The sequence below is a fragment of the Muscardinus avellanarius genome, assembly GCF_963383645.1.
Source record: "Muscardinus avellanarius genome assembly, chromosome: 2".
NCBI lineage: Eukaryota > Metazoa > Chordata > Mammalia > Rodentia > Gliridae > Muscardinus > Muscardinus avellanarius.
The window spans coordinates 172,746,185-172,818,273 of record NC_137787.1 but is presented as its reverse complement, the minus strand read 5'-3'; the positions used below and the strand labels follow the sequence as shown (position 1 = coordinate 172,818,273).

Here is a 72,089-nt window from a genome sequence, read left to right as displayed (position 1 = left end):
CAATAGAAGTGATTCCTTCATTGATTCTCCTTCGCCACCCCTTCCCTAGACCACCTCCCTGGCTCCACTGAAGTTTTCCCTCCATTATCTGAAGTGCCCCTGGTATTCCGATTACTCCCTAGTTTTCACATATGATAGAAAATATGTGACCCTTCACTTTCTGTTACTAGCTAATTTCACTTAGCACAATGTTCTCCAGGTTTTTGTTTTCCTGCATAGACTTGCTTATTCTAGGCATTCCATATAAATAGAATCATACAATAATGTATATAAAATGGAAACTTGATTTTAGAAATCCAAATAGAAACAAAACTAATCTTCAGAAGTGCCCAGAGTGGGTATAAAGGTAGGAGAAAGAGACTAGAAAGAGGTATGGGAGACTTTATGGAATGTAAATAAACTATATTTTGGGGTTAGCAGTTATATGGGTTCATATAATTTCCAAAAGTCATTGAGAGGTGGAAAAAAAAAGAAAGTCATCAACTGGTTTCATATTAAATCAGTAATAGATTGTGATTTTTTTCTTCTAATTTCATTTTTACCCATGATGGAATAAGATAATCTACTTTTTATTTTTAAGTTAAAGTATTATCTAATATATACATTTTATTCTTAGAATAAATATCCATAGTATATATAGAATTTTCTTATATCACTTTCACAATGTATATAAAATATTATTAAAAAATAAATAATTAGTAACTTTTTAAAAATTAAAAATAAAAGTCATTGAATTGAACATTCAAAAGTTAGTCATATTGATAGCTTGTTCATTATAAAACCATTTTAAAAATGTGACTGTGAAGTTGAATTGAGATAAATCCCTATATGACCTTCTATGTAAGGTCTTAAAATGCTGTGTGACCCTATCCTTTTCAGGATTAGCTTTTGAGTCCAATTCTAAGAGGAGATTTGAGACTGTTACCTCCCTCTCCCTCCAACTGGATTCGGACCACTCCATATTCATCTCAAAACCTCCTGAGTTATTTATTCATTCAGCAAACATTTATTGCATCCCTATAATGTGCCAGGCATTATTGTAAGCATACTCCTCCCTCCCTCAATAGTTCAAGATTAATGGAAACTAGAGAAAAAATTTGTTAAAGCATAGTGTCCTGTCTGTCCTGACCACATCACTCTCCCAGACCCCGAAAGGAAGATCATAGATCTCAAAAGAGCAGAAATAGAGGCCAGCCAGGCGCCATGTGCCTCAATGACATATGTCATGAAGTACATTACCACCTTCTGTAGCATATTCAGCAGCTGAGCATGCCCATAGACCTATGGAATGCTTAAAAACACAGCAGAAATTCTGCATGTTTCACCTGCCTCGGAAAGAACCTGAAGATGCCAGGTCCTGCTATATGAAGACAAGATAAAGATTTCAAAAGCTTCTTCACCTTTTCTTCTCTCTTCTTCATGGTTTCATTTTGTTATTTTGATTGTTGATTATTTCTGAAGCAAATTTGCTCCTATTTCTAATTTCTTATATTTAAAATATTTTAAATATCATAAAAGTTATCTAGGTTGTAAAAGCGCCGTACAGTCCTCTAAAAGGAAACACTGACTCAGAAATCTCTTTGCACTTACTATAATAGCATAGGGAAGACCCGGACATGTGAAGAAACATAAACTACAAAAAAAAAAGATTAATAGGAGAAAATAAGGTAAGTAAGGTAAAGTATAGATAAGGAAACATGGTAACTTCCTCCCAAAGATCAAAATGATAAGTTAAAAGGAGTAGAACCATTATTGACCTTGCATCATTGCACAGGGACACTATGAAGGCCATTTTAAATGTCCCCTTTAAAAAAGAAAGAGTCCAGACAACCCCATTATATATCTCAAGGCTCTAAAAAGAAGGAACAAACTAACCCCAAAGCCAGTGGATGGGATTAATAATTTAAATCAAAACAGAAATGAATGAAATGGAGGATAAAAAAATACAGAGGATCAATCAAAGAAAAAGTTGTGTGTTTTTTTGAGAAAATAAACAAGATAGATTAACCCTTAGCCAACCTAACAAAAAAGAAATGACCAAAATTAATAAAATAAGAGTTGGGAAAAGAGGTATTATCACAGATAGTACAGGAATCCAGAGGATCATTAGGAATTATGAAAACTTATTTTTTCATATTATTTTAAAAACTTATATTCCATTAAATCAGAAAACTTTAGGAATCAACAGACTTTTAGACATATACAACCTATCTAAATTGAATCAAGAAGATAGAGAAAAAAACTAAACAGACCAATAACAAGCAAAGAGATTCAAGTGGCAGTAAAAAGCCTTCCAACAAATTAAAGCTCAGGACAGACTCCCAGCCGAATTCTACAAGACTCTTAGAGAAGAGCTAAGTGCAATGCTCTTCAAATTATTCAGTGAAGTGGAAGGAGATGGGATAATTCCCAAACTCATTCTATAAAGCCAGTATCACCTTTATACCAAAATGAATAAATAAAGAAAAAATTTCAGGCCAATACCCTTGATGAATAGAGATACAAAATTTTCTGATAAAATCATGGAGTAAAAATGATATATTCACAAGGCATGAGAAAGTCTAAGTTTTAAAAACAGAAGTATGATTTAAGAAGAACAAAGATTGCTGCCAAAGAAAAATATAATTCTAATATTATCAGTAATTTTGAAGGGTAAATGTGAAATCTATCCATCATATATAATTAAAGCTTTGGGAAGTGAAATATGCCAGGACATTATTATAAGCAGAAGCTTCTCAACTCTTGGCTTAGTCATGTACTTATGAGGTAAACATTTCCATAGAATATGGGAAAGGGTCTTAATGACTTACCTGGATGATTAGACAGTAACTGAATCAAAAATGGAATCTAGATTTTCCAGCTCGTGGTTTAGTGGTTTGACTTCAAACCAGAGAAATACACTTTATCCTTTTTAAGATATATCCTTTTGCACTTGAGAGTTCTCTATTTCATGGACCACCTTTCACTAACAGCATCTTAAATAGCACTTTCCATTGTACCACATCGAATTAGCATCCCTTCGAAGCAATAGATGCTTAATCTGTTTCTGCTTTTTTCCTTTCATTTGAGTCAAAGGAAATCATTTAATCTTGAATTTTAAAAATAATTTTGTGCTATTAGGATCCATGCCATGAAGGATAAATCGGCACATTATTTTCTGAAGAAAAAAATCAGAAGCTTATGTTTTAATATGTAAAATACAATAAAGCCATTCTCAGATCATAATATCAGTATTGATTTATGGATTAGTTGTTGTAGATAATCAACCAAAGAGCTTAGAGACCCCCAAATCATTCTATAGGAGGCAAACTGTCGGTTTCTTTAGAATCTACTCGCTCCTGCCCAGCGGGAGACTATGCCCTAAATAGGGACAGAAAGCTTGCCTTAATAAACTCAATATTTCATGTAAGCCAAAGATGAGATTATTTAATTTAACGCGAAACAAATATTACAAGAACACAAGAAAGTAGCACAGCTTCCATTCTGATGGTGTCTCATCTCATATTACTAAACAGAATTCTGGTTCATAGCAAATAGTGCCAGCCTGAAGCTGCCGCGGCCTCATTCTGAAACATATATCATAGAAGTAGCCACTGTCTAGGAAGTCTTACTCAGGGGAGTATCATCTGTCCCTGAAGGTTCTTATTGTTTTTCTTGTCCATAAACACAATCATGCTGAAGAATTGTCATCCAAAAGTTGGTTTCCTAGCATTTTTGAAAAGTCATATCAAGAAAGTCCATAAACCCATCCAAGTACATAAACCCATCAAAGTTTTCATGTGGGTGAATGAAGAAGAAAAGAATGAACTGTGGAAATGCCAGGGTATCATTAGCATAGATGAGTTAGTCCATTGTGAACCCATTTTCCTTTAAGAGTAAACAGTCTATTTCTTGATCCATGATTTTCTGCTTTAAAGGTCCACATTTTGCCAAGTTGTGATAGGAATAGGGAAAAGTGGATGCATAGAAACTCCTAGAAATAAAAGCTACTTTTTTACATCTATAATATCAGAAAAATGGCCATATTTGAGCTTCGTTAGTAAATTAGCATGAGAATTCTACCAATCAAAAGAGAGTAATAGTAAAATAATAACTTTGCCAGGCAGGGGAGGGAGCTGGTAATACATATAAAGTGCATTGTAGCTAGGCATGGTGGTTTGGGAAGCTGAAACAGGAGGATCACAGGTTCAAAGCCAGCCTCCGCTACTTAGTGAGGCCCTCCACAACTTAGTGAGACCCTGTTTCAGAAAAAATAAAAAATGGGCTGGGGGTGTAGCTCAGAGATAGAATGCCCCTGGGTTCAATCCCAGTACCACACACACACAAAAGTAGTGTTTGTAATGCCCTCCCCCAAAAGTCATCCTGTATCAATGCTAACTCAGGTTAATGTATTTCATCTATACTTATATTTTGGTCTGTAAAGCTGTAAACATGCAAAATCTCTAAATGGGTGCTTGTTTGTTGTTGTTGTTTTGTTTTTTGTTTTTGTTTTTTGCAGTACTAAGGATAGAATCTAGGAGCATTCTACCTCTAAGCTACACCCCAGCCCTTTTTTAATTCTTTATTTTGAAACAGGGTCTCGTTGAGTGCCAAAGGGGCCACACTAAGTAATTGAGGCTATTTCACAAACCACGATCCTCCTGTCTCAGCCTCCCAAATCCTGAGATTACAAGTGTACATCGCCACACCCAGCTTGCTTGCTTACTTTTTAATAGAAAAGGTAATGTTTAGATATAAGAAAGGGCTGAGTTTGAAGCCTGGTTTTATCTCTAATAAACTGTGTGATAATGAAGGGCATTTTTTAACTTTAGTTCCTTATTTTTAAATAGGAATAGCAATACCTGTTTCAGGGGCTATTGTACCAACATGTAAATAACCAAATGCTTAATGGAAAGAAGATACTCCAAAAATATTAGTGGGGATCAAGATTTATATAACATTTATGATTTCTCCACAATTCAATTTTATATACAATGGACACTCAATAATTCTGAATGATGACATCAAAATATCTCAGCAAGACTGAAAATGCAGATTTCACCCACTATCTCCAAGAAAACTGAACTTTTATGGTGTACATTTTATTACAACTAAGATCTGCAAAAATGATTAATTACAAAGTGAAGAAACAATAGATATTTATAGCTTATGTTGAAATAAATTTTTAACAGGTCTAGAAAAAATATTATTGAGTTGGTTTTATAAAACCAACAGTTGTCTCCTTCCCTTTATATGTAAGTAAAATAATGTCAAAACATACAAGCATGTAGTTAAACAGTAGAATTCAATATTGATTTCTTTTGTCTGAAACACATATAAAGCAAATCTTACAGAGAGCTTTATGACACTAATAGTTTGTCTAATCACATCATTTGGAATATAACACTTTTCTCTATTTTTAAATGAATGTAAAAAAATCAATATTCTTTCCCTGCATTACTAGTACTCTGCCACTACTTGATGTCCTCATAATATTCTAACCATTACTTCAAATCGAAAGACCACTAAAGTGCCACCTATATTAGCTTTATTCAGACCTGTCATGAGAGTATTATTATAGTATGAACTACATTTGCATACATTAAAATGCAGCGGGAAAACCAGTCACTGTGCATGCTAAATAGTTGTTTTTCCTAAACTTAAATATTTCAAGTGGTTCCCTTTGAGTCCCCAAGCCCCCAGGGGCGTTTTTCTACATTAAGAATTGCCTGCATCCATGCAATTATTTTCAAAGATTCAAATAAACAATAACTTTGCTTATTTATGATAGCAACTCTGCTTCTATGTCTGTTTTCAAGCTGCAAGGCTGCCACAAAAGCTGAATACTTCCAAGTTCATATTCTCCTGCTGTTTCTCTCTCACCTCAAGTCAGCTTCCCCTGTTGCAAAGGGCATGTGCTAATGATCCAAGTCACAAGTGAGTATATAAAAGAAAAAGAAATGAAAAGGCTATAATCACATTAATGAAATGAACAAGGGAGGTTTTTGGCAGAAAGTCTACAAGGCTTTGAGCAGCAGTCCTTGTTATCATTAACACTACTTCTTCTACTTCCCAGTCCATCCCAGCCTCCTACCTACAGTCTGCTTGACCCAGGTACACAAGTGTATAGATGCTGCTAGGATGAAATGCCACAAAACCCCACATGTAGGGATTGTTATTCATTAAATACAAATTTCTATTTTAAGCCACACCTCTGACTATAGGCTGGCGCTTGCCTGAAGGTGGGTCATTTAGAGTCAATGCAAATGAGTGAAGTTCTCCAGCAGTTAAAAAAAATTAACATAGGGAACTGGGAGAGCATAGGTCTTTCTCAAAACAGTAACACCGATGCTCTTTGGGATGTGACCCCATCACCCAGGTACTGAGCCAAGAGCTCTAAACTGATTACCAGACTGGAGGATCTCCCAATAGACAGTTCACATGGTGCCTTCCACTGGCTCTGGGCTGCCATCAGCACTTTAAAGAAAGGTTACAATAAAGGTCACAGGATGCGCTCTACAATATGATAACTATGTTGCTACTCACTGGTCTACCTTGAGTAATATTCACCATAAAGTGTCAAACACAAATCATATTAAATGAGATACCACTTTACTCATTCATTAAGATACTTACCTTATTTATGAGCACATTATATTAATGAACTTAAGTTCTACAGAGAACTTGTTCCAGTCTTGTTGAATTCCATTTGAGACAGATTGCTCACAAGCTCCTAACTTGAAATTGAAGGTTTAAAAGAAAGAAAGTCAGTCCTCTTTGCAGACTTCCTAGTTGGCTCTAGATCACTGGTTCTGAAGTTGGCTGCCTGTTTGGAATCATTTGGAGAGCTTTAAAACATGTTGAGGCCTTGGTTTCCACCCTGGGAGATTTGGGTTTCCTTGTTATGGGATATAGCCTGGGCAACGACTTATTGGATAATTCTATTGTACAGAAAAGTATAAGAGCCAGTATTCACTAAACTAGTTATTCTCAACAATGCAATGTGCATACGAATCACCTGAGTAAAATGCAGGTTCAATTCAGTAAGTCGTATGAGAGGTCTGAAATTCTGCACTTCTGACAAGCTGCCTAGTCATGCTCAAGCTGACGATCTACAGACTCAGCTCTAAGTACCAGGGCTTTAGACCAGATGGTAATGCTGGCCATGAGGTGGTAAATCCTCATCACCAATAACCTGAAACCCTACCTCTAATCATAGTAGAACCCTTCGATGTGAATGTATAATGATGTATGCAAATGCTAAGTATTTGCATGAACTTAAAGAAGATAATAGATTATAACTGGTAACCACTAAATCTAACACTGGGGTATCATCTGTCCCTAAATATTGACTCTATTCCACACACCGCATGTGAGAATACTTACTTTGATATCAAGTACATGTTTAATCTTACAGATGTAGGACATCAAAAATTTAGGCTGAGCCTAGTACCATCCTAGGAGTAGTCATAAATGCAAAGGTATTGATCAGGTGGTAACATATCTATCACACTGCTTTTTAAATTTTTATTGTGCTAATATATAAATGTATCATTTTGTCCCTACATTATAAAATTAGAAGTTTTTAAGTGACATCTGCCTATCAGATTACTGTAGCCATCCTTACCTTACTATTAAAATTATTCCAATGGTTTATATGTATTAAAATACAGACATCATTTTTAAAAACAAAATTCGCACCACTACTAAGGTCTAAAAGTGACAGTCCGTTTTGGTAACTGGGGAGGGTTTCCTGGTACAAGTTCAAAGAGGTTGGGTTAAGAACAATAAAGATAGCACTACCATGTTTCACCTCTATAATGCTGGCTTACTGTGTATTAGAAAGGTAGTGTTTAAAACAAGGGCATGTTCTCACAATAAGTACATATATTGAGTGGGTAACTAGAGATTGACCCCAGGGGTATTCTACCACTGAGCTATCCCGTAAGCCCCCATATTACACACACACACACACACACACACACACACACATAAGCAAGTATAATACAAAATATACTAATATGTTGTGTTCATTTACTCACTCAACTCTCCAAAGAACCTTATAATGCAGGTACCTTTTACTGTCTTCCTTTTGTTTTAAACACTATGATTCAGACAGGTTAAATAACTTACACAAGATGACAGAGTTAAAAATAATTCAAGCCTGTATTTTCGCAATTCATATCATTGCTTTTATGCACTTTGCCATAATGCCTTTCAAGAAAGAAAGCAAACTCTCTTACACAGAGAAAGATTTGTAAGGCGCTCTGATCATCCCTCCACTCAATTCCTTTCTCAATGAAGCAGTTCAGTAATTTCTAGAATCCCAAGAACTCATTCGTTTAGACACAGTAGTGCTTTTTGTGATAAGCAATAAAAAAAGGTATTGACAGGACACATACTTACTGAAAAAAAAATTCAGTATGTGGAAGCTAGAAAGAAATTAGGAAACAAAAGAGACCTCAGATAAAAGAGTAGAGACTCCAATGGTGCGATGGATGGGGTTTAGGGAAGGAGGAGGGGTATAGAGTTGAAATGAAGATAATAGTTTAAATAATGCTATGTATGTATGTGAAATTATGAATACAACCTCAGTGACACGTACAGGGAAGGGGAGAGACTATAGTGAGATCCGGAGGGAAATACATCAAGTGTTCTGTGTGTATGTATATTCTTATCACTCTATACCTCAGTATGATGTATAATAACAATGCACTGATATAAGTATAAAAAAGATTTCAGTAAATTAATATTTAGCTAAACAAAAATTTAAGATATATGTATTTTAGATATGTGTATTTTATTTACTATAAAATTAAGTGACAAATAGGGCAAAACATAATAAATAAGGACAGCAAAGCATTACAAGTGTTAATATATAAAAAGCTACTACCACTAAAAGACACAAAAGCATCTTGGTAGCATGCACAATGTAAATAAACATCTGCAGTCGCAGGGCGTGGTGGCGCATGCTTGTAATCCCAGAATTTGGGAAGCTGAGACAGAAGGATCACAATTCTCGGCCAGCCTCAGCTACTTAGGCCCTCTGCAACTTAGGGGGACCCTGTTTCAAAACAAAGAATAAAAAATAGGGCTGGGGGTATAACTCAGAGGTAGAATGACCCTGGGTTCCATCCTTAGTACCACCAAAAAGTAAATATATATACACATATGTACCACAATAGAATATTTAGGGATTTTTCCAAATTGAAATAGAAACAGAAATTTTAAAATAGACATCCATATTTAATAAAAATATTTTATAAAATTTAATAAAAATATTTAAAAGATAACATTTGTCTAAACCCATAGAATATACAACACCAGGAGTAAATAAATGCTAAATGCTGATGTGTGGACTTTGGGTGATGATGTGTCATTATAGTTCATGACCAGGTTCATGAATGTGCTGCCAATGGTGGAGGAGGCTGTGCATGTGTAAAGACAGGAGGTATGTGGGAAGCTTCTGTACTTTCTGCTCAATTTTGCTATGAATTAAAGCTGCTCTAAAAATCAATCTTGTTAATAAAAAAATTGACAAAAAATAGACACACTGCTATTCAAAAATAATTTGACAATAAGATTTTTAACTATATTGATATAAGAGCCTATGATTTTGCTTCTAGTAGTGAATCCTATGTAATTTGTAAAGAGTGCAGCAAATAATGTAGGTCTGAAAATGTTAAGTACCACTCTATGATGCTAAAATACATCAAAAAGCAAGCAAAACCTAATTGTCAATGAGCATTCTACACTAGAGGAAGTACAAAACTGCTGGAGTAAAAGCATGCCTGGAATGTTTAACAATTTAAAATGCTCAAGAAAAAATGGCACAAACAAAATAAGATGTACATTGTATATGCATATGGTTTTAATCCTAACTCTTAAAAATATAAGCACATAAATGCCTTTTAAAATCTGTATGGTAGTGGATTGTGGTGATGCACACCTGTTGTCCCAGCTACTCAAGAGGCTGAGGCAGGAAGATCACAAGTTTGAGCCCAGTCTAGGCAACTTTGTGACACTCTATCTCAAAATTGAAAATAATAGGCTTGGCGTGGTGGCGCACGCCTGTAATCCTAGCGCTTGGGAGGCTGAGACAGGAGGATCGAGGCCAGCGAAGACCTTCAGCAACTTAGTGAGACCCTTTAAATAAATAACACAAAAAAATTGAAAATAATAAAAATTTAAAGGGCTGGGTATATAGCTCAATGATAGAGTGTCCCTGAGTTCAATCTTTAGTATCACAAACAACAACAAAACCAGATGGAAATTTATCAATATATAAACAGTATCACTGTGTATAAAATGTTGAGTAATTTTTACTTATACTTTTATATTTTTATTTTCTGAATGTTCTACAAAAATCAAATTACTTATAGAACTTGGACACAAGATAAATCTTGTTTTAAAAACTTATTACTCAAAGTTATCTCAATATTTGAAAGACAATAAATTATAATATTGATAATTTAAAGAGTGCATGCTTATGTTAATTTATGAAGAAAAAAATTTAAGAAAATCCAACACCTCTTCGTGATAAACAAGTCTCAGCAGATAATAGAAGGAAACTCTATAACCTGACAAATAGCATTTATAAAACATACTTCATGGTGAAAGACTGGACACATTCCCCCTAAATTAAAAAAAAAAAAAGCAAAGTAAGAAACAGTGACCTTAGTACTCAAAGTGTTGGTCTACTCAAAGAGACCAACCATGGCATGGGGACATATCTGGGAGTTAGAAGTATAGACTATCAGACCATTTCCTAGACCTACTGAACCAGTGTCTATAGTTTAAACAAGATTCCCAAATGGTATAGAGGCACCTTACATTTGGAGAATCCCCTGTATAGAAGATGGGAACAAGATTTGGAACAAGGCAGCTTTGGGTTTCAACCTTATCTCCCTACTGTAGCTATCAGCAAGTCACCTAACTTCTCTTGGTCTCACATTCTTCATTTATAAATTGGAAAAAAATGATACCTCCCTTGCCAAGTTGCCATAAGTACCTGGTAAATTCATGCTTCCAAATGGGCTAGTGTTAGTAAAGTTTTTGTCCAAGAAGCCTAAGACACATATTTATAACATCCATAGTTTGCAAGTAAATAACAAGTTAAGTATAAATGTACAGAAAGCAAGCTAACATTCTTGAAACTATTAAGAGAGAAAAAAGCACAAACAAGAACTCGGGTCTCCTGAGTGCCAGATATTAGACTGTGTTTGACTTGGCTGGGCCCTTATCATAAAGCTCAAACTCATCTCCACCCCCAAGTTATTTCCTGGACTTTTGGGATACACACTCTTTGGCATAATAGTGTAGTCACAGGCACATTAGCATTAGTCTATGTGTCTATAGACATAGTATTGTCATTTCTAAAGGCCAAATTGAGAACTAGGTAGGACATCTCCCTCTCCAATATACCATATTTGTCTTCCCAAACTTTAAAAAAGAAACTTCTTTATTTCAATCTCACAGATAGCTCTGAAAAAGAAATTTGAAAACTAGTTTATCAGAGTGAAAAATGCGAGGTGGCAACCAGGGAGGGAAAAAAAAAAAAAGAACCTGTTCTAGAACTCAGCTTCAGCTCTAAATAGCAAGGAAAGGATCCGAAAAAAAATGAATCCCATCACTCATATTGGTCAACAGCAAAGAATTAATAAAGCTAAGGAGCCAGAATGAGGCTTCTTACTCTTAATTCCACTATTTCAGGAGCCTCACAGTCACCATGTGCTCTTTGTGTCTGATTTATTACCTTCCTGCTGCTATTTTAGCCGATGTCCCCTTTTTGTCCTTAATGAGGCTGTAGAACATTTGGTCACCAGTCATGTTCTCATGTCCTTATTCCATAATCCCTCACCTTTTACTTCATCAGCTTTGCTAAATTTTATCTTATGAAGGAACCATTTATCTTAATGCCTTTCACTCAAACAAGATGCCAAGTTCATTCCTTTCTCTTTATATTTTTCTTAAATTCCTTTCATCCCTTGTGGAGCTTTGCGGGGGTGGGGGGCATCTGAGCTTCTGAAAGTGACCTTTTTTATTTTTAAGAAATAGTTGTATAGCTCTTAACTACTACTCTAACCTCATGGCTGACTTCACAACACTGGGAGATGGGCTGCAAGGGCACTAGGGTCTGGTGCCGAATCACAGCCAGTGCCAGCAGGTGTCTGGGCCCACCAACACCACTTAGCACTACTGCACTGCCTGACACCAAGCTTAGAGTCATGGCCGTCAGAAACCATCTGCAGTGGAAGGAGAAAATAAGGGTACTAAAGGGAATTTTCATAAAACTGTATTTATTTCCAAAACAAAGATATGATGTCCTGTATTCTGGCATTGTACCTTTCTCTTTCTCTTTTTATTTTTTATTTTTATTTATTTATTTTTGTGGTACTGAAGATGGAACCCAGGGACATTCTACCTCCAAGCTACACCCCCAGCCCTATTTTTTTAATTCTTTTTTTTTTTTTTGGTGGTGGTACTGGGGTTCCTGGAAGCCCTTCTACCCCCAGGCTACACTCCCAGACCTATTTTATATTTTTTATTTGGAAACAGGGTCTCTTAAGCCAGCGCATGGGAATAAATGTGTGAAAGTGGTCTCTGTCTTTTGAAAGAGTCAAAACAAATACCAGTATTTTCAGACAGAGGTTGACAACTGGAACTGAAACCATAAAAAGCAAAACCTTGGATCCGGGGGTCTACTCCATTTAGAAGCACCAGGGAATGAGTTTACTCCCCAAGAAATTTTCCAGGACTGAATTTTCCATCCTCGTGGAACGTTAGGACAGATCTAGATCCCGCTCTGCACCCACCTGAATTGCAACAAATAAGTATTGACTTCAGAGAACATTTGAACCAGGATTCAATGATCTTACAAACATTCCTGCATTTTCTTGGAGTCTGTAGTGATATGGGACAAGCAATAAACAAGGAATTAAGAAGCAGCCTGGCTGGGCATGGTGGTACACACCTGTAGTCCAAGTATCTGGAAGGCTGAGACAGGATGGTTGCAGGTCCAAGATAAGTCTCAGCATCTTAGTGAGGCCCTCACACTCGGCAGTACTCAGTTTCAACATTAAAAAAAAAAAAATGTAAAAAGCTGGAGGTGCAGCTCAGAAGTAGAATGTCCCTGAATTCAGTCCCCAGTAACACACATACAGAAAGAGAGCAAGAGACAGAGACAGAGACAGAGCACAAGCCTGGCCAATGTTTTGCTCATTTCCTGGGAAGAAATACATTTTTTCTATTAATTCACTTTCTGTATTTAGATGGTGTTAAGATTCCTTTCAGTTTTTACAATATATGATTTTATGATTATTATCATCACTTTATTTTCTCTCTACATATGATAGAGTTTGCTGCGATACCATTAGGAGATGTGAATTGTTATTAGCAACAGATGAGGCTGAGCAAAATACATGTATTTGTTCCATACACAAAATAGTCCTCTGAAGTTCAAATACTAGGAGTGTTATTTCTTCCTATCCCCACTGACTCCCCTACAAAAAGTCTTCTCATCCAAAATAAAGGTTTTTTGCCATGAGTCCCCCCCCCCCACCTTCCGCGGCCATTGAGGATGGCAAAATGGAACACAGACTTTTAGTGGCTCTGAATTCTTCAGTTTCTTGATTCATTTTGGACATTGACCAGAATAACCTGCTGGGAGACCCCAATAAAAAGACTGCCTTTACAAACACTTTGCCTTTCCCTTCATTTATAATTGAGGTTGAGCTTGTCAATAAAGCTTTCCAAAGGCCATTCACCACAATACTCTTAGACAAGTATTTACATTCCTTCCTCCTCCCCTATCAAAAGCAAGACTATTTTTGTTACCTAAAAAAAAAAAAAAAAGAAATGAATAGTAGTAGCAGGAGCAGGCAAAGGGAAGCAGACCTAAGCTTCTCTATCCTGATATGACTCTAAATGGTAACCCCTGTAACAAAACACATCATGGACAATGAGAACTTGTTCTGCTTCTTCCTCCTGCTTTACTTCTCGTGATGTGGTCTAAAGGGGTTTTTTAAATGGGGTCCTGAAGTCTTTTTTGCTCCCTGCTTCTCCTGCTGTGGCATTTCTGTTGTGCATTATGGCTTTTTTTTTCTTTTTTCTGCAACAAATGATATAAGAAAATTACTGGACTTGGACTGGGGATTTTTGTTTGTCTATTCTCTAACATCCACTGTTCTTATTGGGTTCTTATGATTGTGTTCACTTTTATGAAAATAATACTTTATAGACTCCTATTAAGAAATATAAAGTAAAAAGGACAACACTAACAAACTTGCTCCTTTTCTTGGTCTGATAAGCCATGATGGCCCACCGCATACACAGTCACCAAATCGGAAAGTGTCTCTTTTCCTTATTTGTAATGTTTCCTTTACCTCAAAATATATGCAAATAAAGATTAATTGTACCCAAACTATGTAGATCATTTTTTAATTAACAGAGTTCACTGCGCTTAGAGAATATGGTGATTAAATAGGACAGCAAAATGGCTAATCCATCACAAAATTTATAAGTTCCTCACTTCAAAAAATTTCAACTTAAGATGCTTTTATTCATTTGAACAATTCAGCCTTCCAGTAAAAAGCAAGAAGGAACCTAATTTGAGCTAAAGCCCCATATCTGCATTAGCATAAATCAGACAGAAGAAAGCAACATAACCTATTTTAATTACGTTCAAGGTGTTCATCCCATTCATCTAAAAATTAGCCATACAAAAAATGATCCACTGGTGAAATACTACTTTCTGCACACTGGAAAAAGACATAAAGTCCCCCTGGATATAAGGCAATATATGGTGAAACCCTTCCTTACAAATTCTCGCCTGGTGATTTCCCAGGAAACCAAAACTCTGCAGATGTACAAACTAAAATGCAGATGTGGGCATTTCAAATAACCAAATTTGGGTTTTATTCCTAATGAGGACAATTCATCTTCAGATTTCCATGCAGAATACCATGTCCCTCTGAACAGAAATTGAAATCTGATCTCCTAAACATAAACATTGGTACTGCTTGAAGATTAGCATTTATTTAATCAAATTTGATTTCTAAGCCTACATACTACATGATCTCCATAGACTGGCAACTAGTGAACCATCAGGTAACCTGGTTCTTTGGTGTCTCCCCAGGGGCTCTGCGGAATCATCGCCTTACAAGTTGCGTGCCAACTCTGGAACAAACACAGACATATATTTCCCCTCCAAATGCACCACTCCTGCCAGGAAACTAACAGATGCAACAACAAATGTTGCAAGTCTGCCTATTAAACACGGAGCTCATTGAATTTCTATTGCATTTCTCGGGCACAAGTGCATTTGGAGAAAAGAAAGAAATTAAAATGAAGTCAGGTGTCATTCAAGAAAATTACAGTCCCACAGAGGACAGTTTTGAGTTGCAGCTTTGAGTTGCCACGCTGTGCCTTTCACAGCTGCCTACAGTTCCCGTCATTAATAATCAGTAAATAAGATCTGCAGGTGGGCCTGGAAGGCACCCGGCGCCAAGAAGACCGTAGTTAGGGCTTCTGTCTCTAAGATGGGTGGCCAGGCTCATTTGCGCAACCCTGCTTATGTTTCCACACAAAGTGCAACCCTACTTAGCATAGCTTCAGGGAAGCTGCCTCGATACAGGGAATGCTAATTACTGTAACCAACTGGCAAGGATGCATCCAAAATTAAATGGCCTGTGACTGAGCAGATGAACAATTTTTATGGCCCAAAGATCAGGGAACAGGGATAGTTTGTTAAATTAACTGACAGCCTCTTTGGTCTAAGTAGGTGAGTTGAAGTCATTCGAAAGCTGTGTGTGCGTGCAGTTACACACCAGAGTCTCTCCTGTGTAAGTACGGTTCCCCCTGCAGTTTTATGTGGGAGTATGGCTACATTTAGTACATAAAATTCACAAAGTTCCCCGGTTCAGTTCATAAATGACCAGGAGAAGCTATTCCAAATCCCTATGGAATTGATCTTTCACATACAAAGATCGGCTCCTTTTAAATTCACCTGCAACTAATTCACAGAGTTGTGGAGAAAGGTTTTTAGTAAACCTACAGAACCCTGCATGAACAAAAGCTTTTAACTTCTAATTTCCAACATTGATCACACTTAGGAACCAAGCTGTTTCGCCAGTATTGCAGAAGTTGCTGCTACTACCAGTGCATTCCTAACTCTAAGATATATCTCAAAGTCTTCCTGAGAAATAAATAATATAGAGATGAGCAAACAGCTCTAAAATTTCCAACATATCGCTTGCAGCAAACATACTTCTCCATGTCAAAATTTAATGCAGGATTTCTCAACTTTAGCATTAGTGATATTTTGAACCGTGTAATTATTTGTTCCAGGGGGATGGATTGGGGACTGTTCTGTGATTTTTAAGATGTGCAGCAATATCCCTGACCTCTACCCACCAGATGTCATACCAACCCCTGCCCCCTCTCAGTTATGGCAACTACAAACACCTCCAGGCTAAATGAACTCTGGGGAACAAATCGATGCCCACTTGAGAACCACATTTACTGAATGCAGATGATATTATACCAGACTCTGTGCAAAGTGGGAGATGGGTAAAGGTTAGATTGAGAAAGAACAGACCAGGACACAGTTCTGACCTGGAGAAGTGTTAGGATTTGGATCTGGAATGTCCCCAGAAAAGTTCAAATGCTGACAACACAGAGATATTCACAGGTGAAATAATTGAATGAGGGCTCTAAGCTCATACCTGGATAAATCCATTGACAGACTAATAATTTGAGTGGGCTTACTGGATGGTAGGTGTACGCAGGCAGAGCTTGGCTGGATAAGGCAGATTCCTGAGGCATGTCCTCGGGGACCACATATGTGGCTAGTCCCTTCCTTGCTCTCTCTCTCCTTCCTTTCATTTCGTCCTGCCTCCATGATGTTTCTGCTCCAGAGTGAGAGGACTACAGACTGAATCTCTGAAACCATGAGCCAAATAGACATTTTCTCCTCTAAGTTGTTCTTGTCAGATATTTTTGGCCACAGTGATGCAAAAGCTAACAATACAATTAGCATCAGGTTTAACAAGCAAGACAGATACGTGCTCAGAACATTTCAGCAGTGTGTGATAAAGGATAGAATGGAGAGGTGTATAGGACGCTCTAGACATAGAGAAGGGTTAACAACTCCTAAAGGATCTGACGAGATTTCCTAGAGATAACTGAGCTGGGACTCAAGGACAAGTTGAAGTTGACTAAGTAAAAAAATAGATGAAAAGATCATTCAAATCAGAATGAACTACATAAGCAAAAACTTAGAGGTATGAAACAACAGTGTATATACGAGGCACTGCATCCATTTAGAAATAGTTCACTTCAGTGATACTAGAGTATTTAAAGCACATAAAAGACTTGGGGAAATTTATTACAAGTTAGTAGAGTATATCTTTTATTAATGTTCTAAGTAAGTTTTTGTAATCGTTAATTCTATAAATATTATTATCAACTAGGAATACAAAGAGATATGTAAGAGTCCTTGCCATTTGATGCTCGCTGTTGTCAGCTTTTCATTACTATAACAAAATGCCTGAGAAAACTAACTTAAAGGAGGAAAGATTTATTTTGGCTCATGATTTCAGGGGTTTAATCCATGGTCACAGAGCTCCATTGGAAAATCCTGGAAACATCTTACTTGCCTGGGATTTTTTGTTTGTTTTTGGTGTTTCATGAGAAACACCATTTCTTTATCATTGTCCTTACATACTGATTACCATGAACAATTATCATAAGGTTTTTATTTAGTTAGAAAATCAAAAAGCTCTTTCTTAGCATATATTATAACTGTGTAACCAAATGTCAAACCTCTAAGAAATGATTCTGCCATTCTCCTCCACTCCTGACTTCAATAAATGACATTCACTTTTCTCAGTCCCACAGAGCACACAGTAAATAATGCCTCTGACCACAGATGCCTGGCCCCATACCCCTTGGGGACTCCATTGCCTGCAGCCAATAGACTGAGGTGCATTCCTGCCTAGAGCAGGTACTAATCCAACCCAGCTAGTTAGCATCCTGCAAGTTAACTCCTTCCCTCCCAGAGGCAGGTGTGGGAACCTCTTCCTGTTTTCCTTACACTTTCTTTAGAAGCACATAATTTTGATTATAAAAGGCATGATATTGAATATAAATTTTGCCTTCCTTTGACCCTCTGACTCCAGCAAAGATGCTTACATTTATAGTAAAGGAGTGAAAACACATACAAAGAAAGACATTTCCACCCATAATTCTCCAATATGGGTATAAATAATAATCACATGCAATTCTGCAGGTTAGAAACTCAGTAAGTATGGGGTTGGAAACATATCTATTTTTGCTTAGATAGTTCTGACATAAGAACACATTTTTCGAAACGGATTTTAGAGGCATACACAATATTATCCTAAAAGGATATTTCAGACATCTTGCTGAAAATTAGGCTTACCTTTATTTTCTCTCTAAATAAATGAATAAATGAGATGATTAATCAAAAAGCAAATCTGTTGCTTCTGAAGCTTTGAATAATGACAGGAATGGATCGGGAGTATTCAATACTGTAATGCCACTTTAGCAATTCTTTAAGAAAATCCCCTAACACAATCCCCAGCGCTCAGACTCAAATCTTCCCCAGATTTTTCCATAATTCACGTTTTTCAAGGGTTACAGAGACTCCAAAAATGTATTTGTCAAGGAACTCCCTTCCATTAAATAAAAGAGAAATTCTCTCAAAATGTACTGGTGTGGGTTGAATGTCATTCTTGGGTGAATGTAAGACCTGATGATAAAAGCCATAAAACCTCTGCTTTACCTGGAGCTCCTTCACCTATGCCTGGGTTCTTTGTCACAAACAAACCTATGGAGAGGGGGATGCCTTAAACTAGGGAGTAATTTGATGTGGTCCTGCTCTAAAAGTCAAGGGGGGAGGCAACAGAATATGTCTCGCGCCTAGGCTTGAAAAACCAAAGAGCTAAGGGAAGGAGAAAGTAACAATTTTAGCAAAATTAAATGCTTCTACTGCTCAAAGTATATGTGAAGAAAGTGAAAAGCCACAAACTGGAAAGCAATATTTGAAAAATACATCTCTAGCAAGGGCCTTGTATCTAGAATATATAAAGAATTGTTGCAACTAAAAAATAAGAGACAACCAATTTCTAAAATTGGCAAAAAAGATACATTAATGACAAATAGCATTGAAAAGATCTGTAATGTGAAATAAAATTAATATCATGATAGATTCCATTACATACCTCTAGGAATGGCTAAACTTCTGATGTCCTGACTGTAACAATTGTTGGTGAAGGTATGGAGCAATTGGAATTCCCATACACTGCAGGTGGAAATGCAAAATGATAAGCCTCTCTGGACAACTCATTTACAGCCTCTTAAAACACAAACAGATAAATAAATTCTGTGTAGATACCAATGGGATTAAGACTGAAGGTACTAAAAATGGAGTCTCCTAGTCTTTGGAACTAGAAATGATAATCTGCTGGTAGTTTTCCCTTGCTGGGAGAGTGAATTACAATCAATCAACTAGTAGGAAGAAGCCTGATTTTTTTTTTTTTTTTAATGTTTGTCTTAAGCCCTGCTTGCAAGGCCCAGTGCACCAGCACTTAGCCTTGAAGATTTTGCATCACCTCTCCAGGTATGGAGCATGCCTGTCACCAACAGCAGTGCACCAGCGGGGGCTGTCACTTGAAGCCGTTTCCCAGCTGTTCACAGCAGAGCTACATTGCTGCAGGCTGAGATGATGTGGTTTGTCCAGCCACCTGGTCTAGCTTCTTTCATCTAGCTTCTATGAATCTACTGAAGTGGGTCCAGGTTTCTGTGCTGTTGAGAGCACTACAGAGTCTGGTCTTCTCTTCAGACTTCAATCACACTTTTGTGAACCCAAGAAGGGTACTTGGTATTCCCCTTGGCCTGAACTTGCCCTCAGATTAGTCTACACTGCACAGGGGGTATATCTGGTCCCTCTCTCTGCATCCTGGGTTGATCCCAAAGCTTTTGGAACTTACAGAGGACACTCTTGTTTGCTCACTTAGATCTTTGCAGACATATCACTTTTTATTTCTACAATGACTAGAGCCCTGGAGGGAATGAGTGGTACCATCTCACTCAACTTCATCCTTGTTTTCACCACCAAGGCCTCCTCTCAGCAAATCTGGCTGTTCTAAGTCTAGAGCACATCATTTCTCCTTCAGTAAATTTTTCAATGTTCTAGCCTATGGAGATCAATTCTTCTTATGCCTAGATTATGATTGCATTTACTGCTTAGTACATTCACTTGACTTTATTACATATCTGTCATCTTATTCCACAGTCCAATCTATTTTATACACTATCAGTAAGCTAGTTTTTAGATACTTATAATCCCTTGTTCAAATATTTTTCATGGACTCCTAAAGTCTTACAAAGCAATGTCCAAAGTTCAAAATAGTGGACCTCACTCTGGCCTTAGCCTCTGCATCGCTGCCCTTTCTCGGCTTATGTTCCACCTAAAGTGAACTGTTTCTTAATGCTTAAGTATTTCCATAAATGAACTTATGCAATAACCTCTCCTTCCTAAAAATGTCTCGATATGACCCAGCTCAAATGATGCTTGTTCATAAAGTTTTCTGTGCATAATAAATACAACATTCCTACTTCCCACTTCTCAGTGCAATGTATTCTAATCTTTCTTAAAGACTCTTCACCATCTTATCCTTCTATAAGTACTGTAAACAAAGGTGGGAGCCATGTTCAATATATCTTTCGTCAGTGTCTTGAGTATAGCAAAAGCTTAATAAACTGTTCTTTTAGATTTCATATTGTTCCCCAAAGAGAGGCTCCTGGGCCAGAATTTGAGTGAAGGGAGGAATTTGAATCTTTGCCCTAAAATTGTTGGTTCTGCATCCCAGAAGAAGCTTCTTAGCCTCTGTTTCCTCGCATGCAAAACTGTAATAAGAACATCTTTTCAATCTTTCCAATCTACTCATGGGGTCATTGTGATGAGCTAATCAAACGATGTCTTCAAAGTGCTTTGAGACTCCAGAGTCTTATACTAAGCTAAGTTGGCATCTGCACACATTTTCATACCATGTATACTTTTATACCTTGCAAATGAAATGTTAGGTGCATAGAACCATCATACCGTTAGAGTAACTTAGTGACTCCACTATAGTAACCTTAAGGCCAGAGAAACTTGGGAACCTGTCCCTAAGTATTAGTGTCAGAGCCACAACATCTGACTTAAATCTTGTGCTATTTCCACTAAACCATTTATAATACTTGCTGAACCAAATGGATTTTGTAACATTTTAACAGGAATTTAAAAAAATTTTAGAACCTGCCTACCCAACTGAAAAAATAACATGGAGTATAATAGTTAGGAGGACACTGTGCCTCACAAACAATATATTATCCTAGCCAACGTCTCAAAACCTCTCTGGGTCTTCACCAGAAAGTAAAGTCTAGGGAGGTAGGGATTTTGTATCTATTTTATTCATTGCTATACACAGAAACAAGATAAGTGCTTGGCACGTAGGATGTGTTTGTAATATATTTGTCAAACGAATCTCAATTTTCTCAAGAGTGCCAACGAGAAGAATCACATAGGGTTGTCCTGTGAAGTAAATGAAAAATATCACTTAAAATTCATGACCATGACTAGAGTCCAGCAATTGGTTTTTCAGTAAACTGGCCATCACTACTTTACTGAAAACAAACCTGGAGTCATTTCTTCAAATTTGGCCTGGATGGAAACAAGGCTCCAAGAAGATGGGTTCTCTAACCTGAACACCCAGTTTCAGTTACTGTGCATTGCTATTTTAGAGAGAATTGATAAGCACATCCTGGTGAGCATTGATTGCCCAAAGGTTCTTCTACTGAAGCAAGAGTTGCCACTGAACTTCAGATCATGGAAAAACTAAGCAAAAGAACTCACTGATGCTATATGCCAACATCATCTATAGGTTTTCCCTTAAAATAAAGAAACATTTTCCTCCACAAAATGCCAAAAAATTTAATATAAAAGCAAACATACAAATAAGTAGTAGGACAGCTAGATAATAGTTCTTTTATATTTAAAATATGTCAATTTGTAAAATGTAAATTTTACACCCACAAAGACCACTTATAAACTCAAATGTGCCTGCTAAGTCACTTTTCCATAAATATTCATAATAAAAAATTAGGACCTCATTACTTAGCTAGGTGTGGTGGTACATGCCTCCAATTCCAGTATTTTGGAGGCTGAGACAGGAGAATAGCAGGTTTGAGGCCAGTCTCAGCAACTTAGTGAGAACCCATTTTAAAATAATAAAAAATCAAAAGGGCTAGCGGTGTAGCCCAGAGGCAGAATGCCCTTGGATTCAACCCCTGGTATTGACAACAGCAACAAAGATATAGTTATTTAAATATGCTCTGCTAAACAAAAACGACAATGTATAACACAGAGCAATAATACTCAATAAAAATATAATTAATAATAACAGTGACTTTGACATAATGTAGCATACCTACGAGGAGCCAAGAGGAAGCTCAGGATCCTTTTCAGTCACAGAATTATTAAAAATTCCAGTTAGAATTGTATAGTACTGATGCTGGTTCCCTAAGCTTTCTGGCTGTTTGAATTCTAGATAGTAGATATTTGTTACAAAGATGTATGAGGGCAGATAGAAGAGGGAATAGCGAGACTGTGTGTATACATATACAGTATAAATCGAGTGTACATATATAACGCCGACATTTCTTTCTTGTTTTGTTTCCTAAAACATTGCTTCTGTTCTTTTACAAACATCACAACATATTCAACACAATTTTTTTCACCAGTCTAAAACAGGGTGCTCTGCAGTTTAAATTTTTAAAAATTTTCATTCAGCATATGCTTTGAATCCTAGAGATTTATTCTTTTGTATTTTTAAAGGTTCGTTTTAAAAAATGATGTTTTAGCCCTTAAGTATCCATGACTAAATAATGATTAAAATGATAAAATTACAGAGCTATTTAAACTTCAATGAATTTTAGATTCAGTTAAGATTTATTTGGGGGGCTTGGGGTTTGTCTCAGTGGCAGAGCACTTGCCTGGCATGCATGAGGCCCTGGTTATTATCCCCAACATGGGAAAAAACATAACAACCCCTCCATAAAACCCACTATTTTTAACTGTAGCCTGTTATTCAACTAAACTGTATCATCTTGTGATGACCTGTCCATTATTTACCTACCACATCCATTATTTCTCATGACCATATAAAGTCTTACACTGAACTTTTCTATGTCATTAATTTTTAGATGTAGGTTTAAATCAAAATAAAGGAGAGAAATACACCCAGTGATGTGTACATATATGAATATGTCACCTTATCTCACTATGATATATAATTACAACACACCAATAATATATTTCTTTAAAAAAGTCTCCTTTACTTAAAGGTTTGCACATTTTATGCATCATGACATATTCTGTTTTCCCAAAATAAATTCCAGAAGAAAGGGGTGATTTTAATTATATCAGCTCTTTCCACAGCTTAGTTATTCATAACAAATATGAACCCAACAGTCTGAAAAGTGTAAATTTTTCAGGCAGTGAGTATTCACCTTAAGGCCAAAATACTGAATCTTTATTAGTTATTTTTTTAGTTTGACTAATAATAGTATACATCGGTGGGGAACAATGCTATGTTTTGATATACATTCTAGAATGATTAAATCAAGCTAGTATAATTACCATATCCATAGCCTCACGGACCTTTTTTTGCAGTGCAAACATGTTAAATCTATTCTCTTAGTAATTTTGAAATACACATTACAGTGTTATTAGCTATAATCACCCCACTGTGCAATAAATGTCAAAATCTCACTCCTAGCCAGATGTGTTGGCACACACTTATATAATCCCAGTACTTGGGAGGCTGAGACAGGAGGATTGCAGGTTACAGGCCAACCCCAGTAACTCAGTGATGCTCTCAGCAGCTTAGTGATACTCATTTAAATTTTTTTAAAAATGAGGTTATGGGTATAGCTCATAGGTAGAATGCCCCTGAGTCCAATCGCCAGTATCTTATGCACACACAAGCACACACAAACATACACATACACAAATTAAAACCCCTCTTCTCTCCTGTGTGTGTGAAACATTGTACCCTTTAACCAAGATCTCATTCCCCTGCACTTTTATCTCTGGTAAACACCATTCTACTCTCTACCTCTATGAGTTTGACATTTTTAGATTCCACATATAAGTGAGATGGTGTATCACAATACTGAATCTTGTGTGAACTTACAAGTTTATCAAATGCCTATGTTCCACCCCACCCCCCACTTGTCCAAGCTAAAAGTCCTGGTAGGGTCCCAACTCTCTGTCTGCATGTATCCTAATGACAGATGGTAACCTCTTGCCCAGCTAGTTTCTCTGAACATGCAACACCCTTGGTTCCTGATGGCCTTGTTATCTTTTTTGCAACTGGATACCCTGATATTCCTTTGCTAGAGACAGATAAACTTATCTGACTCCCACCCTGAAGGAGGCTTCTTCCTCAGGATCCCCCCAGTACTGTGTGGACCTCATGTCTGGTCCAAAGTAATAAAATAGAGTAAGATGGCTACAGCATCTTACTATATTTGATCAAGTTTTACATTGACTCAAGCCCCTGGAAAGCAGACATTGTGTCATCTCCAAGTTTCTGGAACGTTGTGCATCCTTGACAAATAATTGTGACTGACCAGCTACTGGAACACAAGTTAGAAAATGCACTAATGACATCTAATATCCATGAAGTCTTTGCTACCTCTCTGAACTCCGATTTTCTGAAATATAAAGCAAAGGGGTACTGTGGGCGGGCCATCTATGAGGATTGTTGTGAAGAATACACTGCAAACATGTCTATGGCGCTGAGCCACTCATTGGATTTCCTTTCATAGCTCAGCTACAGTGATGCGTCCAAGATGGAAATTGCAAAAGAGTCTGACTCTTTCTTTTGCTTCCAATCAGTTTTTGCAAAGCTAGGGCAAAGAGGAAGAGACCATTTCTTGAAAATGTATGTGTAACTTTATGCTTTGGAGGGAGGTAGGAGAGGAGGGACTGGGGCTCAAGGAAGGAAACCGCTGAATACAGAGATCAGAGGGAAACTTCCTCAGTTCTATTTCTCTCGGATTCTCTAAGAACCATGTACCCCAGACTACTTTCCTTTGCTCCAAAGTAATGGTTACCCAAGTAAAGAAGCAAATCTCTAGAAAGAGGTGTTCTTTGTGAATTCACGAATGTCCATTCTTGTATATGTAGCCACAGAGGTGAGTTTGATTAATGTGAATCTGGTGTATATTGATTGCACTAGTGTATTCCAGTTTCTGACCTTTTAAGGCCAAGAGCAAAACCTGAAGCCAGCCAAGTTCACCGAAATAACGCCACCTGCGAAGCTCTACTGCACCATTCACAGCTTTCCCCTGGTGCTTCTATTCCATAGATCTCCAGGGTGGCCCACTGGTCCCAGGGAATGACACAGCCAATGATGTTCTCCCTTGTACCATACAAGGGATTTCTTCATTTGTTAGTTATTTTATGCTATAATAGCAATTACATTCAACAACTGAGAATTTTTTTTTAAGCCTGAAAGATCCTTCTGAGGTTATTTCGCAGTCTCCTTGACATGCATTGCAGCTGAGAGATGTGATGCCTACAGAGGCATGGTGATTTAGCCTCCAGGATGCAGGCAGGTAAGGTACCGGGCCGGAGTGTCTTCTCCCTATTGAACTGGCAAAGAAATTGTCACTGATGTTACTGTGCATAGAATGTATATGCAATGTGGACAGAGAGAAAAAAGAAAGCCAAGTCATAGATCAACGAGGGTTCTGATCCAGGGAAATAAAGTCATACCTTAAATAACACTTGTAATATTGCAATACACAATTCAACAGCTAAAGCAATGTCTTAGAGCGTTTAGGGTGTAAAAGAGGTGTTGGGCCCTATTTCCAGGAAATGCAACTTGACAAGACTCAAGCACTGAATGCCTTTGTGGGAGGGGAACCTTCACATAGAATGCAATTATTTGTAGAGCTTCATAAATAGGAAGAAAAAATATTAGTTTTATTTAAAGATGCCTGGCTTTGGGTTTCTATGCGGGAGCATCACCTTAGAAATTTTGCTCACACCTAAAATGAGAGCAAAAAGGAAATAAATGTGCTTCAAAGGGCAACATAAAGTCAGAAGCAGTCGGACTCTCAGAGCTGGGCTCCCCTTCCTGCTACTTTGCCAAGTCCTATACAACCTCTCCACCTTGGTGGCTCTTATTACAATATTCCTGACGGTGATATTTCCTTCATTTATTCCCTAGCATTCCACAAACATTTGTGAAGCAACACTTAGCCTTAGGTGGAACTAAAATATTCTCTTTTAAATGACCTAATTTGAAACAATCTCCCAATTTGCAACATTTTAAAATATTTAAAACTATAACTTGCTGCATCACAATGGCCAGGGGCGAACCAACAAGAGCATCCAGAAAAGGAATTACTACAGAGATAGAATAGAATAGTTGGACTCAGTTATTCCATTTATAAAGTGGCTCATTAATAGGAGAGTGGCTGGCACATCATTGTTAGTCAATAAAATATTTGTTGAATGAATAAATGAAGGCAGAGATCTTGTTTGTTTGATTCACAGCTGTACACTCAGCCCTTAGACCAGTGTCTGGCACATAAAAAATATGTAAAGATTGGTGGCACGGAAAAAATAAATAACCAAATTACATGTATTTACTCGGCATTCACTCTTTTGTAATTACGTTTGAACTCAATGTGCAGGTTCAGTATTAAAACCTCTACTACTGCTTGCAAGGCCAGCTTTAGTTCCAAGCTTGTGCATAGAATGTAAGCTCCAGGAGACAGAACTCTGAGTGAATTGTTCTTTAATGTGTTTTTTTTTAAAGACATTAAATGAATGAATGCAGTTTGGCAATGAAAGTACACAGCATGTATCAGTCTAGTCTAGAAATAAGAAACAAAACCCACTGCGCAAGAGAAACCCAAGTTCCTCAGCTTACAGTAACAAAAATCTTTCCTGCCACCATCCTGAGACAGTTTATCTTGGAATTTCCAGCCTATGAGAAGATGGTACCATGCTTGACGTCCGTGCAACTGGGCCAGCACCTCTAGTTAATTTTTAATACAATCTTTATGAGTTTTCTCAGTTTTAACCACAATCCAGGTGGAGATGTATAAATTTAAAACAAACAAAAATTGTCTTTCAGGTATGAAAAATAAATGTAGTCTGAAATCAATATTTATGAAGTTGCGATTAATTGACTGATGACCAAATGATTACAAAACGTCTGTCTGAAACATCTACTCAAATTTATTAGCTTTGACCAAAAAAAAATTAAAAAACAATCTGAACTGGGTCAATGAACGAATAATGCATTCCTAATCAATTTTTAATAGCACTTAAGATTTTATATTTTTTTAACTTGCTTTTAAATAATTTATCATTAAAATGAATCTGATTTAAACAAGGGGTAAAAGGTGTTCCATAGCTATTTGATGGTTTTCTTAGCAAAGAAATTCAATTATGACTGACTTTTTATTACTGAACTATGTTATTAATAATAATACATCTTGCACTTACAGGAAGGCATTGGGCCAACAATCTCAGAGAATCCATCAAGTGTGATCTAGGATTTAGTTCCAATTATATGATTATCTGGTGGCTTCCCTTATCTAGCCCTCAATTTCCTCACCTGTGAAAGGAAAGGCCTTCATTACGTGCCCTAGAAGCCTTGCTAGTTCTAAGAGTTTGTAATTCTATGGGTTTAGGAGACCTTAGCCTTTTCCCAGTGTCATGTATAACTGAACTCCTTGTACTGCCGCTTCTGTTAAGGCTACTAAGAAGGTGAAATAGAAATTAAGCAGAAAGTCAATGAGCCATGTAATCCTTGTTTTCCTTTTAGAGTCATGACAGCCTCATTAAACGATTTGGGCCAAATGATATCTATTTAGAACATAATTTGTAAAAAAAAAAAAAAAAAAAAAAAACTAAGAGAAATGCCCCTCACAGAGTGGAGAGAAAAAGAGATGATAAGTCTTGACCTAAACCATTTGCATTATTAAAAGCAACGCTTAAAAAATGGCCTAAAATCAATCTGGACCTAAAGAGAGACTTAATCAACCTATATTGCTAACAGTAGTGTGTGTGTGTGTGTGTGTGTGTGTGTGTGTGTGTGTGTGTGCGCGCGTGTGCGCACGCACTTCTATATGAACAGCAATGAATGAATAAGGCAGTATGCTGTGGTATGATTCTATTTGTACTGGGATTACAAGCATAGGCCACCATACCTGGCCTCTTTCTTTTTCTTTCTTTCCTTCTTTCCTTCTTTTTCTTTATTGTGGCACTGGGGATTTAATTCATGGGCATTCTACCTCTCAGCTACACTCAGCCCTGTTTTATTTTTTATCTTAAAACAAGGTCTCACTAAGTTGCTGCACTGGCCACAAACCTGCAATCTTCCAGTTTTAGTCTCCCAAGTACTGGGATTAAGGGTAGCGCCACCACTCCCAGTTTGTATTATTTTCATAATTCTCAAAAAGCAATGTTTCCATTTTGAGGTAAAGAAACAAGTAAGAACACTGTTTAAAATAAAACAGCTGGACCAGGGAAGCAGCACATACCAGGCCTGCTGACATCGATCTCCACTGCCTCAAAAACAGCGTTCTATAAAGCCAGAAAATACTATCAACAGAGGAATAAAATGATAGGTACCAGAAGTAGGGAAAAGAACATTAGGAGATGGATCAGAGAGCAAAAAAGAAGCCTGCCCACCTTGTGGCGGCGGGTGCCGCAGCGATGCCATCTTTCCTCACTGCATCCAACTCCAGAGACGAACAGTAAAATATCCAAGGACCTGAAGTGAGCAGCAGCAGGTCATTGGGGTTGTAAGCCATCAGTTCTTCCTGCACAAACACCGGTTACAACTTCTACCAGTGACAGCCGAGCTCACCATGCTCTCCAGGGATCCAGAGCAGAGCTCAACACCAAAAAAGAAATTCACCTGCCTTACGGCTGCAGGCACCACAACACCATTTTGCCCCATGGCACCTGGATGATCAGGAAAACATCCAAGGACCTGAAGTAAGCAGCTGTAGACCATTGGAATTGTATATCATCAGTTCCTCCTGCGCAAACATCGGCTACAGATTGCAGCAGCAGGGGCCGAACTCACCACTCCCTCTAGAAAACTTAACCAAGGAGGTAAAAGACCTCTACAAAGAAAATTATAAAACATTGAAAAAAGAAATAAAAAAAACTTAGAAAATGAAAAGATCTTCCATGTTCATGGATAGGCAGAATAAATATTATCAAAATGGCCATACTTTCAAAAGTGATCTACAGGAGGATCGTGGTTCCTGGACAGCCTCAACTACTTAGTGAGGCCCTTTGCAACTCAGTGAGACCCTGTTTCAAAATAAAGAATAGCCGGGCGTGGTGGCGCAAGCTTGTAATCCCCACACTTGGGAGGTGGAGACAGGAAGATCGCGAAGGTTCGAAGCCAGCCGTGCTGGCTTAAGAGACCCTGTTTCCAAATAAAAATGTAAAAAATAGGTCTGGGAGTGTAGCCCGGAGGTAAAAGGGCTTCCAGGAACCCCAGTACCACACACAAAAATAAATAAATAAATAAATAAATAAATAAATAAATTTGAAAATTTTAAAAAAGAATAAAAAATAGGGCTGGGTAGTAGCTTGGAGGTAGAATGCCCCTGGGTTCTATCCTAAGTACTGCAAGAAGGAGAAGGAGAAGACCGCAACGACGGAGACGAAGATGAAGACAAAGATGAAGAGAAGGAAGGAAGGAACTTGCCTGGTAAGCAATGGAAACATCTTTCTTAAAGAAAAGAAAGTGCCTTCAAGCTGAGTGTGGTGGCACACACCTATAACCCCAGTACCTGGGAGGCTGAGATGGGAGCATAGCAGATTTGAAGCCAATTTCAGCCACTTAGCAAGATCCTCTACAACTTAGCCAGACCCCATTTCAAAATACAAAGCAAAAAGGGCTGAAGGTACAGCTCAGAGGTAGAATGCCCCTGGATTCAATTTGAAGGAAAGAGAGGAGAGAAAGAAAGGAAGGGAAGGAGGAAGGATGGATGGAAGGGAGAGAGGGTGGGTCAATATGTCTTTCTGATGCAAGCTTGCAGGCATTTGGATGTCTGAGGCAGAATATTTTCAGTTCTATACCTCATTGGGAGGATGCAGAAAGAGACCCTGAAATATCCAGTTAACTACAAGACTGGGCAAAGTAGAACTCTAAGATAGGAAAAAGATGAAGCAGGACAGTGAGTAGTAGTTACTTGGAGCTTTCTCATTCTAAAGCCTGGGCTTCACAGCCAGGAATACGAAAGATGCTTTAGCAAAACATGAGAATTCTGGACCTCATGTAACTATGACTTTTTCTTCAAATAACCAGGGCATCACCCAACTGGATGACTTATGCCAGGCACTCTGAAAAAGTAGCAATTAAACACAGAATCGGTATGACTATTTTGCCCAGATCTGCAGTTCCAAGCATGAGATAGATTTCACTTTCTGGTAAATAAAGGTACTGAGCTGTTTGGAAGAATTCTCACTACCACCTGTAAGCTAATTTTGAACTGAATTTGGATTTCTTCAAGGAAACTACTAGCTGTTCCCATAGCATTACTGCATGGTTCTTTCACAAAAATGATAGCCTATATTGCCCTCATTTAAAACACACACACACACACACACACACACACACACACACACACACACACACACATACACCACTTGCTAGGTAAGATGCTAAGAGGCAGAGATTAAATTAGTTGCCATAAGACCTAGATCCAAGAAGTTGTTTAAGGCAAGGATTTTTCTACTCTAACTGTCCAGATCCAGAAACCACAAGGCTTCTTCTTGCCATTACACTGCCTGCCCCCATCTTCCTCCCCCACACCGAAATATTCATAAAAGTTGTTCTCTTAGTATCGTTTATAAATTACCCAACTCAGATATTTGTTCACATAATCTATGAACATCAGCTGTTTCCCACTTAAGCAAATTACAGTTAAATTGCATTTATGTTTCATCTAAAGTTTATATTTTTCTTTATCACTGTTAGGAAATACTAATATATAACCTCACAAATTCTCCTCAGGAGTTCAACAATGCAACGATACCTTTCCATTCCAACCAGGCACTTAAAATGAAGGTGTTAAAATACATTGTGCAGGTGGATGGCTCATAGTATTTGCAGCTGTCCTGCTTTGGAGTGAGAATCCAAGTCCTGTCTAGAATCCTTGTCTTCCTTGGGTGGAAACCACAGCAGGCCAACAGCGAGTCTTATCTGAAGGGCAGCTGAGATTAAATGTATCCAGATTTCTTCTGGAGACTTAAGATAAGGAGAAAAATCACAGGTTTTTAAGCGAATTATCTTGCCCCCTGGAAGCACATTGCATCATTTAAGAATGGAAAGGGTGCTGAGACAGATGCAAAGTTGTTTCAAATTTTAAAAAGAAAATAAATTCTTTTTGAAAATTAAAATGCATAGCTAACTCCTTTCCCCTTCAGGTCTTGACTATGCTCTGCGTTTCCTGCGTGGAGTTACTTTAATCTTTAAGTGAAAAACTCCACCCATGCCCCTTCCAACACTCGGGGAGAAAACCCTGGGGCTTTAAAATCACGATCTTTATCTCTCTCCACTATCACAATGTCCCTCATGACTGTCGTAAGCCGCCTTCCTTCTCGTGCTCAAGAATCCTGCAGCTCCTGGACAGGGGAAAGTTTTCTTTTTTCCTTTCCTTTCTCCTCCCCATCCTGAAGCCGGGGCGAGCCGGGCGGCGCCTGCAGGGCTTCGCGTTTCCTCTGGGCGGCGTGCGCGGTCCCTGCCGGGCCTCCGTAGCCGGCCTGGCGCGTCCGCTCTCGGAGCGCGGAGCCGCAGTCGGCGGGACTTCCGTGTTGGCGGGATTCTGAACGCTGCCATGGCTCAGACCGTGCAGAACGTTACATTGTCTCTCACTCTGCCCATCACGTGCCACATTTGCTTGGGGAAGGTAATGGGCGATGGCAGGCACGCTTCGAGGCCGGGCCGAGCTAGTTGAGCCCGCCGGGGCGGGGCGGGGGCCGGGATGCGGCGCCCATCCCTGCTGGGGAAGGCGCACCCGCGCTCCCCTGCGGCGGGGAGGCCGCGGCGCCCGGGGACGGAGGGCGCGGGCCGTGATTAATGGGTTCCTCCCGGCGCCTTCCGCAGGAGAGTGGCGGCGAGGCGGTCTGCCACCGCCCGCGGCCTCCCTGGCCGGCGCCGGCCTGCTCCAGGCCCGGCGATGTGCAGCCCCCGAAAGCACGTTTCCTCCGAGCCTCGCCCCAAGTTCCCGAGCCCCGGCGCCACCAGGGCTCCCTGCCCGGGCCTGCGGTGCTAACTGGGGGGCTTTGCATTTTCAGATCCTTTGCTTTCAACCTGGCCTTGAGGATGGCCTGTGCTGTGGGTTCAGCATTTGAAAAGTAAACATTTCATGCCTCTGGGTGGTGTTTAGAATAAAAGGAATGGTCTTTAACTTCCACGGAAGGATCAGCCGTGAGATAGAATTCTGTGTGTCTCTTTCTTGATTCTGGGTATTCTCTCCCACTCTCTCTCCAGGATGCAGGAGATACCTAATGTGTGTGTGAAAGCCCAGAGAGAAAGTAGTTCCGAATTAGAAGCGAGTTGTGAATGTGTTCTCAGGCATTTCGTTCTCCTTTTCTTCCCGTTTGTGCTTGGTTCGATTTTTTTTTTTTTAAAGAGCTTCTGTACAGCGTGGATTAAAAAGGGTGGAGATACTGGCACGGTCAAATTATTTTCTACCCTATGTTGCTTATGATGTTTGTTGTAGTGCTTCTTGGTGTGTCCCCTGCCCCATGGTGGGCTGAAACTACAGCAGCAGGTTTGGAATTGAGGTTGGGAACTTCACAGAGCAAAGATTGGTGCCAGCCAATAGGATCTTAAGTTGGGGAGGGGGGCAGTGTGAATTAACCGACAAGAAGTAGGAGGAAGTCAGTATTGGAGCAGCAGATAACTCATGATACTAGCCAGAATGAAATGCCAGCCAATAACAAATGTGCTGTGAGAGCACAGAGCACTGATGGATTCTGACTGGAGAGAGAGATCAAGTATGGCCTCTTCGGGGGTGGCATTTTAGCTGGTATTGCTACCACTGCCTACTTGCATGGCTGGTGGAGGAGGAAGTTATGTTTCTTCTTGCTTCAATATTATACATTGGCTTCTGACAAATTTCCCAGATGGTGTGTGTTAAATTCTGGGTCAGTTTCCTCCAACAGTAGCCTGTTAAAACTAATGAAAAAATATCCTAGGGTTTTTTTTTTTTATCATTGTTGTATATCTAGTTCCCATTAGTTAGATGTCTTTTACAGCTTAAGCTGGGCGTGGTGACACAAGCTTGTAATCCCGGGACTTGGGAGGCTGAGACAGGAGGATACTGCAAATCCGAAGCCAGCCTCAGCTACTTAGTGAGGCTCTCAGCAACTTAAGTGAGACCCTATTTCCAAATAAAATATAAGAATAGGCCTGGCAGTAGAGCCTGGAGGTAGAAAGCCCCTGGGTTCCATTCCCAGTACAGAAAAAGAGAGAGAGACAAAGTTTTGCCTCTTTAATTTACCCAGCCTAAAATGTATTTTGATTACTTCTCACACTATGCTATGAGATAAATAGGGTTGGTTTTTCTTGTTTTTTTTTTTTTTTAAATAAGAAAACTAAGGCTAGTTTGTGGTGATGGAAATCTGTCCTTAGTGTATGCAGACTACTCACAGAAACACTCTAGGTCATTCATGCCAACACTTGTGTTAGGTTCCCCACCTCTGTTACTTTTATTCTAAAGTAAAAATCCAGATAATAAAGACCTGAAGGTTAACATTTTGTAAACAGGCATTTTTTCTATTAGGAAGGCAGAAGGATGTGACTGAGGACCTGATTTCCTCCTTCAGATTATTTGGGTTCTAGGTTCTGCACTTACACTAGATGACTTTATAGAAGTTGTGTAACCTTTCTAGGCCTCAGTTTTCTTATCTGTAAAATGGAATTGTAATAGTGTCAACTTCCATCCTTGTGATTTGGAGAGGATTAAATGAATCCTATGCAATGTTTAACATAAAATCTGGCACGTAGTGATATTCATTTACTGTTAGCCTTTACTATAAGCAATGGCACATGCTCTCAAACTGAGGAAACCAACCTTTTTCAGTAACCATTTCTTCCAGTTGCTTTGTGAGGCCTGTGCTTCTGGAAATTGCCATAGACATACAGGGGTTTAAACTGTTTCCATATGACTGTTGCCCTTTCAAATCCAATCTGCTGTGCTATTCACCCTCCTACACATACTATATTGTGGGGTACCAGATACATGATTAAAAGTATTTTTCATTTGGAAAGGAATTAAGTTTATTTTGCGTGGTATTGGGAATGGAACCCAGGGGCTTTCTACCTCCAGGCTACACTCTCAGACCTATTTTTATATTTGGAAACAGGGTCTCACTAAGTTACTGAAAGTCTCACCAAGTAGCTGAGGCTGGCTTTGAACCTACATGATCCTCCTGTCTCAGCCTCCCAAGTACTGGAATTACAAGTGTGTGCCACTACACCTGGTTCAGGAATTCAGTTTTATGTACCTCCATAGTACTAAGATTTCTGCTAAATATTAGGGGAAGCCTTTTGGCTGAAACAACAAGAAATGAAACAAAAACTTTCTTATAGGGTAGGGTTGCCTTCCTCTCAAAATGTCCAATAATCACATGGACTTTTTTTTGTTAGAAATAATATCAGAATTATTCCTTTTTTCTGGAAGGACTGCCTGCTTTGCTTTTTACCCATATTGTTGACTTAAATCCTGAAAAGACAGGAGTAGGGAAAAAGCTTAAGTCCTCACTTTGGACTGAAAAAATTCATCAGTCAGTGTTCATGGTGGGGGGTGGGGTTGAGTTGACTGGTAGCAACTCATCTACCTCAGTACTTGAGCCCGAGTTTGAGTCCTGATTAACTCACAGGTCCCAAGAGCGGGTTGATGAGCCTGATATGTTATTGTCACAAATAATTTGCCATATGGAGTACAAGTTCTGCATTTTTCTCTCTCTTCCAAATTAATTTTGAAGAATATAGTCACTTAACAATTTTTACATACTTAGAAAAAAAATAACATATAATAACTAACATATTTACTTTATAAATGGATTCCAGTTTATATATAAAGCATTTTTGTTTTTGATGAATGTAGAAGAGGAAAGAAGGTAGGCAGGAATAGGGTCCCAAACCAATAGGTGACTTATTAAGTGACTTAGTTCATATTTTTAAAGTTCTAGATTATAAATTCTGGCCCAGAGCCAGAAATTTCTTAAAATATAGCAAGAGCAATACATTAACTTATTTTGAAAAGTTTCCAAATTCTCAAGGTTGAAGTAGTGGGGCCCCTACTACAATTATTTTTGTTCCACAGCCTTATTCCTGGGGAAAAATTTTTTTTGACAGGGTACAAAAAAGAATAACATTCTTTCCGGAGGCAGAGTTGGCTCTTGTCTCTAGCAAGGTTGCCAGAGGGGCAGAGGAGTTCATGTTAAGTGTGATTTCCAGACTTGTTGGTAAAGCCGGTCCATAGTTTCTTCACCCCCATCACCTCCATCAGTGCCCAGGCTCTTGTCTTTTTAGATATATGTTCTCTATTTCTTATTCCCAGATTATTCCTGATAAACCCTGCCTCAGGGAAGAAAGTACTGTTTGAAGTTGAAAGGGCACTTGCTTTTACCAACCTATGTCATTATTTCTTTGAATCTCAGTTTATACCATTGAAATTTTATTTAATATTACCACTTCCATTAACGTGTTTGGAAGATTCATCTGAATATCCTAATCCATTGGCCCTCAGGGGTTGAACTAGGACCCACCCGCCTTTGGCCTGGACATCTGCCAATGTCTAGAGCCATTTCTGATTGTCCCCAGGGGGTGCTACTGGTGTCTTGTTGGTGAAGTTCAGGGATGCTACTAACTGTATTTTACAATGCACAGGACAGCCCTTTACAACAAAAAATTCTTAAGTACAAAGTGTTGGTAGTGCCCAAGATGAGAAGCTCTGTCCTAAACCAATGTATAACTCCTACTAGGTAAGTCTAGGATTCTATGAATATTAGTGAACAGCAACTTTAAGTTTGACTCTCCAAGTACATTTGTTGTTTTGGGTTTGGGTTATTATCTTAGGACTGAAAAATCTTCAGATAAAAGAAATAAAATCTGATGACCAAGTTTTTAATAGTTAATAGAGAGGCTTTACAGAGAAATTAGCATTTAATTTGCATTTTAAAAGGTAGGAGGGATTTTATTTTGTTGAGGATGGATAGGCCAGCAGGCTATACCAAACTAAGAACTCTATAAATAGGGAACCCCCACTGTCCATTGTGTGTGTGTGTGTGTGTGTGTGTGTGCGCGCGCGCGTGCGCACGTGCATTTTACAAGTAATTGCATCTTACAGTTATAATTGGCCACGTTTTTCGTTCTTGTCTCTTAGTGGTACATAAATATTGGTGAATCTGGCTTCTTATATTTGATATAATAATACGATATAGTGACGAGATAAATGTGAAGATAGGTAAGAGAAGTGAGACAACTTTGTTTTAGCCTAGGCAAAGAGGTGGTAGCCAGGTGTGGTGGCGCACACTTGTAATCCCAGGATTTGGAAGGCTGAGACCAGAGGATCGTGGTTCATGGCCAGCCTCAGCTACCTAGTGAGGCCCTTTGCAACTCAGACCCTGTTTCTAAAGAATAAAAAATATGGCTGGGGATTTAGCTTATTAAAAAAAAAAAAAGAAAGAAAAAGAGGGAGATGGTGATGCTGGGTGTGGTGTCAGTGGCAAAAGCCTGTAATCAGAATACTTGGGAAGACAGACAGAAGGATCACAGATTCAAGGCCAGCCTCAGCAAATTCCGAGGCTCTCTGCAGCTTAGTTTGACCCTATCTCAAAATTTAAAAAAAAAATAAAATAAGGAAATATCTCAGATAGAATGCCTCTGGATTAAATCCTCAGTACTACTGAGAGAGAGACAGAGACAGAGAGAGAGGGGGTCATTGACTTAGAAAGGAGTCAGGAAGAAGAATGAGTGTATGGAGGATGCTAGCTTGATTTGGGCCATGTAATAGTAGTAGGAAGCTATAGGATCCTCATGAATCTGGCTCTTGGGATATAGTAATACTATTGTTACTTTGTGTGTATGAGAGATTGCTTTGTAAAGTGTTTGTGCTAACATCCATTATTTAATTTTAAATAATACCTAACTGAAATGGGACAAGGTTAATCCCTAATTTTCAGAGGCAGGAATTTATGCTCCTGGTAACTTAAGGGCATACCAAAGATCATACAGCTCAGTAAATGGTAGAAGTAGAGTTGTGTCCAGTTTTTCTGTTGAAGCCTAAGCTCTGCCTCTTACTAACGTAAAGTTAACAAGACTCAAGAGTTGTCAGCATAGAACAGATACTAATGACACACATGAGATCAAGAGGATTCATAGAACATATTAGCTACAGTGGCCCAGGACAAAATGTTAGCAAAAGCAGTTGTGCCACTCCCAGTATTTTCATTGGATGCATCTTACTCTCTGATCCTGTTTGCACTGTACTTGCTTTTCAGCGCTATTCTGTCCCTTATTGAGAGACCTATCCTTTGTTGTGTGTGGGGGGGTACTGGGGTGTGGAGCCCAGGGGCTTTTCTACCTCCGGGCTACACCCCCAGCCCTATTTTATAATTTATTTGGAAACAGGGTCTGACTAAGTTGCTGAGAGCCTCACCAAGTAGCTGAGGCTGGCTTCGAACCTGCGTGATCCTCCTGTCTCAGCCTCCCAAGCGCGGGGATTACAAGCATCGCCTGGTGGAGAGGCCCATCCTTTCTCACTTTACACTATTATCTTTATCACTTGAGCACTTATCTCCTTAAGTCCTGGTGGGTCACATTATCATTAGTCCCTTTTCTCTCCCTTTTCCCTTCACAAAACAGCACCTTTAGGTAAACCAGACTACTTTCCTATTTCATGCCTGAACCTGGACAGCTGAATATTGGTAAGAAAAACATCTATGTTAAATTACATTCAGAACCAAATAACTCAAATAGGAACTCAGCAATATAGAGCAGTACTGCTCCATGTCCCTTATATACTGACTTTTTCACTTTCCAAAATAACTGCTTTGTTGTCTTTTTCTCAAATCTATATCCTACCTTCTCATTTTCACCTGATAACCTTACCTCACATTTAATAACAAAAATGTAAGTAACTGACAGTTGAAACATGAATTCCCTCATCTTTCCCATCAGCCGATCTTCAGCCCCTTACTGTTTTCACACCCCTGCTTTTCCTCAGTCTACTCTTGTATCAGACCAAATCTCCTTTTGTGCTTTGGATCCCATTTCCCTTTTGACTTCTTAGGAATTTTGCTATTAAACTGAGCTTCTTAATTAGGGGCATAAGGGCTTCTAGGAATTTTGCAGGGATATTAGAAGGGGGCCAGGGCAGCAGAAAAATATGAAAGTATTTATGTCATGACATAAAGATGAAATTAAAACATGCATGAACATATTATAATCTGGACTTTGGGGAATTTTTAAGAAAGAAACAGAACCTGCAGAAAGAAATAGTGCCTGCTGCTTGAGACTGATCAGGACGTATCTCACATTTGTTCCTGGCTGCTGGTGGAAGTACCTTAGAAAAAGAGTTTGAGACACTGTGCTTCCTGGTGTTTGCTTCCTGGTGTTTTATTTTTCTGTTGTTTTTAAAGGAATCTTGTCAGACCATTTGTTTTTGTTTTGTTTTGTGGTTTTGTTTTTTGGTGGTACTGGGGTTCCTGGAAGCCCTTTTACCTCCGGGCTACACTCCCAGACCTATTTTTTACATTTTTATTTGGAAACAGGGTCTCTTAAGCCAGCACGGCTGGCTTCGAACCTGCGCGATCCTCCTGTCTCTGCCTCCCAAGCGCAGGGATTACAAGTGTGCACCACCACGCCCGGCTCTTGTCAAACCATTTGAACTGAATAAATTAGAATTAGTATTTTCCAAAAGAAAGACTTTCCCTCAGTTATCTTCTCTGTTAAGTTTTCTTAGATTAGGCCGGGCGTGGTGGTGCACGCTTGTAATCCCCGTGCTTGGGAGGCAGAGACAAGAGGATCGCGCAGGTTCGAAGCTAGCCGCGCGCGCTGGCTTAGGAGACCCTGTTTCCAAATAAAAATGTAAAAATAGGTCTGGGAGTGTAGCCCGGAGGTAGAAGGGCTTCCAGGAACCCCAGTACCACAAAAAAAAAAAAGTTTTCTTAGATTAGTGTTAATAATCAAGGTAGTATCAATTGGAAAGTCAGATTAAAAGTAGAGACTTCTTTGCAGTGGGGACTGTGATTACTAGCTTGTTAGGAATACCCATGCATCTGTGATTTCTTGGAGGCTAGGAACCCCTTTCAAATTAATGAATACACATAGTATTCTAGGGCAGACATAGAATAGCACAAGCATTTTCTTGGAGGAAAGTAGTTTGTGGTAGCAGTCTTTTCATCTCCCTCTAATTCTGCTTTCCTTGATCTTTTAGTCAAGTCCCTAGTGCAAAAGTGCTCTACACTGGTATTATTATTAGAAAAGGAAAACATTAAAATTGGCTATTAAGTACTTTGAATGCTGTAGTGGAAATATCACGTACTTCAAGTGAAAGCCTAAGTGTTTCTGTGCTGGTTTTGTTTTTATTGTTATTTATGCCATTTGAAAAGTATTAAGTCATTCTCTTCTGTAAAGTTCCCCAACTAATATAATATTAAATATTATCTTGATAGTGATTAATTCATTCAGCAAACCTTTGTTGAGTACCTACTAATGACCAAGCTTAATGTCTAGTGTAGGCACAGAGATTTAGTAATGAATGAGAATAGGAAAGAATAATCTGAGATGGGTTAAAATTTACAAAGTTTATTTTATTTGAGCAAAAAAAAAGGTTCTAGAATGAAACAACATTCTGGGTTTAAGAAGGTTCAAAGTTCCCTGCTCCACTCCATGATTAGGGTGTATTCATGGCCAGAGAAATGGAAATGACATAAAAAACTAATTGGTAACAGTCAGCATTTGCCATATATGGGTATGGTGTAATGAGGAATTTGACATATGTGGATGACAGACTGTGTTAGACAAAAGTTTGACTACTGTGATTGGTTGAGACTCTGCTGTCTGTTATAAGAATAAAGTCTACTTTTCTCTCTTTTTCCTGATAAAATAACTGTAGTCAAAACAGTCCAGTATATCCGGGCAGGGTAACGCACACTTGTAATCCCAGTACTTGGGAGGCTGAGACAGAAAGATCTTGGGTTTTGAGCCAGCCTCAGCTATTTAATGAAGCCCTCCAGAACTTAGTGAGACCTTGTTTCAAAATAAAGAATAAAAAATAGGGCTGGGGTTGAAGCTCCAAGGTAGAATGTCTCTGGTTTCGATCTCTGGTACCTAAAAAAATTATAATCCAGCATGCAGTATGTCATTTCATACATTGGCTTCTTTATTTTGAATGTATAATTATCCTACGTGGAGACAAATATAAATATGAAAGCCCTTCATAAAATATGACTGTATAAATGTAGATGTTATTTGTCTTGTGTAAGTAGAGTCAGGATTTGTATATTTTGTATATATTAACTTTTTTGTCGCCATTGTTATTTAGAGTATAAACCACTTGATATTTGGGGGGCATATGTCTTTTGGATTGTTTTAGCTTTCATGACTCTTTGGTTTGAGGGAATTTCTAATAAGATATTCTCTTGGTTAATCTTGTGTTGCATAACCAAATACCTAATGCTGGATAATGTATAAAGAAAATAAGTTTATTTGGCACACAGTTCTGGTGATTGGAAAGTCTAAATAGCATGGCACCAGTGAGGGCCCCTGGTTTGTATAACAGCATAGAAGATGATACCATATGATGGCAGCATATACAGGAGAGGGAGAGAAAGAAGGAAAAGACGGAAAGAGAGACAAGAAGCGAAAGACCAGAGAGAGGCTTGCAATTTTATATCAACCAGCTCTCCTGAGGACTAATCACTTTTGCAAGCTCTAACTCCTAATCACCTCACTTAAAGCCCTCACCACTCCAATCCATGATATTGGAGAATTATGCCTCAAAATTAGTTTTGGCAAGGACAAATCACATTCAAACTATAGCAGCTATGAATATTTAAGGGATAGTTACTGTTATTCTATAATATTGTGTATTGAGAAAGGGATTCAAGTATTAGATGGATGATTGGGCAAATGATCTTTAAAGAATCTTCTAATCCATAGAATTCCAGAATTCTAAATAATATAAGTTGAGGGGAAAATGTCCCAGCCTTAAAGGAAAAAACATTTTCTTGCCGGGCGTGGTGGCGCATGCTTATAATCCCCATGCTTGGGAGGCTGAGACAGGAGGATCGCACAGGTTCGAAGCCAGCCTCAGCTACTTAGTGAGGCTCTCAGCAACTTAGTGAGACCCTGTTTCCAAATAAAGTATAAATAGGTCTGGGAGTATAGCCCGGGGGTAGAAAGCCTCTGGGTTCCACCCCCAGTACCACCAAAAAAAAAAATTTCTTTAGTAATGATGAATATGGTTAAGTATAGATAAAGCATTTCACAATATGTCAAAGTTTCAGTCCCCATGACCACCTCAGCTAGCATCTCTGCTGTACATACATGAGAACCAGTGTGGTTAAGAGAAGCAGCATTTTTAAGTCCTAGATATTCCCTCATCCATGGTAAACACCTACTCTCCTATACTACAGAAGCAATTTGCTTACTCTACACTAACCCATTGGGGATCTAGTTATGACTGTTGCCTTGGACTAAAAGTAATGTTTCTTTTTTCAAAGGTACGTCAGCCTGTCATATGCATCAACAACCATGTGTTTTGTTCTGTTTGTATTGATTTGTGGTTGAAGAATAATAGCCAGTGTCCAGCTTGCAGAGTCCCCATCACTCCTGAAAATCCTTGCAAGGAAATTATCGGTAAGGGCATACTTTATATACACAGAATAGATTTGGAGCAATTTCCAAGAATATAGTCTATATTATATTTTATATTTTGGGGAAAACTGATAATAGTATTCAGTGATGGTATTTGGGCAACATCATATTGGATGACTAGTAATTTGAATAATGTATGTATAGAGCAACGAGGTACAAAAGCACATGGAACTCACATTCCAGTAGAAACTACGCATGTGGACCAAAATATCAGTGGTTTAAAGCAGCAGATGGTAAGCAAAAAAAAAAGGGGGGGGGAGCAAAAGCCCACAGAGTTTAGGCAGGAAAGCTAGAACCATTGAGAAAGATTTCAGGAGAAGGTAGTCTTTAAGCTGGGTGTTTAAGAATGTGTGAAATTTCAACCAGTAAAGATTAAAGTGGACATTTTATACGATGAGATATGCAGTGAAAGATTTTTTGGAAATGATCAGTATTCTAGTTTGGATGACAGCCAAATCAGCAACTTGTTCAAATGGAAGGAAAAACAGAAGGGGCATGATGATATTGAACATGGGAGTAATGTGGTCTGAGCGGTCTTAGTACTGCTACTTGGGTTTTGATGTATGGGTTGGACTACAGGATAGAGACAGAATATGGGTAGGTCAGATATGAGGCTTTAACGTGAAGGAGAATAGGAGTCTGTATTAAGGATTTTTAAAAGATCAATGTAATACAAATGCAGGTGCAAAGATGTTAAAACAAATTTAAAGGTCATTGAAAAAGAAACATGTAAAGTATCTTTTAAGTGGGCTTTTTTTCTACTCAACAAATGTTATTGTTTTAGATTGTAAAAATTAAAACATTTTTATTTATTTTTGCTTTAGAAAACATTAAAGTGAATCTATAATTAGTCATGCATAGAGAACACCTTTTAGAAAACTTAAGTCTTTGTAATAATACCAAGGAAAATTGACTCGAATAAGATTTTTACAATAGAAGTGAGAAGGAAGATAAATACTAAAGAGCAAAAGAACTAGTAGGACCTTGGAAATAAAAGACCTGAAGGAAGAATCAAAGTTGGCTCCAAGATTTCTATCTTGGTGCGTGGTTGAAGTCTGGGAGAGGACTAATTTTCTACTATCTTGCATCCTACACGGTTAAACCTCTCCAAACTTCACCAAGGATCTGGGCTTTTCTTGTAGAATATGAGTTTTGATAATTAAAATAATGTGAAGTTTTTTTCCCCTCAGTTTTTTCTTACCTTCTTTCTATTGACTTCATTTGTTCATATCTCAATGATATTTTATGATTCCTTCAAGTAAAATAATTTCTTCATCCTTGCATTTGGATAGAATGTCCTAAAAAAGAACATTTGTAAAAGGGATTTGTTATCATGATTCAAAGAAGGTAACTAGCATTAGTGAAGAGCTTTCTGAAAGAATTTGTCTTGAGTGTTTGTCTATCAAGTTAGAGCATTCAGTTAATGCTGTGACTTATAGCTTGCTGTGACTAGATTGTTAGAATCAATCGGTAAAAATGCACGTTAATCTTTTCAGTTGTTTTTACCAGTAACCAGGAATGTTTGGATACTTTGGTTATATTTTTATATAGTCTTGGTTAAATATAAATATAATAATTGGTTTTTTAATAGTTGTCTAGCTCTGATATTTGCAATAGTCAAGATATGATCATGAATAACATATAATCCTTTCCCACATTTTCTTTAATAAGATACGTAGGTAAGTAAGCACAATATGATATTTTCCTGAAAGAATTTTTTATGTCATTATTTGATACTTATTTTTTCTAAGGATTAGGATAGAGAAAAAGCTTAGAGGGCAGCCCCAAGTATGTATGAGAGGGAAAGAATAGATATTAAGCTGGTAAACTATGTGAAACACTAAGAAAAGGGTTCATTTTTCTTATGCCCATATTAGAACAACAACAAAAAGGATTTTTATTTATTTTCCTATAGGAGGAACAAGTGAAAGTGAACCTATGCTAAGCCACACGGTCAGGAAGCACCTTCGGAAAACGAGACTTGAGTTACTTCATAAAGAGTATGAGGTAAATACTAAAGTTTAAAATTATGTCAGCAGTGTATTTGAGGTAAAGTTGAACTACCTCAGTGCCTAGATATCGTAGAACAAATATCCAATGAAATCTTCCTTTGAATGCCAGTTAAAAACTACATTATTTGACAGATTCTTTTTCTTTTCTATTTTAGAGGAAAGGTATTTGGTTTTGGTTTTGGTTTTGTTTAATTTAAGTACCAAGGAAAGGAAAAGTAAGATTCCATGGCAAAGGAATGGATGAAAGCATCTCCATTTTTATTCTTTACTTTAAAATTCATACCTCCATAGACATGGCATTTTGTATTTGCTCCCTTAAGAAATTAGAAGAAAAAGAAACCCTCTTGTGAAAGTCAGCTGTCTCCTCAGTTATTATTTGTTTCTGCCTATAAGTTCACTGATGATTATAAGCCTCACCAATTCTGGTAAAGTTAAAAATACCTTATGTCAACTATTAGTCCCAAGTTTTAGTATGAAACTTGCTATTTTCTAATTCCTGTCTAAAGGTGAATGAGCAGGTTGATTTGCCACAATAATGGTATTTTTCCAAATAAATGTATTACTAACTGAATACTTATAAATATAGATATTAATAGTAGGCGTTTGAATAGCAGGCGTTAAGTTACCATTTTAAAAAGTTGACTAAGGGGGTCATATTATTAACCTCTTATTTGGTACACTGATAGTACATCTGTCTCCATATATGTGTTTTTCACATATATTAATATAAAAATACCTATATTTGTATTTCTTTATTCATTAACATACTGATTTTAACAAAGTAGTTTATCTTATAATGTTATTTAACCTGAAATACATTATAATTTAAAATAGAGTACTGTGATAATTCTAAAGTGTATTCTTGCATATTTAATATTTGTCATACTTAGATACTAATCAGATAAACCATTTGAAAGATCACTGGTTAAGATCTTTACCAGCTACTCCTCTGATAGAGGACTAATATCTAGAATATACAAATAACTTAAAAGACTACACTAGCTGGGCGTGGTGGCACACGCTTGTAATCCCTGTGCTTGGGTGATAGAGACAGGAGGATCGCGCAGATTTGAAGCCAGCCACGCTGACTTAAGAGACCCTGTTTCCAAATAAAAATATAAAAAATAGGTCTGGGAGTGTAGTCTGGAGGTAGAAGGGCTTCCAGGAACCCCAGTACCACACACACAAAAAAAGACTACACTAGAAAAACAAATAACCCAATCAAGAAATGGGCAACTGAATTCAGTAGATACTTCCCAAAAGAAGAGATACAAATGGCCAGTAGATCATTAAAAAAAAGTTCAATATCATTAGCAATCAAGGAGATGCAAATCAAAACTATACTGAGATTCCATCTAATATCAATCAGAATAGCAATCATCAAGAAATCAAATGACAGTAAATGTTGGCGAGGATGTAGGAAAATAGGTACTCTTCTACACTGTTGTTGGGATTGCAAACTAGTTCGGCTGCTGTAGAAATCAGTGTGGAGATTTGTTAGAAAATTGAGAATGTATCTACCATATGATCTGGCTATATCACTCCTGGGTATCTTCCCAAAGAGGTTGAAATCAGAGAACTATAGTAATATATGCGTCCCCATGTTCATAGCAGACAATTCATAATAACCAAATGATGGAACCAACCTAGGTGTCCATCAACAGATGACTGGATTAAAAAGTTATGGGAAATACACATAATGGAATTCTACTTAGTAATAAAGAAGAACAGAATTTTTCCTTTGCAAGAAGATGGAAAGACTTGGAGAACATTATATTAAGTGAGATTAGCCAGTTAAAGAAAGTGAAGGGTCGTATGTTTTCTCTGATATGTACAGGATAGGGAGTAATTGGGATACAAGAAGGACTCCAGATAATGGAGGAGGGACCTCATTGGATCCAGGGAGGAGATCTAAAGATAGAGGAGGAGGAGAATGAAGTTCATTAATAGAAATACTATCATTCCTATGTGTATACATGTGAATATACCAATGTCAGTCTCAGTACTCTGTATTGGGAGGGATGGAAATGGAAAAGCCGGGGGTCAGGGACAAAGTGCTGTATGCATGTATGTCATTGTTAGTGTGATTTACATTATAATGTAAGACTATAATGCGCCAATTAAAGCACATACAGTTAAAAAAACAAAGAAAGATTACTGGATCACTGGTTGTCTTAGTCTGTTTCTCCTGCTATAACAGAATACCAAAGACTGAGTCACTTAACGGTGAGCACAGATGTATTTGGCTTGTGGCTCGGAGGCTGGGAAGTCCAGGAGATGGCACCAGCATCTGGTTAGGGCCTTGATACGGGATCATCTCATGGTGGGAAATAGAAGTGGCAAGAGGGAAAGGTGCTTGAATTTATCCTTTTTATCAGGGACCTTCTCCCTCGATAACTACTCACTCCTACAATAATAGTATTATTCTATTATTCTTTGTAGCCTAATCATCTTTTCACAGTCCCACCTTTTAATACTGTAACAATGGCAATTAAATTTGAACAAGAGTTGGGAGGGGACATTCAAACTATTGCAGTGGCTATATGGAGCTTACTGGAGTTTATTTCCTGAGAGAATTTTTAACATTAGTTTAAGGTGACATATCTTTTATAGGTGAATAAGTGACATCACGAATAAGAGTTCTAACTCCAGTGTTCAGCGATTGCAGTTAAGAAAACAAGTAGTTCTAGAGTGGGAAAACTAATACTTGGCAGTAATCATAGTAGTAATTGAAGAACCAGAATCCAGAAAGGTTAAAGTTAGTTACAGGTATTATTCTGAAATGAAAAGAGCGAGGATATATGACTTCACTCTTTCTGCAAATACAGAAGCCAAAGTGTAAATATCAAACAAAACTATTCAATCACCTTGATCAGCGCTGTATTTTTAATTAGCTTCAGTAAAGCAATTAAATATGAGCCAAAACTGCAACTTTCATTGAATTAAAAATGCAAGTAGCATAAATGTCAATATTTATTAAAATCAGGGTATATCTTTAGACTTTCAACTGCTTGGAACTTTTTCCTTACAATGCTATTATGATATGCTAAGAATCTATGTAGCTACAGAAATTTAAGTATAAAATTCTAAAATTGGATTTGGTTTAGTATATGTATGTGTCTTTATTAATGACTATGTGATACTTTTTCAGGATGAAATAGATTGTTTGCAGAAAGAGGTAGAGGAGCTTAAAAGTAAAAATCTCAGCTTGGAGTCACAGATCAAGACTATTCTGGATCCTTTACCCTTGATGCAGGGCAACCAAAATGAAGACAAACATACAGTTGCAGATATTCCAAGTAAAATTGACCCAGAAACTGTAGCAGAATGGAAGAAAAAACTCAGAACAGCTAATGAAATCTATGAAAAAGTAAAAGATGATGTGGATAAGTTAAAAGAGGTGAGTTGTGGTTTTTGAAAATTCTTTTATGGTTGTTTTTAAAATGCGATTATATTTTAAACACCTTGAGAAGTATAAATTGCTGTATTACCTTGACTCATTGGGTGATTTGTGAGAAAACAAAATCCCTGGATGAGCATTTATGTGCAGTAGGAAAACTTTTTCTCATTAAATATCATTAGCTGCCAAGAAATATCAGGTGGTTCCATTTGTGACCATAATTGGAGACTATAGCACTTCTATGTGAAACTGCATCTTCTAGAAGAGTAACATCAATTTTAAGGATGTATTTCTATTACCCCCTCTTTGTGGTTTGCTTTTTTTTTTTTTAATGCTATGTCAGTGACTGCCATATGCACATAAAAACAAACACATACCATTTCCCACCCTATAAAAGGAAAGGTTTTGACCATCTCTTTCTAGCATTACAGTTCTCTGATTTTTTAAGATTGTAAATAGACATAATGACTAATTCTAAGAGAGTAGCTGCTTTAGACTACCACATGCAGAAGAATATTGTAGTATATGATGCTGGTTTCCCCCAGCCCCCAGTCATTCTTCCATCTCTCCAGCAAGATAAGTATAGCATAGGTCTAAAGGGCAAACTTTAGGATTTTTCAGTCTAGGAAGGGAGGTAAGATCCATTTCGTTCATATTATTGGTAATAGGTGCTTTAGTGCTTTCTTGACCAAAGACCAGCCTTTAGCTTGACTTAAGGATTTTTGGCATGGAGTCTGGTTTTGGTGGGTGGAAATGGCCTACAGTCACCCATTCAACTCATCTGCATTCCCTTAAGACAGGATTCTTGTGCTGAATTACTAAATCCTGCCCCCTTAAGCCATTAATGGGCTCCATATAATATTTTAAAGAAGTAACCAGTGTAATATATTGGCCCTTATATTCTTGGTGAGGTTAAAGTAGCAGAGAAGCATCTACAACTTCGTGTATGCCATCTTTCATATACAATATAAATGTTGTTTGAGCTCAGAAAAGATAGAAATGGGAAGAAGAAGAAAACTTAGTCCTTTCAGAGAAAAACCCAACTACAGATGACACACCTAGTTTGTTGCAGTGTGTGGAAATGGATGTCTTCTTTGTGTGCAGGTGACTATTTAGTCTGCCTTTTTATTCCTGTGACCAGAATACCCACCATAAACAAGGTGGAGGAGGAAAGGTTTATTTGGCTTTGTTTCAGAGGTGCAGTCCAGGGTTGGCAGATTCCAAGGCAGATACTGTGGCAGCACAGCATGGCAGAGGAAAGCTGAGTTCAACTCATTGGTGGCCAGACCTCTTCTAGTCGCGCCCACCTTTGAGCTCTACTGCACTGGAACCAAGCTTTAAACTTCCATGCTCCTCTTGGGCCATTAGTGAACTCAGAATAGTTTTCTTCATAGTTATTAAACTTTTGCAATAAATGCCTCTTAGAACATGAAACTCTGTGTGAAAACTACTCTGGGCTCATAAGGATAGTATAGAGAATATATATTTTAAATATATATGAATCACAGTTTTTCTCTGCTCTTTTAATGGTCATGTGTTAAATTCAATAACCACAGCTGTCCTTAGATTCCACAATTACTTCGGATATTTAATAAACCCATTCTGGATGCCTAGTGATGGTGTTAAGCAATATGCCAAACAGCAGAACAAAATGAATAAGAATACATGGACTGTAGAGACAATACTCAGATGTGAAGTACAAAATAATTAATGTAAATCACATAGAGGAATATAAAATATTCAAAATAAAGTACTACTTGGCATGAGCAAAATGAACTTTTTTTCTCATATTTCCTGGACTAGGTAAGCCTTGAACCCACAGGCTGGTGTCACTCCCAGTGTGTGTTAACAATGCAAAAGAGTTAGGTGAAGTCTTCATTACTCTTTTAGATACAACAAGTAGGCAGAGTGCTACTCTTTCTAACCTTTACTCCTACTCTCCTGAATTTGATAGTACTTGTGATAGCTGAGGACCTAGTCATCCCATAATGAGAAATATTAAGGGCCACAGGTATGCTGAGAGACCTTGAAACACTGATGGTGATACAGTATGGGGAGAGGGTTATGGGGAAAGGAAATCAGATGCGTTTCTAATTTAAGCTCGAAGTCATCGTGAGAAAGCATTCACTAAGTGCCTCCCCTTATGCTGTGCTTGAAAGCTTAATTCATTTTCTGTCTGTATGAGGAAGTAAGTGCCTTGCCTTATATCTTTAGAGGGGCAGTAATGGTGTTTATCAGTCACTTAAAGAATTAACCCTCCATAGTCCTGGTTAGTGTGCACCCATAGAAATGAACAGGTGCTCAGAGCCCCCAAAGAAACCTGGATTAGTCTAAGTGAGGGTATTGGGCTCTATGCCCCCCAAAATATCTATCCTCTGTCCTTCTTGTCTTATGACATTCAAATGTGTATTTGAATGTAGGTGGGTAAATAATGTGGTCAGAAGTTACAGACCAAATTAGTGAAAAGCATTGCCAAATTTTTTAAGTACATTTTTAAGGCTTCTTGTTTTAAACTTTCTTAATTTTGTTTTTATTTTTGACAGTAGTTCTTGTGAACCATTAACTTTGAGTGTAAATGTTCTAGTCAAAGAATTTCCCTTGCCAGGTGAGTGAATTTGGCTGCTAGTCTAGAAAGTTATTTTTGTTTGGAATACATTAATGCAATGACTAGGGAATTTGAAGGAAGTACCTTTTAAGAAGATTCTAAAATTTAGTAGCATTGTTTTTCTAGCTTCCCATAATCAATATTGTACCTTTATATTTTTCCAATATTTAGTGTCCTGTTAGATAATTTTAGGTATTAAGCAACTCAAGAATAAAAAACATTCTTGGGAGATTTGTTTTGGTACTGGGGATTGAACCCAGTGGTGTTCCACCTTCAAGCTATATTCCCTAGCTTTTGTAGTTTTTATTTGAAAACAGGTTTTTGCTGTATTGCTAAGGGTCTTGCTAAATGGCTGAGTCTATTCTTGAACCTGCAGTCCTCCTGTCTCACCCCATTAGTACTGGGATTATAAGCCTACACTGCCATGCCCACATTTTCCCTTGGTTAAAAAAAGAAAAATTGCTTGTGAAGAAATTACAGGGACATACCTATAATCCCTGCACTTGGGAAGTTGAGACAGAAGGATCAAAGGTTCAAGGCCAGCCTCAGCAATTTAGCAAGACCCTCTGCAACCTGCTGAGATCTTGTTTTAATATAAAAAGAGCTAAGGGTGTAGCTCTGAGGTAGAATGCCCCTGGGTTCAGTCCCCAGTGACAAATCGATGAATGCATACATATAGGAAGAATGCATTGTATTTATTAGAAAATACTGGCCCAATTTTAAGGACTCTAGAGAATTGGGGAATCTTTTTTCTTTTTTTCTTTTTGTTGTACTGAGGGTTCAACCCAGGGGCTTTTCTACCTCCGGGCTATTTTTCCAGGCCTATTTTATAAACTTTATTTGAAAATAGGGTCTCGATAAGTTGCTAAGAGCCTCACTAAGTAGCTGAGGCTGGCTTCGAACCTATGTGATCCTCCTGTCTCAGCCTCCCAAGTGCAGGGATTATAAGTGTGCGCCACCACGCCTGGCTGGGCAAACTTTTTGAAAGAAAGAAAAGAAGTAGTTTAATCATATTCAATTGATCATTAGAAAACTATTCTTAAGTAACAATCAAGTAATCAGTCTCATGGCTCAAAAATTAACTCTTCATTTTTAATTTATAAATACTTGCATGTGGTATTGTTACCTTGCTTAGAGCATACAGCTATGTAACTTTTTTAAACTGCCATTAGTATAGTCCCTTAATGACTTTTAACTAGCTAACTAACATAACTGTGTTTATTTCCCTGGGTAGGAGATGTGCAAAGTGCTTGGGGAATATGGATTAAAAATGCTTGGTTATGTTCACAGTTCACATGTTATTCCCAGGGTGATTTTAAATTTCTGAAGGCCATGTTTTAGTAATCACTTTTCTGATATTGTTGCTCTAAAAATTACAGATGGTTCATGTCGTAATTTTTATAAGGCACTTTTGTTTTAGCTTGTGTTTAATTATTTTCATCTCTGTTTTAGGCAAATAAAAAATTGAAATTGGAAAATGGTGGCCTATTGAGGGAGAATTTGCGACTGAAGGCTGAAGTTGATAACAGGTCACCCCAGAAGTATGTATTTTATTCACAGAGCAATATTTCAAATAATGTTTCTTAGACTAGGCTGTGTGGCACTGCATAGTTTTCATTTGACTCTCTTAATTAAGCACATAGAATGTGTTGCCTTCAAAAATCAAGAGCATACTTTATTAGTAAAATCTTGATAAAGGCTAATTTTAAAGAAAGGATTTTATTCTGATCCTTTTTCTTTATCTGATTAATAAGAGGATTGCTGGGCTGGGGTTGTAGCTTAGTGGTAGAGTGCTTGACTAGCAATGCACAAGGCTTGTTTGATCCTCAGTACCACTACAAACTAACCACAACAAAAAAATAGAATTGCTTTATGAATAAGTTTTCCCTTGGATTTACATGTGACTTCAATACTACTGACAAATAGTGAGGTAAAAATAATGCACTTTAGCTGTTTTCTTTCAGATTGTTTCACAATCCTAGTAATAGTTATTTGCATAGTATATTATCTTTGCCAGGTACAACAGGATGTATGTTATGTAGAGCTCTTATTATTCTCTATTTACAGATGAGAGAATGGAAGCATAGAGAAATTAATTAATCTAAATCTGCACAGCTAGTAAGTAGTAGAAATACCATTTGAACTCAGGTGGCCCAACCCCAGAGTATGTATTCTTAACCATTACATGAAAAAAATCTATGTGAAATAGAATTGAGGGCATTTTTTTAAAAAATTGGACTGATTTGAAGCTAAGAAGTGAATTTATTCTTTGCGATGGAGTAGTTTTCATTCCATTCTAGAAAATACATGACTGCAAGTATTGACTGATTCAGCAGTCTGCTTAAAGTTGTAAGAGTTAGGAGTTAAGAATTGACGGTAGAGAAGAGATATCAGATAGCGCTTTAATGACAAGTGAGAAGACAATTTGGTCCCCAAGGTCTCTGAGGGACAGCATATTCGAACTTCACCCTATCTTCTCATTTAACTTTTAGACATTATTTCTACTGAAAAAAACAAGGCAGGAATAAGCAAACATTGGAAATTTATCCTACCAGCAATAACTCTTTGCTTGCTATTTGAAAATAAGAAAAAGTTGCCCTCAGTAGAGTCTAATGTGGTATCAGAAAATAGTAGAAGTAAACTATAAATACACAGAGATTACTGACAGAGAAAGAAGCATAGCTTTTACTTTTAAATGATTCCATTCTCTGTGCTCACCAACCTATTTTTCCTTTACTTCAGGTAATGTCCTACTTTGACAAATTAGTGAAATAAGCTTGGGAAGTGTTGCTGTTTGTGGTGGTTTGAATCTGTGCTGCTATCACTTATTGGCAGCTCGCCTTGCCAGTCATAGTAATGCTTGTCCATTAGCCATTCCCCACATGCTGAATGGAACTGAAGCTATTTTGTTTATAGCTCTTATTTCTTGAAAAGTTGCCCACCAGATTTCAAATTTAATGCCACCCACAAGGATGTGTGTTTTTAAATATCCATGCCTTCAACCAGATAAATAACTGAAGAATCTCACTGGAGGAAACCTGGCCTCTGTCTATGCTCATACAACGACACACATCTAGTCTAGATCCAATATAATTTTAGGATTTCCTATCTTTAGCTCCCATTTCTTCCCTTCGTGGGAAGGGAACAGTTTCACTTGAGAAATGATTTGAACTGACCCCTGTTCAAGATCATTTGCAATGCATTGAGGTATTAAATGCATTACATTTGATTTATAGTCTTGTTTACATCACCAAACCCTAGTGGGATTCAGAGAGAAGCTGACCACATCTGAAAATATAAGATGTGGCTCATATGAGAATTACTGTTTGTATAGAAAATAATATGAAATTTCAAAAATTTAAGAGTAAAAGCAAAATTTAAATCACTCATTCCATTTTATTCCCTCAATTTAGGAAGTCCCTTGAACAATCATTTTTCTCTTTCCTACTTGTTCAGTGTAAAGGAATACTTTTTTATACATGTGGCCTTAGTCTCTAGTGTATCCTACGAGTTAAACAGATATCTTCCACAAATCATATTGAAGAGCTTTAAAACTTAGACGCTATAGAACCAGGCATGGTGATGCATGCTTGTAATTACAGTACTTGGAAGGCTGAGACAGGAGGATCATGCTGGTTCAAAGCCAGCTTCAGCTACTTAGTGAGGTTCTCAGCAATTTAGTGAGACCCTGTTTCCACCTAAAGTATAAAATAAGTCTGGGAGTATAGCCCAAAGGTAGAAAACCCATGGGGTTCCATCCCCAGTACCACAAAAATAAATAAATAAATAAATAAATAAATAAATAAATAAATAATAAAAACTTAAAGACACTATAAAGATGGAAGAAATTAGGAAAGTGTGTTAGTTGGCTTAGGCTGCTATAACAGAGTACCATATACAGGGTGACTTAAACATTTTATTCTCACAGTTCTGGAAGCTAAAAGTCCCAGATCAATGTTTGGCAAGGATGGATTTCTGATACGGCGCTGTCCTCCTGACTTATCAGTATTCACCTTCTCATTATGTCCTCAAGTGCTAAGGAGAAAGGAGGGAAGCACTCTTGGGTCTCATCCATCTTTCGTCTATCTCTGAGGATGCTAATCCCTTAGATTAGGGCCCTTCCCTTATGCCTCATTTAACCTTACTCACCTTCCTATCACCAAGTTAGGACTTCAGTATATGAATTTGGGTGTTCAATATCAGGGAATTACTCTTAATTTTGTTGAGGTATCATGCTTAGTTAAGAAAATACGCATTTGCCTTAGTCCCTTTGGGTTACTTTACCAAACTAGCCATGTACTGGGTGACTTATGAACAATAGAACTTCTGCATTTCTCATATTCCTAGTGGCCTTGACTTCAATTACTACTCCTAAATTGTGTAAAGAAATTGTCTTTGGTGGAATTAGGAGTTCCTTAATATTTTTTTTCTTGAAGAGATATAAGAAAGTTGTTTTTGCGACATTTGAAAATTTCCTACCATTTCTCCCAGATTTCCTGTTAATTATCTTACCTGCATACTTTTTTTCTTCTAAGTAGGAACTGTGCCATGTCACCAGAGATGAGGCTTTGCCAGAGCACCTGTTCTTGCCCTCAGCTACTTAATAATATGGGGTGTAAAGCTCCATGTAAAACACTCTGGAGGTCATTTATATCAGATTTGTGATCACTGGATTAATAGCTTTTCTTTCTGTAAATATGTATTTAGAAATATTATGTATCTGTCATTGTGTCTTTAGTGAGATCTGTTGGTTTGACACTGTCTCTCTGCAGATAGCTTATTTCACTATACACCAGCCCCGTGACTAGTTTGTCATTATAGATCAATTGTCACCCATGCCCTAACTCCATTTAGGGCACGAGAAAATAAGGAGAATAAAGAATTCAAGAGAATAATAACTCTACATACTCTCTGGACAACAAGCACTATTTCGTATTACTAGTATATAAAAAAAATACTAGATGAAGAGTGCAGGAAAGACTTGATAGATTATAAGCTTCTTCCTCGTTTGCTCTTCTGTGTTTTTTGAAGCAGTTCCTGTACTCCCAGCCTTAATAAGCATCTACCTGCCTATAAGAGATTCTAAAATAAAATCTAAATCTTTGGCTTTACCATCTCCCCTAAACTTCAGTTGCTGTTTCTGTCTATCAGTTTTGTGCTGTTACCAGACATCCTGTACCTCAGGTTCACCACAAAGCATAGGAGTTTAGTGCTCAGCTCTGGAGACAGGCTACCTGAATTCAGATTTTTTCTGCTATCACTCTTTCCCTCCTACTCTACCCAATTCTTTTTTCACCATACTCAGAATTATCTTTTAATAAATAAAGTTAAAATCAAATTATTTAAATCTCCTGCCTGAAACTATCCAGTATTTTTTTCTAAAATGGCATCCAGACTCTTCCCAAGCTAGCCTGGACCTGCATCTTCCCTTCTTCTCACTCTTACTCCCCAGCTCATCTCTCTCTAGCTCTGCTAGCCTTCAATTTCTAAAACATGCTGGGCTTGTTTCCTCTGCTTAGAATGTTCTATTTCCAGATCTTTATGTGGCTGTCTCCTTTAATTGTTAGGGTCAGAGGGGTCTTTTCTTACCATTTCGTCAAAAACAGCCTTCCCCTTCAACACCTTCTCTTTTCTTCCTGTCTTATCATAAGACCACAGTGATAATGACAGCATGATGTGGTGGATCAGCAGCACATGTTGGTCATGAACACAGGCTCTGGGCCCAGGATCCCTGGGACTGAACAGTGCTCCGTCTACTGCCTATCTCAGTGATTCACGGGAAGGATATTTCACTTTCCTGTATCTCGGTTTTTGTCTTCTGTGAAATGGGGCCTGTACCCACCTTACAAGTTATAGTGAGGGTTCAACAACTTAAAATTTTAAAATCCACTTACAAGAGTCCATAGTTAGCACTCAACTACTCTTATAGTCTAGTCATCTTTTTAGCCATTATCACTTTTTGAAATTATCGTGTTTAATTGCTTAACCTGTTAGTTTTTGATTTCCATTCTAAACCTAAGTTCCACAAGAATAAGGCTTTTGCAGGCCATCATTTTCTTTATGTAAAATGTGGATGATTTTCTTGAGAGAATTAAAGGAAATAATCAATGGCTAAAGAAGGCAGTAAAAGCAGGAGGAGAGAACATTACTGTGTATGGCTCTAAATAATTATTGCCCATTTATCATCCTCCTATCCCACATAAAAGATTATCTTCTTGCTTGTTTCTATCCTTAATAACTTTATTACTCATCTAGTGTTCTCAGATAAAAACTTCAATCTTATATCTCCTCACCACCTCCCTTGTCCCCACACCTAGTTGTTTATTGTGTTTTTTCCAACTTGCTTCATTTATTTATTTATTCTTTGGGCATTGGGGATTGAACCCAGGGGCATTCTACCTCCAAGACACACTCCCAGCCCAATTTTATTTTTTATTTCAAAACAGGGTGTTTCTAGGTTGCTGATGATCTCACGACTTGTGTTGAGGCTGTCCTCAAATTTGAGCTCCTCTTGTGTCACCCTCCCAAGTCCTGGGTTATAGGTGTATGCCACCGTGCCCAGCTAGCTTCCTTCTTTAAATGCCTTTGTAATATATTTTTTCCCGTTCCCACAAGATTAGATTCATATTATATCTTGCTTAGCCTATTGTAATAACCTAACTGCTTATGCTTATTTTTTATGGTGAACCCTTAAGCTTCTGGTTAATTGTTGCCTGAATTCTAGAATATAAATCTGATCACCTCCTTACTTAATAACTTTCAATGATTCCCTATTGCCTGCACATGAAAGCCCCAGATTCTTAGTATAGTGTTCAAGGCTACTCCCTGCGTGACTTTCAGTCCAGCTTTCTTGCCTCTTCTCTGGCCTCCTCTTTGTTTGTGCTTAGGCAGGTGGCATTTCCTTCTGGACCCACGTTTACCATGTTGTGCTCTTTTTATACCTTCACTCATGCCTTTTCCCTTGCCTTCTCTGCAGCTCCTCTCTAGCCTCTCTTTATTCTTCCTGGTTAATTCCTGCCCATTCTTTGAAATCTAGCCCAGTTGTCACTTTATCTGTGAGGCCTTTTATAATTTCTGCAGAGGGAGCGCTTTCCTTTTGTTTTTCTGATTATTCTGATACCTATTGTTTTAACAGTCATGTTGTATTCTAACCAGTTCCATGACTGTCATGCTCAGCAGCCCATTGCCATTGACATATTTTTCATGCACATGTATATATACACAAAATACATTGTGTGTGCAAGCACACACAAGCATGTCTCCCTTTGCTGTGACCTGGCAGAAGGAAAGAGTCCTTATACTGTATTACTGTGTACTACCATTTGAAGGAACTACCTTAAAGTTTTAAGAGGGCAGGGAATCAAATATTCCTAGCATTTTTCTCTGAAGGAAGAGAAAATGAGATTTCCTACAATTTTACTTTCTAAATTGTGCCAGAGATTTGAGAGTTAGAAAAAGGACCAGAGGAGGCAGGTTAAGGGCTTGGATAGGTGTGGTGTGTCTGAGTCTCTTGCCTGAGTCAGATTTTCCTTCCCCTGCCTGTCTCCATGCCTACTCTGAGCGGTGGCCCAGTTCTGGTCCACGGGTCTGTTCTTCCTAAGCTGTGTCTCCAGGATCAGAACCTCTCCACCTGCCTCTTCAGCAGCAGCGCTGCTCTGGCTGCTTTGGCTCTTGTTCCTCTTGACCTATTCTGGCCTTTTTTGCTTCTCATGATTCTGCCCTGACAAATGCAATGATCCCTGGTATTTGACCCCAGCCTGATCTGATGACTGATTCTGCTCTGCCCTTTGGTTTTCCCGGAAGGGGAACCTGTAGACTGTCGGAGAACTTGATGATACCCTGGGGCCAGACTGTGACAGCAGGTTGTGCTCAGGCCCCTTGGCTGCCTGAGGGGCCCTTCTCTGGATTCTCAGCTAATTGGGGATAGACAGTTACTACGGTTTTCTGTCGAGTTGTCTTTATTGTATTGATAAAATATTTTAGGAGCCTGCAGTGCATTCTAATAACTAAGAAAATGGTTGGCAGAGAGATCACGAACTGTTTGAGAAGAATGACTTGGACTTTTGTTTTCCTTCTTTATATACCTTCAGCACACATTAGTTCTCAGTAACTCATCTGAGTAATTAGAGGGTCGCTGGATCACAATTGGTTTTTTTTCAGTTATTGTTTTGTTTTGTTTTCAGATTGTTCTTAATCCTGAGAGTATTAGTTTAGCTAAAGTAGAAAATGCCTAGACAGACACTAGCCCAGAGGATTTTATAGTACAATTTTGTCATTTAACAGTAGTCACACTTTTTTTATTTATTACAATATTGTTATTATATTTTGGAAAAAGATGTCCTTTACTGTAGAAATGTAAACGATAAGAAGTAGCCTGTCTTAATATTCTGTCCCAAGAATGATTAGGGAACCCACTGATGACATGCAAACTCTAAAGCCAAACTTTTTTTGGGGGAGACATAGAAAATTAGAGTTATTTCTGCATGGAATTGAAATGAAATATATTTAGCAAATAGAATGAAATTTATTCCAAAGTAAGAAAGAGTGATCTATCTCAGAGGCAGTGCAGAGAAAGTATTGCTTAGAGTTAAGCATCGTGTTCTTAGCAGCTTTCTCCAATGCACTTTACAGAGAAAAGGAAATGAAGGCTGACTAGTTACAATTTCCAAACAAAAGTGTCAGAGACCAAGCCTCAGTCACCGCAGAAGTAGGGAAGGGAAGTAGCGCGCATGAAACACAGTTGAGATCTCTATTTCTCAATGTGACCACTGATGACCCTGTCTGCAGGTTGCCTTTTATTAGAGACTTGCCACAAAAAGAGACTTGTCTTCTAGATCATTCACATATAATGCCTAAAACCCAGGTCATTTTCATTAAGAATTTCTAGTTTCAACACCAAAATTCTTTACAAATGCATAGTTGGTTTAATAAAATAACACAAAAAAATTTTCTTTAAAATCATGTCACTAATACGAGCTATTTTTAAACCATTCTCTCCATTTGAAAGCTTATGAAGTAGAAGTTACTTTGCTTTTTGCATGCTATTTTTGGAGTATGGAGAGACAAGGAATTACTACAAGGGCCTGACTCTTTGTCTGATTCCCCTGTCCATGTCAGCGTGTTTTTAAGGAAGAAATCAGGACTTTTGGGGGTTTTTGTGTGTGTGTGGTACTGGGGATGGAACCCAGGGGCCTTCTACCTCTGGTCTACACTCTCAGACCTATTTTATATTTTGTTTGGAAACAGGGTCTCACTAATTTGCCGAGAGTCTCACTAAGTAGCTGAGGCTGGGTTTGAATCTGTGCAGTCCTCCTGTCTCAGCCTCCCAACTACTGGGATTACAAGCGTGTGCCACCATGCCCAGCTAAATCATGACATTTTTTATTCTTGCAAATATTGAAGTACTTTGTTTTGTGACAGAACTAAGATGGAACATAGCATATGCTGTACTTTTTTATTCTGCAAAATTACGCCCTACGGCAGATAACTTAGAGATATTTCCATCTTTTTGCCACCAAAATTATTTTTCCACCAACAACTCTTGCAATCTCAAGCACTGCCATTTAAGCTATTTTGTACTTTTGGACAGTTGAACTTTGGGGAGGGAGTATGAAGGTTGGAATAAGGCAGTCTACCTCTGAGCTACACCCCCAGCCCTTTTTATGTTTTCTTTTGAAATAGGATTTTGCTCTGTTGTGCAGGCTGGCTCAGCCTCCCAAGTACTGGTATTACAGTTGTTCACCACCGTTACCACCAAGAATTTTAGCCTTTTTAGGCTTCTCATTTTAAAAATAATACTGGATCTTGCTTGAAAGTTAAATGATGATTAAATAGGATGATATATATGCATAAAGCATATAGCAATGTACTCAGTAACAAGTAAATATTTATTAAAATGGTGGCCACAACTATTCTTAGTGTCATCCTCCTCAGTGGTACTTTATACTACTGGTGAAGATTTGTTGTAATCATTCTTGGTAAGTTTCAGCCAAAAGTCCCAACACACACACACACACACACACACACACACACACACACACACACACCCCTACCTGTTTTTCTTTCCCCTCCATAATGGGCCAAAGAACAGAAATTTATTGAGTTTTCAGGAAAAGAAAGGTTCTTCTCATTCTTTCTCAGTATGCTTCCCTCTAAGATTTTTGTGAAACCTATATATTTAATTAGGATTAGCCGGAGACTATTCTTTTATGATTAACAAGTTTTATAGGAATATAGCACTTTATTGAGGAAGCATTGTCAAATCATACAGCTCAGCAGAACATCAAAATGCATGGTCTACTTCCCAAAGCTTCCCTAGTTAGTTTAAAGAGAGCATGCGTCTCCCCCACTTGCCCAAGGCACACATGAAGATGAAATACATAGGAGTAATAGGAAGCAGGTGAGAAAAGAAAACCAGGGCATTTGAGCCCTCTTCCCCGCCACCAAATGCAGTTTTGATTTCCAGGATTTACAATCCTGGCTCTTCCCTCTTCTCTTCACTTAAAATGTGGCCACTTACCCTACCGTGTGCACATGTCAGGCATCAGTACCAGAACCTCTCCTTTGCCTTCCTGCTCCCAAAAGAATTCGGATTTTTGAACTCATATTACAGGCTACTCATTCAAGTTATATGTAATCAAAAAGAAAAGTTATCCACTCAAGGAATCTCCCCAACTGATAGCTTATATTTTGGAAGAATATGTTTATAAAAGGGGGAAAAACAATGGGAAGCACTTCTCTCTGAAATTTTACCTCTTTGTGTGTTTAAAATAAAAAAGATACTTTTCTAATAGCTCTGAAAGTCAAGCAATGAAGATATACAATTACAGCTCTATAGACAGACAACTCTAAAATAATATCCACTGCATGGATCATTTTTTCTTACAGTAGTTTTGGCTATTGTAAAGAAAAAAATTTGAGACATACATAAATATATTTTATTTTCTACTATATCAACCATTATTGTAATCTAGATAATCACTTTGCATGATGGTTCAAGACCATAAAAATGACTCATGCAAGCTAAAGCCATGCAAAGCAATGTTAATAATCAGTAGGGAAAATTAAAATTGTTCTGCGGCCTTTAACACTTTTTATCAAAATGTTAGCTCTTAGAGTCAGATATAAATGTATATGGACATGAGAAACAGTAAAATTAATATTTAGTGCACTAATATTTATGCAGTACCATTTGAAACAGAATTAGAATGCTATTTCTTTGTAAAACAAACAGAAAAAGAACCTTGAGAATAATTGATTAGGGCTTGCCTTTTCATCATATGTATGACTTAGGATTTGAAGCTAGCTAGCACTTTTTTCTGATACCTTTATGAATTATCACACTGCTACTTTTGCATCAACTTCTAACATTTTATCTTCTCTGCTGTGTATTGAAATATTTCCACATGTTTTAATGTGAAGTTTTTTGTCTGCCTGTCATTACCTCTAGACATGTTTATCTTTTTTACCACAAATATTTTTCTCATCTCTGCCAATAAGTTTGCCTGTAAGTTCCTCTGTCATATCTAGAGTCTCTTGAATGAACTAGCATAGTTGTAATATTCCAACAGTCCACTGTTTCTTCCTTAACTACATTTACATTTGATTCCAATTTTACTTCTAGCATTAACACTTTTTGTTTCTCTGCTATACATCTTTGTTGGCCAGTTCCATCTTTTATCTATCAAATATAATGTGGGTTTTTCACCAGGAGACAAGGAGGCAGCACAGCTACACTCTTTGCTGTCTACTAACCACATAGCATATGCTCAGTGACTATTACTGATAGACTTTGAAAGAGGTGATCTGATTGGTTAATGATCATAGTACACATTTGTTATGTAGTCTTTTGTGAACTGAAAAGCTAGAAGTAAAGGCTCTACCTTGTGCAGTTACAGTTATTATGTGGCAGATGAAATTTGAACCATGTTGTTGGATGAATGGTACTATTGACTAAACCAGGGTGAATGAAATTTGTACATCTTGGAACCATGTTAAGCAAGGACATCAGTACTGAACACTTTTCAGATAGACTAGACTACAAACGCTGGTTCAGATCCAAAAATTGTTTCACTGTTGCCTCAGCTAACAAGTAAAGGAAAGATAGGAAATCAGAAGATCCAAGAGGAAGCAGGTGGGTTCACTTTCCCTTTGTCCCACCTTGTTCCCCAGGAGGGGCTTTCTGAAGTTTGGTAGTCTGGCAACTCACCAAGATCACTTCATTTACTCCTTTTCTTGGGGCTGAGAACCAGAGAGGAAAGGATGTTCACAACTAGTGAGCACTGGAGCTTACTTCTTGAATACTCAGTTCTGACATTTATTCTTTTATTTCATTAATTTTCTTCCGACACCCTTCAACCACATCCTGTGTCTTCGTGATGAGCTATGAGTAAATGGGATCTTAGGAATCTTAAAGCTGCTCTTACCCCGGTTAGAGTGCCTCAATGGTCCAATCAGTAGGACTTTTCTTTCTCTTCTGGTAGGGACAGGAACAATCTGGTGCCTCTGTAGCTATTTAGATAAGGGCAATCCTCTCCTTTTCTTCTCATCCAAAATGTATACTTTAGTTAACATTGGAAGCTGAAAAATCTTTTAAGCTTCTGCTAGCTTCTGGCAGAATATACTTCCAGTATCAGTTGCAGCTCCCGTACTGCTTTACAGTGTTTCTCTGGCATAATGAAGCCTTTGGCCATCACTGCTACTTTGAAAATCAAAGCCTTTTGGTCTCTAATGGAATGTTTATAAAAATACTCCATTTTGAAGCTTGCTCAGGAAAAGGAAGTATGGTAAATGATATTAGAAGTCCCTCTAGCTTGCCTTGGCATTGTTTCTTTTAATGTTATGTACTTTGGAAATATCTGGAATAAGTATGAATAAGAATATTAAAATCCAAATATAAGTAAGATTTTTATCTTCTTTGTCTTATTTTGTGGAAGTGTAGCATCATATATGTATACTTAAATGTTATTTCTATATGATAAGTTGCCCTTTGCCAAATTTAATCTAGCATTGTGGGGAGCTAAAAATCTCTCAAATCCTATGGCCAAAGTCTTATCTCTTTGCAATCTTTTACTAAGGCAAAAATGCAAGTTTTTTGAATGGAGCTTTACAGAGTGTTAAGGCTATAATTAAAAAGCTACACTCTATGTCATTCTGTGTTACTTTCCTTTGTGCCAGTACAAAAAAGAAAGCAAAAAATGTATGAAACACATGTGGTTCAGTAATAGAGTGACCATCATAATACTTAGATGTAGAAGAGGAAGCTTCCTTATCCTGTAGCATTTGCTCTGGCTTCATTAAGGCATGGTGTATCTTAAATATTTAACAAGGGCCTGCTGTATGCCTGGAATTATCCTAGAGATCTAGCAGTGAATATAATAAGACAAACTCCCTGCTTTCCTGAAGTTTCTAGTCTAATGGAAGAGCCAGAAAAAGATACGTTGTATAGACTGATTGATCAGTTTCATTGTTTTCATTATAGATTGTCCATTTACCCACCAGCCTGGGTCTCTTAATGGCTTGAATAAAAAGGTCTGATAGTTAAGAGTATTTTGTCTGTGAGGTGTTGAAATGGAACTTTGGGGAAGTAGGGGCAAAGACTTTTGGGGGAAAAGTCTAATTCTGTCAGATTCCTGGGAGCTAGTCTCTCTCCTATGTGCTTTGTTGCTGGCCTTTGTTGTTAGTTCTCCTGGTACTTCAGCCTTCTCTCTGAAGTGACACCAAACTTATGGTTAGTGGTATCGGTGACCTCAGTTTAGAATCCTTTGTTACTTCTTTTATTTTTTTAATTAATTTATATTTTGGTACTGGAGGTGGAACCCAGAGGCTTTATACCTCGGGCTATACTCCCAGACCTATTTTATATTTTACCTAAAATATAAAAAAAAAAGTCTCACTAAGTTGCTGAGAGCCTCTCTAAGTAGCTGAGGCTGGCTTCCAACCTGTGGGATCCTCCTGTCTCAGCCTCCCAAGCGCAGAGATTCCAAGCGTGCGCCACCCCAGCTCTATTACTTGTTTTAAAAACACAATTAGGGCTGGAGATGTGGCTCAGTGGTAGAGCCCCTGTCTAGTATACAAAAGATCCTAAGGGGGGGGGCAAATGCAGTATCTTAAAATAGCATTATGTTAGAAATTTCAGGCTAAAACCTAGGATGAGAAACTGCTAATTTCTTGGGAAGCCTTCCTTATTCGTCACTGGTCATTCTTCATGTAGGCTAGTGATATCCTTTGGTAAGCCTCTAGCTTACTGTCTGGTAGTATTGTTTGACTTTAGATCATTTTGATTTTTTTTTTCATGTAAGGATACCTTTAATTTAAAAGCTACACTTGAAAGAAGAACAAATTTCATCTGGATAAGCAGATGTGAGACTGTCACTTTTATTATTTGTATTAAATAAACTGCTACACAGTTCTTTCATTTAAAAACATGTGGGTTATTTGATTATGCCGGAGTTGTTATAATCAAGAACTCACAAATGTTTTTGCAGAATATCCTTAGCCTTTTCTACTTTTTAAAATTCTCTTGAAGAACCACATCTCTGTTAAGTACTACTTTATAAGCCAAAACACTTTTTAACAAAGGAGGAAAAACTCCTACCATTCACTTAACCAAATACTCAGTAGTGAACTTTGTCTTTTAGATTGGGAAGCTTGTTATTGTAGTTGCTTTTGTTTTGTTATACCTACGGTTTTTTCTTTGTGTTTTAGAAGTTGAAGGGAGTGTGCTCTTTTCTGGGAGTTCAGTTAATTGCAGTGAGTAGATCAATATTCAGCTATCATGTCTTTTAAAGCCTTTCTAATCCTGAGATTTTATGATTCTATATTTACCTTTGCCTCTGCTTTTTCTCTTAGCGACAAGAGAGTAGGGATCATATTGGTGCTGAGCTGGGGAGTAAATTGGACCGGGGGTTTAGAAGTGATGGGAATTAAGAGACTGTCTAGAACATGTTGTTACTGATCAGAGGTGCAATTACTGTTGGCTCCTTATGCTCCCTTACAAGTTTATTTAATACGCAATACATTTTCTGAATTATAATTATTTCTTATAATTAGAGAAAAAGAAGAAAAAGATATACCTAAAGATGAAACACTTTTTATAAGTTATCTTCTCAAATATCTTCCTGCAAATAAGCAATTCCTGAATATAGAGATGGATCAATATGTTAGTCATCAAAAAGATGAATAAAGAACTTTGGGAGACAGAAGGTATTTTTCATGGAGTTAGAATGTTATGGTTTATGTTTATTATCTCATAAACAGCAGTCTCTTAAAAAATGGAATTTTCTCTAGTGGTCAGATAGAATTTAAGCTAGACATTTTACATTCCTTGGAGCTAGAACAGTCTCACTATGTGTCCCTAGCCCCAGATATACCACCTAACCTATACTACATGCTCATAAGTTGTTTCCTGAGCTGAACCCAGTACCCATTCTTAACAGAATAATGAAAAAAAGATAATAAAAGATACAGTGAGTGAATTTTTTATGTGTTCTTTCTAGTCACCCTCCAAAATGTTCCCTTTCAGAAAATGTAAAAAATATTTTTATGCATAGTATATTGGAACTGAAAGCACTGACTTTGTATTTTAAAATTGGAAGAAATGAGATTGATATCCTAAACAATTGTAAAATGCCAAAATAAGTAGAACTGAAATGAATTAAAGCCCAGAGCTCAGAAAGGCCACTGAAAGCTTCATATCAAGGGTGGCTATAATTGAAAGGGTCCAAATAAGTATTTAAAACCATCCTTCCTGGGACTTCTAAGATTTCTGAATTTCAAATTGGCGTTTTATGTCTGACAAGGTGACATTGTATAAGAAATGTATTGTAAAACACTGCTGTACAATAGGAAAATGATTGAATGTAAATATTTCAAGATGTGGACCACTGTTCAAATGTTATCATAAATCTCTGCCATTGTTTTAGGGGATAACTCTTCATGCATATATGAGCTGAATTGATAGAGCTAGCTGTTGGACAGGAAATCATCACTAAGTTTTTGCCTCTCTTGACATTAGTCAGTTTCTAGCACTAAAATCTATTAAGTCTTTGCCTTAATACCATATGCTTATTATATAAGTGGGGAAGGCCTCTTTTAAAGAAAGATTCTATCTCTATCGTTGCTTTTGTTCTATTCAGTAAGTGGTCTGAAGTGTCATAATTAGGTGAAACTAGATTGGACTGGGACGGTTTACACCCTTAAACTTTGTAAACAGCTTGGACCATAAGATTGACTGTCCTTCTATTCTTTCTAGGTTTGGAAGGTTTACAGTTGCTGCTCTTCAGTCCAAAGTAGAGCAGTATGAACGTGAAACCAATCGCCTTAAGAAAGCCCTGGAACGAAGTGATAAATATATAGAGGAACTAGAATCTCAAATTGTACAACTCAAAAATTCAAGCGAAGAGAAAGAAACTATGGATTCCATTTGCCAGAGCTCACATTCTGCAGACGGCAAGGGCGGCACAGGCAGTGAGGAGGACGCGGCATCCCAGAGTCAAGGCAATGGAGCCAAAAGGCAGCCTGGCTCATCCACCTCCAGTTCTTCTCACCTGGCAAAGCCAGCCAGCAGCAGACTCTCTGATACCAGTTCTGCCAGACAGGACACTACCATCAAAACAGAACCAACCTGTCCTAAAAACAAAGACCTATATCAAAAACGGGTTGAAATAATGTTAGATGTGACAGATACAAGCATGGATACTTATTTGGAAGGAGAGTGGGACAATAAACCAAGTGACTGTGTACCCTACAAAGATGAAGAGCTTTATGATCTTCCAGCTCCTTGTACTCCTTTGTCCCTTAGTTGCCTTCAGCTAAATACTCCAGAAAATAGAGAGAGTTCTGTGGTCAAAGCAGGAAGTTCCAAAAAGCACTCAAACCATCTTCGAAAATTGGTATTTGATGATTTTTGTGATTCTCCAAATGTTTGTAATAAAGATTCTTCAGAAGATGATATAAGTAGAAATGAGAATGAAAAGAAATCAGAATGCTTTACTTCCCCAAAGACAGGATTTTGGGAATGTTGCTCCACAAGCTATGCCCAAAGCTTGAATTTTGAAAGTTCAGAAGGGGACACGATAGCAAATTCTGTTGGAGAAATGTCTTCAAAATCAAGTGAGAAATCAGGCTCATGTTTATCCAAGAGGTTGAATTCTGTTCGCTCTTTTGAAATGAACCGTACAAGGACATCCAGCGAAGCTTCAATGGATGCTGCTTACCTTGACAAAATATCTGAGTTGGACTCAATGATGTCAGAGTCAGACAACAGCAAGAGCCCTTGTAATAACGGTTTTAAGTCAGTGGATTTGGATGGGTTATCAAAGTCATCTCAAGGCAGTGAGTTTCTTGAAGAACCTGATAAGTTGGAGGAAAGAACTAAGCTAAATCTTTCAAAAGGTTCTCTAACTACTGACCAGTTAGAAAATGGAAATGAGTGGAAACCCACTTCCTTTTTTCTCCTTTCTCCATCTGACCAAGAAATGAATGAAGATTTTTCACTTCATCCCACTTCTAATCCAGGAACTAATGAAATTAAGCCCCCAAGTTGTTTGTTTCAGACAGAATTTTCCCAGGGTGTTTTGTTAAGTAGTTCACATCGACTATTTGAAGATCAAAGATTTGGGTCATCTTTGTTTAAGATGTCCTCTGAGATGCATGGTCTCCAAAACCACCTCCAGTCTCCTTGGTCTACTTCCTTTGTGCCTGAAAAGAGGAATAAAAATGTGAATCAATCAACAAAAAGGAAAATCCAGAGCAGCCTTTCCAATGCCAGCCCATCAAAAGCAACTAAGAGTTGACTCCTTAGGGAGGTGTCATTTGTGTTTTTGTCCTGAAAGGAATGTAAAGTTTTTAAAGTTACTTTTTTTTCCCCTTCAAAAAAGTTGTAGACAATTATGGATTGATAATCTTTAATGAGTGTTAGATCAGAATAGTGAATTAACCTCCCAGAGTAATTTCATTTTGAAAAGATTTTGGTCTTTTTATTTTTTGATCTTTTTAATCGGAGATGTAGAAGAGGGTTTCTGGTTTTTTTAATGAATATTATATGTATCTGGGTTGAGTATTTTTTGTTTCCTCAAATCAAATTATTTAACTGGTAATGAGGCTGTTACCTTCAAATCATGGCTTTCTTAAGAAAAACTATAGTATTGTCTATACACTGCTTATAAGACATGAGTTTCTTTAAAGCTTTCCCTAAGCTTTAATTTAAGCAATGCCATGGTAAAGAAATGCCCTTTTTATTTAAGCAATGCCATGGTAAAGAAATAGCACTCTGACCTTAGTCTAATACTCATTTATTTCTTCCTAGGTTTTATGTATGTTTGCATTTTTAACATTGTGCTTTGTCTAGTTTTTGTAAAAACCATTCTGCTAGTATGAAAGAATACATTTCTATATGAAAATATTTTTTTTATGTCAGGTGGTTTTTATTTGCATCTCATTTTATGTGAGGTAGCTTTTATATCTGCTCTTTTTTGTTTTGTTCTGTTTATGTGTTTTGGTCACAGCATTCTCTCTGCTGCGACCTCAAAACCACGACCACAACAGCACAGAGGAGGGAATATTTATTTGCTCACAGTTCTGGAGATTATAGAGATTCAGTCCATGTTAAGCCAGATGAAGTCTGTGGAGCTTAAGGCATGATATCAGAAGCAGAGAAAGAAAAGCACAAGAGTTCTGCTGTTACATCATGGAGGCCAGAAGCAAGAGAGAGCAAGGAGGAGGGACCATATATAAAACCCCTAAGGGCATCCCCCCCCAGGAATCCCCCATCAACATCTAAGCCCTGGCTCCAACATGGTTGACTGTTTAAATTAGGTCTAGGGGGACATTCCAAATCCAAACCATAGCAGTATGTAAAATCAGAATTTGAGCATACTTTGGTATGGAAGGCATGGTTGGGTTTAGAGGAGCTTAAACATTGTAGCTTCTTTGTCTCAGATGTATAGGTGCAAAAGCACTCTTTGCCAAGTTTTTTCATATCACAAGGGGGTTTTTTAGGAGTGATAAAGTTCTTGTTTGCATGTTACTGTTCTCTGTAAACTGTATGCATGGTAGCATTTTGCTTGATCTATTTCCACACTTAAGAAAGAGAAGTTTCAGTTGGCTAATAGAATATCTTGTATGTTGTTCAAAGAATATCTTGTATGTTGGTCAATTTCTCTTCATGAAAAGTATTGGGTGAGGATAGGTAAGAACTAAGCACAATTTTTAATTTAGGCTCTGAAAAAGTATATTATTCTAAACATGTTTGGTATGCCTATATAGGCCTTTAAAAATGGGTTTGTATGCTAATGACTTGTTTATCTAATGTGCACTGAACGTTTTACATTAATACCATATTGTTTTACATTAATACTGCATGCTTTTCTATGTGAATTGAATAAAAGATGTCATAAGCACTGTTTGTCTTGTCTCAGATATTGAGTTAAGCCTATAAAGACCATGCAAACTTATTTTTAATTGACTTTATAAGACAGGGTCAATCATCTATGGCCTATGGTCCAAATCTGGGCTGTACCTGTTTCAGAAAGGCCTATGAACAACAACAACAAAAATTAGGTTTTATTTTTTGAATGATTTTTTAAATCCAAAGAATAATATTTCATGGCACAAGAAAATTATATGAAATTCAAATTTCAATACTTCTAAGTAGAGTGTTGTTGAACAACAGCTACATTCATTTGTGTACATAGTGTCTGCAGCTGCTTGTGCAGTACCAATGTAGAGTGGGAAGAGCTGCAGCAAAGACCGTGTGGCTCACAAAGTCTAAAATATGTACTTTCTGGCCTTTTACAGAGAAATCTGCTGACCCTTGTTATAATAGACTCTGAAGATTCAATGAAACCATAAAAATATAACAAATCACTTTTATGATTTGGAGAATTATGCTCTCTACTTTCAGAAGTAATAATAGCCAGAAAAAAGCTAATGTAAAGGATAATATTTGTTTTAGCATATATATTTTCCAATAATTGTTCCATTTTATCTTTATGATATGTTAAAGCTAATGGATACTTTCAGAGCTATTAGCAATTTAAATATCTCTGATAATATGGTTATATAGTAGGTACTTAAATGTATAAATCTAGAATTTTTCTCTCAGTAAATTCAGGGGTGCTATAGTCTAAATATTTGTCTCTCAAAATGTATACATTGAAATCTAATCTACAAGGCAATGGTATTAAGAGGCAGGGTCTTTGGGAACGGATTAGGTCACAAGGCCTCTGCCCTTATGAGTGGAATTAGTGCCCTTAGGAACAAGGCCTGAGGGAGCTTCTGTGCCCCTTCTACCACGTGGCGTTTGAGGACAATGCTAGAAGGACCATCTGAATCAGAGCAAACCCTCGTCACGCCAAATCCCCTAGTGCCTTGATCTTGGACTTCTCAGCCTCCAGAGCTATGAGGAATTTTTCTTTATAAATTAGCAGGCCTAATCTCTTTTGTTACAACAGCCCAAGCAAACTAAGACAAGGGGTAAACCTCATCCTAATTCTGTCAATATCCAAAAATGCGTCCATTTCTAAAACAAATACATACCAACACCGCCATGTAAATTGAAATATGTAGCCTGATTTACTTACGACGAATGCAGAGGAGAGCACCTCTGGCCAGAGTACTTCCTACCAGCTCACCTTCAAAAACCTCCATCCTCCCAAAGCAGCATTTTGATCATCAATCTAATTAAATCCATGCTGTCTCTCAGAGATTATCTTGCAGAATTAGATTTTAATCACAAATTCTTATTTTCACTCTTTACCATAAGCTAATGTCACAACAAGTATGGGAGTTTCACAGATTTTCAAATATACTTACACACATACTCTAAATAAAACACTATTAAAACCAAGCATTTTTTCTTTAATCAAATCTCCGTTCCAAACCCTGTGAGACAAGTGCTATTATTCCTGACTTACAGGGAAGCAAATTGAGGATTCAGGACCACATAGCTAGAATTGGGGTGAAACCATATCTTGGAGCTGAATCTCTTGACTCTGGAGTTTATACTTTTTCTCTGCTATGTGTGAGTTCACATTTGTAGACAAAAGGAATAATAGGCATAAAATTTTCTAAGGATGCTTTTTAAAGTGTTTTGAAAGTATATTTCTTTTTGAGTAGTGTTTAATTTGTGCCTATGCTTCTAGTTCTGATCCTACTAAATAGAAGCTCAAAGATGATAGTTGTATGTGTGTCACTTGAGTTTAAAGATTCTCATTCTGACATTTTTATGAATTTAACTTTTTTTCTCTCTGTTAATTTCTCCAGGGCTACCTTAAAGAGGTACACTCAGAATAAAAAGTTAATGTTTTTATAAAACCAGCTTGTGATTGCAAATCTTCTAAAATGCTCTAGCTACAGGAATGTGATGCAATGCTAGGGTTTTGTTGTTGGGAGCTTTAGTGTTCCTCTTTTAAGTTTTAAAATCTTCATCTCATGCAAAAATTGTAAGCCTTTTTGTTATAATTAGCTGACACAAAAATTGAAAATGGTGGAATAACATTTACAGTCTCTTATATTCAAATCTGCTTTCCTGTCATCTCTGTTACCTACATTGGTTTGAAACAACCAAAGGTACCACTGAACCTGGATTATATGCTGTTTGGGGAACTTGCTTCTTCTATAGACTTGAATGGTTTTCAATTATTCAGAGTACATATGCACAAGGATTTCCCCCCCCTCGTTTTGTACCTGTTTATATTTGTAGAAAGCATCTAATTGAAGTTCACAGTTTATGGTATGTGGCCTTTTAGATTAGCATAGTTTTCCAAAGCCTACTAAGATCTTTCATCCCTATTTGTGAGAGTCCAAGAATATAGCGTTTGCCTATCACGATGTAACCTGATCCTTCTAATAATACTTGGCAGAGAGAAAACCTTTTAAGCAATGATCTCAGAGTGCATAGGGAACATTTATTGCCTAATTCTCGGAACCCCACTCATAGAGAGGAAACATCTATTGAGATGCAGATTTCTTTTAAGAATCCATCTGAACACAGGCTAGGGTGATCCTCAGTTTTGTGTGGCTGGGATGGTCTAGAATACCTTGAGTTGCAGCTCCATTTATTGAAACGGTGGATTCCT

General features: G+C 37.7%; 1 protein-coding gene across 1 annotated transcript; it reads left to right on the top strand.

The window, feature by feature from the left end:
• Window positions 1-31,902: 31,902 nt before the first annotated feature.
• OBI1 (ORC ubiquitin ligase 1) lies at window positions 31,903-67,805 on the top strand (the record flags this gene model as incomplete). Its single annotated transcript, XM_080689850.1, has 6 exons — window positions 31,903-32,007; window positions 41,840-41,975; window positions 43,909-44,000; window positions 47,157-47,405; window positions 51,463-51,551; window positions 66,263-67,805. The coding sequence occupies exons 1-6, from the start codon at window positions 31,936-31,938 to the stop codon at window positions 67,803-67,805; spliced, it is 2,181 nt and encodes a 726-aa protein (XP_080545976.1). The 5' UTR covers window positions 31,903-31,935.
• Between the last annotated feature and the right edge of the window lie 4,284 nt (window positions 67,806-72,089).